At 38.1% G+C, this 63,539-nt stretch overlaps 1 protein-coding gene across 1 annotated transcript; it reads left to right on the top strand.

Annotated features, from left to right (window-relative positions):
- The first annotated feature begins 11,692 nt into the window (after positions 1 to 11,692).
- On the top strand, positions 11,693 to 21,734 carry LOC149779163 (uncharacterized). The gene is made up of 3 exons (XM_089939720.1): positions 11,693 to 11,871; positions 15,205 to 15,322; positions 21,470 to 21,734. Exons 1-3 carry the CDS (start codon positions 11,766 to 11,768, stop codon positions 21,588 to 21,590), a joined length of 345 nt encoding a protein of 114 aa, XP_089795846.1. The 5' UTR covers positions 11,693 to 11,765; the 3' UTR covers positions 21,591 to 21,734.
- The last annotated feature ends 41,805 nt before the right edge of the window (positions 21,735 to 63,539 follow it).

Below are 63,539 nucleotides of genomic sequence, written 5' to 3'. Positions count from 1 at the left end.
AAGTATCCTTACAGAACTTGCTAAAATGGCGGATGGATGATTAGCATAGATTCTAGGAGTTTTCAAAATATTTGGAATGACATAAAAAATGGTGAACTTTTATTCTGTACCCCCCCCCCCGAAAATTAGTTGCGAACCTTTCCTAATTATATACATTTACATATGAAATGTTTTGTTGCGTTTTTATTTCTGACATTTTCTCACTATAGTAATTTCAAATGTCTGTGTATTTTATATACGTGGGTGTTGTTAATATTACACTTATTCTTTTGACAGCTAACATTTAAAGTTTCCACTACTAATACTAACCGTATTATATACAGAATGTAACCTTTAACAAGGTATATTCCAATTGTTTCTAAATGTGTTGCTTTGTAACTGATGTAAGAGAATGTATAGCATTTTCGGATCTTCCCATGCATATTTAACAAAGGATTAAAATCATTGAATTTAATGTGATAATCCACAGTCTACACTTGTTATCACCATATCAATCCTCATTAAATTCTTTATATGAAACTGTACCAGTTTTAAAAGTTGTTTTAAATCACGTAATCGAAATTTAATTATCGCAGCTCTGATACGAACTAACCCCCATTTTCTTCCGATGACGTTGCATCTGCACAGCTCTCTGGTGATAATAATTGTAAACGCTTTTATTGAAGTCTAGATTCGAAAGATTGCATCTTTATTTTGCCTATTGTATTTATTCAGAAGGATGCCAATTACGACAAGTATGTCTGGTAAAAAATTCTAAAGTATTATAACCAGTAAATAAAGTATCATTTACACATAATTTATACAAAGCATGTACAAGTCCATACAAAGTATATACAAGTCCATACAAAGTATATACAAGTCCACACAAAGTATATACAAGTCCATGCAAAGTATATACAAGTCCATACAAAGTATATACAAATCCACACAAAGTATATACAAGTCCATACAAAGTATATACAAGTCCATACAAAGCATATACAAGTCCATACAGAGTCCACGCAAATTCAATATATTTTTTCGATAGAAATCTTGATAATGGAGACGACAGAAAGAATAAACAGGTGCTATTCACGTTGTGATTGGTTGACATTATTGTTGTGAGTGGTGGTGATTCGTTTACATTATTGTTGTGAGTGGTGTTGATTAGTTTACATTATTGTTGTGAGTGGTGGTGATTCGTTTAAATTATTGTTGTGAGTGGTGGTGATTCATTTACATTATTGATGTGAGTGGTGGTGATTCGTTTACATTATTGTTGTGAGTGGTTGTGATTCGTTTGCATTATTGTTGTGAGTAGTGGTGATTAGTTTACATTATTGTTGTGAGTGGTTGTGATTCGATGAAGCGATTGATCAAGGATAGAACGTGTCATGATTAGCTTGTCATACTAATTAACTTGTCTCATCATAGGTCAATTCATAGTACGTGCATACATTATTTTAATGGTCAAACAACTAGTGAACTCGATAAAATATGTGAATAATAAAAACAGTTGCTCATTTTAAATCTCGTTTACTTTTTTTAATAAGACGATGTAACCGGTTCGAGTCTCGGATTCGGCCAATGTGGGTATGTGAGAAAGCTTGCCAGTAGCTTCTCGAGGGTCGGTGGTTCTTTCCGGGGATTTCCTGGGTTCTTCCTCCACCATTAATACTGGCCGCCATGTATAGCCTATCTTGTGCTGAAAAATGGCGTTAAACCCTACAACAACAACAAGAAGACGATGTAACCGATAATTTGCAATTAACAATGCAGCAAGCTCAAGTATTCTCACTTTTAATACTGGTATACACATGTGCTCTGTCCTACACTCTCAGACAAGCACAACAGACCTGAATGAAATAACACGTATTTAGGAATTTAGGTTACATGTCACAAACGCAAAGAAAAGTCTAACCTCCCTTATCGGGAAAAGTGGTATATTAAAGGCAAATGACTTCTAAACTGATGCACCATTTATGTTCACGTTTTACGAGTGTAATTTCAAGTGACCCCTATCTACTGGATATGTGTTGCACTTTATCCAGGTTTCACTCTGAAATGTTTGAAATGTAATTGTTTGCCTTTGAAAGCAAATTCATTTGTCCAAGTATGATCACATTTTATGTTACCCAAGACATGTTTAAAAACGGTATTTAATATCATAGGTAAATGGTTTCGTTTGATTGCTCCACATTAACTCTTTGAAGAAGAGAAAAGTCCATTAAACATGAAATATGGAGTCTATATTTGATAACGTTCCACATAAAATCACAATGGTAATGACCGTATAAACCTTTTCTTAATGCAGAATCGAGTGAATTCCCCCAAAATAAGGTATAAGTACTGTTGACATTCTGTCCCTTTTTCAAGCTATAATAGAGAATATTTGATCTTTTGTACTGAATTATACTGGATAATCACCGTAATTGGCATACACCTTCTACAGGATTAGTGGTTTCAAATGAAATAAAACGATAATTAAAAATCAAAAGGGATATAGAGATATTTATCAGAGACAAGTAAAACATGTACAACTTCTACAAAGTGTCACCATCAAATTTCCAAAGCATTCAACGCATTTGAAAATGTTTGGTTTTCAGGCAAATTAAATTTGGCAAGTGGTCAAAATGTTTCATACGCATCTCTTTGAGCGAATGTATGTATGTATGTATGTATGTATGTATGTATGTATATATGTATGTATGTGTATGTGTGTATATGTATGTAAATATATGTGTGTGTGTGTGTGTGTGCGTGCAGGTATGTATGGATAAAATCACGATATTGTCTTATGGGTAAATAGGTATTACTCTTGACATATATACGTACATACATACATATATACACACACATACATACATAGACATACATACATATATACATACATACATACATACATACATACACACACATACACACACATACACACACATACATACATACATACATACATACATACATACACACACACACACACATACATACATACATACATACATACATACATACATACACACATACACACATACATGGAAATTCTACAGAATAGTAAGACTTCAACAGAAGGGAAAGAGAGAAGATATCTCTGAACTAAAAGTGGAAGTAGAAATAATATGGGACAATGATTTGATTCGTGACGCAAGCATCTGAAAACTTTAGGACTGAAACACCAGATATTCATTTTAACGAATGGTTTCCAGATGACATTAGAAACAACACGAAGAATATTGTGGATTCAAATATTGATGACGGTGCAGATGTGTGAAACCATATTACTGAAAGAAAGTGAAGAGGCTGTAAGAGAGCTGAAGAAAAATAAATCATGTGGACATGATAAAATATATGCAGAGCATTTAATTCTTGCCTGTCAATCGATTAGTTCTATTTTGTGCAAAGTGTACAATCGTATAATCTCCTTGGAAACGTATCCTATTTCAAAACTGTAAACATTATACCTATCTTCAAAGGTGGAAAAAAAAACAGGCTGGATATGAATAACTATATATGTTTAGTGTACTGTAAATCCATTATTGTCAAGCAATGTTCCTATTCTTTTTGTAGTAATGAAAAATTAACTGAATGAAATCTCTTCTGAAGAGGAAATATAGAAAATCATACATACATACCTCCAACACACACACACACATACGTACATACATACATACATACATACATACATACATACATACATACATACATACATGCATACATACATACATACATACATACATACATACGTACGTACGTACGTACGTACGTACACACAATACATACATACATACACGCACGCATGCACGTACGCACGCATGTCAGTCAGTCAATCAGTCATACATACATACATGCATACATACATACATACATACATACTCCCAAAACACACACACACACAGACATACATACATACATACATACATACATACTCCCAACACACACACACACATACATACATACATACATACATACATACATACATACATGCATGCATACATACATACGTACGTACGTACGTACACACAATACATACATACATACACGCACGCATGCACGTACGCACGCATGTCAGTCAGTCAATCAGTCATACATACATACATGCATACATACATACATACATACTCCCAACACACACACACATACATACATACATACATACATACATACATACATATATGCATACATACCCCCAACACACACACACACACACACACACATACATACGTACATACATACATACATACATACATACATACATACATACATACATACATACATACATACATGCATACATACATACATACATACATACATACATACATACATAAACGTATGTAAAGAGGAATATCCATCTTTGTATCCACAAGACAATGATTGTGCACATATATGGCGGTGTGATAACTGCGCTTATGAAAATAATTTTGTATATATGATAGAAAACGTTTAGTCTGCCAAATGTGAAATTTCCGTAATTAAATATGACTGAGTTATGATTGTTCTGACCTTTTGAATGAAATTTGAAAATGCCGGCAACTTTATTGCGGAGTAAATGACGCATCTTTATCGCAAGCAGATGTATGGTACTGTAATTTCAGTTTTAATAGCATATTGTCACGAGCATGCGTGGTTATCAAATTATATCAGCTCAACTTGAAAGCAGACTAGAGTCGCATTCAGCAAAATCTGAAAGCATAGACATAAAAATAGTTTATGATAATTACCGTAATATAATGTAGCATAGACACAAAATAGTTTATGATAATTACTGTAATATAATGTAGCATAGACACAAAATAGTTTATGTTAATTACTGTAATATAATGTAGCATAGACACAAAATAGTTTATGATAATTACTGTAATATAATGTAGCATAGACACAAAATAGTTTATGATAATTACTGTAATATAATGTAGCATAGACACAAAATAGTTTATGATAATTACTGTAATATAATGTTGCATAGACACAAAATAGTTTATGATAATTACTGTAATATAATGTAGCATAGACACAAAATAGTTTATGATAATTACTGTAATATAATGTAGCATAGACACAAAATAGTTTATGATAATTACTGTAATATAATGTAATAATCTATACGCCTGATAAGCAGATTTAGCTAACATAGTGTTTGTTCGCTACTAGACGTTAAGGACCGAATGTATTATATATATCTAGAGAAGTACTTTGTAATGACCAGTATTCGTTACTTAGTATATACAATACGGTGGTTACACTAAATGGAAATGACATGCTTCTTGATTGTCACTGTGTCACATGTTATACAATATCTTTCACTTCTATCAATTATATTGCCTCCCTATTGCCCAGTTTCAAATTTTCAAATTATGAGAAGACACTCTGAGTGTTATCTAAATAATCTTTGTTATACAAAAATTATCGCATCCAAAGTTAGTTCTGATATTTTTATTAAGAGTTAGATAGAGTTTGTTTATCAGTTTTGTAATTTATAAACAGATAGAAAAAATATATATCATCCTGATTTGTTTAAATATGATAATCTTGAGTAAAATTTAAAGAATCAAGAAACATTGAACATCATCAAATCTAAATCTTGTTAAGCATCTTTCAGGGTTTGATACAATTAATATTAATATTTGATTAATGTGCAACTTATAATCGTCTTTATATAGCAATCGAAAGCATTTGTATGAACCAACTAGGAGACATAACATATAGTCACCAGAAGTTTACCAAGTGGTAGCGCCGAGTGGTCAAAAGCGCTCTCCGTTACGGATCACTGCCATCTCACCTCTGTCTGTGTGGGTTCGAGTCTCGGATTCGGCCAATGTATGTGAGAAAGCTTGCCAGTAGCTTCTCGAGGGTCAGTGGTTCTTTCCGGTGATTTCCCGGGTTCTTCCTCCACCATTAATACTAGTCGCCATGTATAGCCTATCGTGTGCTGAAAAATGGCGTTAAACCCTACAACAACAACCAAGCGGTAGCCGATATGGGGACAAAAGGAGACTCTATGTTAAATTGGTCCATAGGTTAGCATATTGGGGATGATATAGAGACAAGGGGAAACCCTATGTCACATCTGTTTAACATGCAATGGAATGATTGGGACAAACGTGTCGAGGGACAAGGGGGAAATGTAATCCCAAAACTGCGAAGGAAGAAAAGGGTCGACCATTAATAGGGACAAGCTAAAATGCAATGTTAAAATTTTATCGACAATCCAACACACACCACATATACTAACTAGCGACGCCCGTTTTGTTGCTATCGAAACACCCTTTACAATCCCAATACACCCTAACCATCCACCAAAGGTAGGTGAACGACGTGATGCACTCACGTTTGCACATACAAAAACAAACATCATACAAAAGGGGGGTATGATGTTAAGGAAGGGTGATGAAACAGGCACATGCGTTCACACAAACATACATATTGTCACACACACGGAAATGAAAGGAAGTGTTTATAGGCACAGTAATATACCCTTACATACACAATATCACAAGAGAAGGGTAAAAAAGGAATTTTAAGTTTTAGTTGTCACTAACATTGGCAGTTACAAACGTATACATGCACAAGACAGAAAACCTGATTGTTTAGCAAGAAAGATTAGTATATATCTTTTTTAGTAATCGGGGTGGCCTGAAAAGAATCCGGGGGGGGGGGGGTAACCACTTACTCAGCAGTGGTTGCACTTCCTGGGTTGGCCACAGACACTTCTGCCCCCATTTGTTTCAACTGTAGTTCCAACTTGCCTTGGTGGAGACTACCAGCCCAAAACTAGGGAGTTGTCAGTTTGAATGTGTGCTATTGCGACTTTCGTCCATGAATAACACTTTTGGGGAAAAAACGATGGTCATAAAATGAATGACTTTTCAGTAGATCATGTTAAACATGTCATTTGATTGTTGCACGTGTTGAATGTTTGTTATTGGCTTTGGACGGTGTTAATTCTGCCGGTCTACTAAACTCGATCCAGATAGGAGACTTCACCTGTCGTGATGGACAGAGTTGTTGTTGTTGTTGTTGTTGGGTTTAACGCCATTTTTCAGCACACGACAGGCTATACATGGCGGCCAGTATTAATGGTGGAGGAAGAACCCGGGAAAACACCGGAACGAACCACCGACCCACGAGAAGCTACTGGCAAGCTTTCTCACATACCCACATTGGCTGAATCCTAGACTCGAACCGCCGCAGACAGAGGTGAGATAGCAGTGATCCGTAACGAAGAGCGCTTTAGACCACTCGGCCACTCGGGGCCCCGTGATGGACAGAGAGTCTAAAACGATTGTTATCTTTAGTTTATTAGTGTCATGTCAGTGTTTGCCACAATGAATGGGACAAATCAGTAATGAGACCTGCCATATTCTCTGGCTGCACCTCAGACTTGAACTCTTTAAATGTCATCGTGTAGGTACGTGTCCTAGTTCAAAATTTTCTGGAAGTCAGTTTCTGCGTATCTCGAATGTCATACTCTTCGGCAGCTACTGAACAACACCTTTCCTTATTTGTGATTCTGAACCTTCTTTGTCTTTTGGCTGAAGATGAGGGTGTTGGTTAGGGGTCACTCATTGCATCTTCGACATCACTAACACATTGATAAGCGTATGAGGCTACACAAAAAGGCATCGACTTGACATAGCTTATTCTTTTGGTTTTTTGAAACAATGTGTGATTGTTTCATCTTGATTTCAACATTTGATTTGACTCCGCTTTACACACACTCGCCCCCTATTTGTGAAGAGAGCTTCACAAGTTTAGAGCACATATTCATTCAGCTTTCAGACTGTGAGGAAGACTTAAGAATCTAAGCAGATTGCCCTTCGTTTCAGCGATTACCAGATAGTCATTAATAGTATACTTCAGATAAGACGAAGTGCTAATCCTCTCGAGATAAAATCAAAGATACGTGATATCTATCAATAGAAATAACACTTTTGATATCTGTCAAGAGAAATAATACTTTGCTCCAGAATATCCGTAACGTCAAAACAATATGAAACACATGAGAAAGGAGAAACCAAAGTACAGATACCTGTTATCATTGTCAACGAAAATGACACTGGTCTTCTGAGTGTCCCAAGAAAAAACACAACAAGCAGGACTAGAAGGGGAGTATTTCAGAAACAGAACAAACAGGACTGGAAGGCGAGTGTTTCAGAAACAAAACAAGCAGGACTGGAAGGGGAGTGTTTCAGAAACAGAACAAGTAGGACTGGAAGGCGAGTGTTTCAGAAACAGAATAAGCAGGACTAGAAGGGGAGTGTTTCAGAAACAGAACAAACAGGACTGGAGGGGGAGTGTTTTAGAAACAGAACACACATGACTAGAAGGGGAGTGTTTCAGAAACAGAACAAGCATGATTAGAAGGGGAGTGTTTCAGAAACAGAATAAGCAGGACTAGAAGGGGAGTGTTTCAGAAACAGAACAAACAGGACTGGAAGGGGAGTGTTTTAGAAACAGAACACACATGACTAGAAGGGGAGTGTTTCAGAAACAGAACAAACATGACTAGAAAGGGAGTGTTTCAGAAACAGAATAAGCAGGACTGGAAGGCGAGTGTTTCAGAAACAGAACAAGCATGATTAGAAGGGGAGTGTTTCAGAAACAGAATAAGCAGGACTGGAAGGCGAGTGTTTCAGAAACACAACAAGCAAGATTAGAAGGGGAGTGTTTCAGAAACAGAACAAGCAGGACTAGAAGGGGAGTGTTTCAGAAACAGAACAAACATGACTAGAAGAGAAGTGTTTCAGAAACAGAACAAGCAGGACTGGAAGGCGAGTGTTTCAGAAACAGAACAAGCATGATTAGAAGGGGAGTGTTTCAGAAACAGAATAAGCAGGACTGGAAGGCGAGTGTTTCAGAAACACAACAAGCAAGATTAGAAGGGGAGTGTTTCAGAAACAGAACAAGCAGGACTAGAAGGGGAGTGTTTCAAAACAGAACAAACAGGACTTGAAGGGGAGTGTTTCAGAAACAGGACAAGGAGGACTAGAAGACGAGTGTTTCAGAAACACAACAAGCAGGACTGGAAAGCGAGTGTTTCAGAAACAGAACAAGCAGGACTAGAAGGGGAGTGTTTCAGAAATAGAACAAACAGGACTTGAAGGGGAGTGTTTCAGAAACAGGAGAAGCAAAACTAGAAGGGGAGTGTTTCAGAAACAGAACAAGCAGGACTAGAAAGGGAGTGTTTCAGAAAGAGAAACAGGACTGGAAGGGGAGTGTTTCAGAAACACAACAAACAGGACTAGAAGGGAAGTGTTTCAGAAACACAACAAGCAGAACTAGAAGGGGAGTGTTTCAGAAACAGAACAAGCAGAACTAGAAGACGAGTGTTTCAGAAACAGAACATGCATGATTAAAAGGGGAGTGTTTCAGAAACACAACAAGCAAAACTAGAAGGGGAGTATTTCAGAAACAGAACAAGCAGGACTGGAAGGCGAGTGTTTCAGAAACAGAACAAGCAGAACTAGAAGGCGAGTGTTTCAGAAATAGAACAAGCAGAACTAGAAGGCGAGTGTTTCAGAAACAGAACAAGCAGGACTAGAAGGGGAGTGTTTCAGAAACAGAACAAGCAGAACTAGAAGGGGAGTGTTTCAGAAACAGGACAAGCATGACTAGAAGGGGAGTGTTTCAGAAACACAACAAGCAGGACTAGAAGGGGAGTGTTTTAGAAACAGATGAAAATCATACACCCGTCAAAAAAAAAAAAAAACAAACAACGCAAGAAGGCAAGACAACTAGAATATAGTGAAATGGAAGAACCCATGCCTCATTTTCTGTTTCCAAAATCCTCACCCCGTTTAGTATTTAGTTACCTTTGTCCCCATTCTCGCGTTGTGGACCTTAATCTTGAAATTTCGTTAGAACCTTTCCACAGTGGCTGTTAAGGGGATTTCATATGGCAGGTCGGATAAGTAGTTCTTCCGCCTTTTTCTTAATGTTCCTCAAAATGGGTGATTGTTCCTTAACAGTTATTAGTTCTCCTGCTATCTCCGTAGGGGACTGTTCCTTTCGGTCTTAAGCTATATCCCTTTTCCTGTTCATATATTACGCCTCCGCTAGATTTTGAAAAGCTGTATTCCTTATTTCCAGTGCTACCATTACCCTCGCTATGGATAATCTTCTTTCCAGTGGGATTTCGGGCATGTCGATTCCTTGTGTTCCTTATTTGGTAAGAAAACTCCACAAATAATCCCTCCTTTTTTCTGTCCTCCTTGGTTATTTAGTATTTCTCCAGTTCAGACATTTGCCTTTTCCTACTATATGTCGCTATAGTCTTTGTTGGCTGCGTGCACTTTGCACGAGTTGCACGAAATTTTCACAAATGAATGACTCCTCGCAATTTGTTTTCCTTTAACCTTTTTAGATAGTACGATTTTGTACTCTCACATTCGGAATCTAAAACACTTTTTTCTTCCTAGAGGTAGAATCTACTCTGGAGTCGCTGTCTTCTTCATTGCTTATTTCTTGCCATAGCAGACAAATAATGGAATAATTTCCTTGTCGTGAATGAGTGCCAGAATCACTTTGAGTTTACGAGGTATCACTATCAGGCGCACACCAATATGTTTTCTTCATTTTTTTCTGTCATACGTATGGTACTCCAACTGTTGTACTATATTCAACATGAATGCTGGTGCGCCTATATATTGAATGAGAGAAATAACAGTCTTCATTTTATAACGCGCGTTTGGATTGGTGTAACATTTCAACCGTTTCTATTCGGTCTTAGGCTATATATGGACAAGTTCATTCTCCTGTGTTGTCACATGTTTCCAAGGCAACTCAAGAGAGCTGTGGGCTATTGCAGAGACTTGACCCGTTTTTGTGCATCATTTTAACATTACATTTTTCTTTCTCCCTAAAAACACTTTTGTCCCCATAACACTATTCCATGTTAAACAAATTTGACAAAGGATTTCCCCTTGTCCAAACTCCGTCTCCCGCACGTTAACCTATGGACCAATTTAATATAGGATTTCCCCTTGTCCCCATACCGGCTCCCTCATGTTTACATACAGGCCCCTAAATACTTATGATATATCATCTATCTAATATGCTCAAATAACTACTGTCGGTAGACCAAAGTTGACCTGACAAATATTGGAAAAGAAGGAGGTGAAGAAAATGAACTGGGACACGTGGGAAGAGGGTCGAAACGACGCCATTGATATTACGAAAGTGGAAGAAGAAACATATATTGACCTCGTTTGCCAGAGGGCAATAAGGGTATTAAAATGCAATGATCAACTTAATAGTTTTACTTGACCTTGCATCAAATCTATTGCAATCTCAGCAAAGGCATTACTTGTCTTCCAATGTGCAACAAATGAATTAACCATACTCTCTATATTGCGTTTTAACATTTTGGCATCAACACATTCTTTGAAAAAGTTCAATTTCAGTCGGAATACAATAAAGTTGTATACGATTAGAGAGTCTAAACTGGAATGCTTCTCCTTTAGCAATGATTACAGATGATAAACCATGAGCGACAAGGACAATGATGATGACAACTGACATATCATAGTATCACGAAAACGGTTATGCGATGATTATATATTGACAATTATAACGTCAAATAAACAATTTACGCAGCGATAAAATATCAACATGCTGTGATGGTATTTTAAAAGGTCAGGAAACAGTCATAATAGAACAATCATATATAATGAGAGAGGAATTACAACTGGTAGATTGAATCAACCCTATAAAAGCTACGTCCGTTTCACTAGCATCCAGAAGCAACTTCTACCGTTTGGTATTATTTTGTCGTAACATTTTTGACAGCCATGTTCAAACGTTTTGCGCTTTTGCTGACGGTTACGTCTGCTTTGATGCTGGTGACACAAGTCTACGGATCCTGTTTTTATAATCCTGCACAGATAATGCAAATAGGTATGTGTATTGTGTATTTGATTTTATCATTCGTCTTTAACTTTTCTTTCAGCGCTCATATTTATTAACGTGGCAACTTATTCATTTGCTCATTATTGTCTATAAAATTATTGTTTTCAATCAAGTGATTTCGTTCATAATGCATGCAAAGTACAATGTCTAATGTAAACGAATTTGTCATCTTGAAAGGTTGCTTTTGAAGAACAAAGTCTAAATCAAGATGATAAACTAATTCCAGATATTATGCTTTAACTATGTACAGATTTAAAACAAGTAATCCAAAAGGTAAAATTACAGCTCTTATTATCATCTACCAAGTCACAAATTACATTTCTGAAAGTGGTAAGGTTGTTTTCTTCATATTTTAAAGAATCGTTTACTTCATGGTGCACAGACGAACGCTTGAAATAAAATCCAAGAAATCGATAATAAATTAAGCCGGAAAAATTGCTGTGTCATAAGTTGTGCTCCGAATATCTCAGAGATTATGGCGTAAGTATAATGACAATGATTAATAAATTGTCCGTTTCATTTTCCGTACGCTTGTACCGCCAATATCAGCCAAACATTGATCTCAGACTTACTTAAAAGACCCATACCTATACAAAGGGAATCATCCTGACACAGTCTCATATAGCCCTGTCTTGTTCTTTAGGACTTCATACTTTTAGTTTATTTAACTTCACACGCTGCTATACATGTTGAAATTCTAAAAAACAACATTAACTTCGTTTGGAAAGATGAACCGTTCATCATATAGTCCTCTGTAAAAGAACAGATCATGTCAGTTAAGATCCTGTGCAACTCACAAACGCAAATTTAATGTAATTGGTCATTCATAAGGTTTATATAGTCCGCTGGCGTCATAACGTCCACATTATAGCCCTACACTTGTTGTACGGCAAGAGGTAGAACGGAACCAATTTTCCACACATTCATTACAGGGTTCATCCTGCCAGATTTGTCTGGTATCGTCGGCTAGCTTATTATATGGCCGAAATTACCATTTGGAACATCAACTGTTTCCCTCATGCCGACTATTAATTTTTAACGCGGTCATGCAATACGTTCTTTCTACGTTTAACACATTTGCTGCATTTACAAACATTTTCGTGCCGCCGTTATGCTGAGAGACACTAAACATATGATAATCTTCAAATCACGCAGATCGTGTGCTATGCTTGAAATTTTCATTGCAAGACTGATATTATCAAAACACGTTGACATAGTTTACGTATTAAAATAATTCACATGTCTCTCTTGTTTGACGTTAATTTGTTTAATATGATATACATTTAATTATACAGCAGTAAAGTTCTCTGGCATGAAATCTCTACGCTTGCTAAATCTTGATGACCTAATTATTGTAACAATGCATAACAAAGTCACCACAATAATCTTAAATCCAGAGACGCTGTGCCAAGATGTGTGTTACAAATCATAAACACCGTACAAACTATAGATTTTAAAAATGAAAACGGTAGCGTTATTTTTTATCTTGATTTTTAACGTAGTTTTAACAATTTTAGTCATATTACTATGATGTCTAGTACTTGGACATCATGCCACAGACATGTACCGTAATGTTCCACCCTGTCGCATTATCCTGATACCAGGCCTACCAGTCCTAACATTAACTGCTGAGAACCTAGCGAGACAGCTGGTATTACTATTTTTAAAGGTCTTTGGTCTGACTTGGTCGGGGTTCGAACATGCGACTTCCCACATCCAAAGACACTCTAACCAATTAGGCCACCGGAGCGGTGAAAATGGAAGAGGACCATTGACCAGTTTTTGATCCTATTAGTCCGAAAGGTGGGGAAACTTCAAGGCTCGACTTTCACAGTTGGTCTGTAATATTCTTGCCCTTTGTATCCAAACGAGTTGTTTGAAACATCGAGGAAATTATGATAGTATCCATCTGTATGTCATTTTGTCCATTAACTCATCCACTAAGCCAATGGATGAAGTTTCAAGAAACTGTGGTCATGTTGCCCGTGTGGGAACGGTCTATGAGACGGGTATCATTCTTGGCACCCCACCCCCACGATATGTCTGCAAGTTGCTCAACTGTCATATATACAAAATTTGCAACTAATTTTCAACATGGTTTATATACAAACAACAAATAGCATAGCAGGAAAACGCACTGTAAACCCTGGTTCACTGTCACGTGAGTGGGGTTACTAGGCAATATGGAGTAAAATGCTTAGGAATGTTGGGACGGTAATGGATTTTAAATGCCCTAGTTGCAATGAGTTTAAGTTTTTAGTGTAGGTGAACCTATGTACTTCTTACTTTAGTAGTAAAGTAGCCGCAGAGAAGATATTCTGGCCTCCAACGGGAATTAGACATGGAGATGGTACTCTAACCTCCGACGAGAATTTAACATAGAATGACACCTAAGCCACTAATGGGAATTTAAACTGGTGGGGCATTTTATCAGGGAACTTAACATGGGATTGGCGCTCTTGAATCAATGGGAATTCATGTGTTTGACCCCTCTGAAATTTAACAGGAATTTAATTGGTATGCATGGCGATATATGGGAACTAACATTATGCCATAGGTTTGACCTAATGGGCTAAAATGGCAACATAGTTAAATATAATGTTAAAATTAAACATAGAGAAAATACTGTTAAAGTGTTCATAGATTCTCATAAGAGGTCATTCATGGAGTGACAGAAAAGAAAAGAGTAGTAGTAGTTACATACGGACACAATCATACCCTTCTACAGACGTTAACTTAATGGAGAGAAGAACGAACACATATTTAAGGAGAGTTATTGGATCCAAGTACAATCGAAACACCTGGCATTGTCATTAACACTGTATAAAAACAATTTGAATTCATAGATTTTGTGAAAGTGTTATCAGTTGTGTTTTTTCTTCTTTAGTATCCAGTCAGGCAGAATTTTGCCACTGTAACTAAACTTAGAACACTGAATGACATTTAACTTACCAAATGTGTGGAGTGCAATTTTACTTCCGATGAGAGAGTACAAGTTGCTACATTTCCAAAAAGGTCATACTCTGGCCCGAAGACCCCCTAAATGTTAAATTCCCATTTAGACCAGAGTACCAGTCCCTTCTAAAACCCTTTCTGTAAGGATAAGATTACTCAGTATCATATAAAATGACATTTTATCGGTGATCTCCGAATCTGCGTCCAAAATATGTGCAGCTGTTTGCAAAGATTACTAAAATATGGTAGCGCAACGTTAAAAACCATCTTTGTTTAGTGACATGAGCTAATGCAGAGAATCTAAACCATACTCAAATCATAAAATGTAATTAGGAACCTTATTTGCATTTTATTTCATATTTACAGGCTCAAAAGGGATGGTGACGTGCGAGTACCAAGGAGTCAAGTTCTTGGAAGGGGCCGAGTTCAATACTACCGACTGCTTCTCGTGCAGCTGTTTTAGCTGGGGACTTTCATGCTGCGGGTGAGTTATATGATGTGACAACCACGTGACAGGAGTTCAGTGGATATGTATTTTATGGTGTTTGGGCTTGAAATGGTCATGAATGAATATGACACACTTCGATTAAATGTTTTCCTTTAGAACTGAATAATTCTTTAAATGTGTCTGAAACATAAAATGGCTATCAAAATACTCGAAGGAAAACCCATTACGTTTCACAATCTGGGAACTACAAATATTAAGGTTAAGACCCTTTCATGCTTATTAAATGCATACAGTTTTCAGATGTCAAACGATTTGTAGCATTACTTTTTTCTACTCTGTCACTGCTCGTTTAGTCACTATTTTGTCATGTCCATTTTTTTATGTTGTATTTCATGAATGCTATCTCAAAGATAATTTTTAACAATTAATTCGCACGAGAAACAACTCGAGTACAAATACTAAAAATGTCTAATGTCTTTAAATTAAAGAATAACAGATACATGAAAACAGAACGGTAAGTATTTGCATTGTCTTTCTATATATCAGCCAGAAAATATTATTACTTCTTGTGAATTTAAAGGAAAACTATTTAATTTTTAGCTGAAAAGGTGTGACGATTGGTTTGTTTTAAATCATAACCATATATAATTTCAACTTGCAAAAAATTAGTAAAACATAACGGACATGGTTTTATTCATAAATCGTCGTAGAGTTATGTAGTCATTTAACATCCCCTTATGATAGAATATAAGTAGCAACACGTGTTGCAATTGTAACTGTAACGGTTGCATCTGAAATCCAAATGATACAGAGAGACCTTCAGTGTGAGAGCTCACCTTGATAGAGAACCCTTTCAACCAAATCCGGTGTATACTCTATATCAGTATATTTTTTTGGTAAAGAACAATTCCCTGATAACTCGAGAAAATGTTTGCTTTAAGAGATTGCCCCACTGCTTAGGAAAATGTACGTTGCCGAATAGTATTAGAAAAAAAAGTATTCGGATTCGAGATAAGGCTATGTGCATACAAAGTGATTAGTTTCAAAACACGTCGGCATCTGGGAAGCCTAACACAATTTCGATGTATGAAACTGTATCAAGTTTAAATATAATACGATCACACCATTGATTTGAAGTAACCGAATTGTGCCACCCGTCCTTATCAAGACACATACTTTCAAAATTTCGTACCCATTAAATATTTACGGAGTTTCTTGCGCAAATTTATTGTATTTCCTACTGCTAAAACGGACAATATTAACCAATATTTAATAAAGTTAAAGAGTCTATATATTATAAGAAGAGAACTCTTCCCAATTCACCGTATGGAATGACACCGGGCATTGACTTTAAGATGCGTTTTATCTTTACAAAACGCAAGATAGGTCTTTTAACAACATTACTTAGTATTAATTCCTTCACTTCCGTACCATATAATAGAACTGGAGCAATAAGAATATCAAAGAAATTGCCTCAAGCGTCTGTGGAATATTAGAAAACTACCTTAAACCGCAAAACGTTTCTTATAACATACTCGAATGCTTTTTGTTTTAAAAATCAATAAATGCACTTAATAATTTTCTCTCTAAATTAATCAGATGTGTAATTTATACGTGAAGTGTTGATATATTATCAATATTAAACATATCTGACTGAATCTAGCTTGAATCGTCTTCCTCTCACTAATTTAACCAATTATTTGATACACTGGCAAGAAGCTTCCCTATTATACTAAATAAAATAATTCCCCTATAGCTTTTAATATCACAATATGTCGTCTTGACTGTAAGTGAATGGTTGAAAAACTACCAGTATATAATACATAAAATAATATAATTTAAAATCTTCAATCGGGTAAAATAAATACATCTCCGACTGGTTTACGGACTAAAAATAAATATAAATTCTTCCGCTGGCATTTTAGATTGTTTGATAGCTGCACGCACCTTTAGCATACTGCAGCAATCTTTTACGATTTTATTGCAGGCCTTTAACAACTTATCACCGTGTTTGTTTATGTATTGTTTTCTACCTTTCTTAACTGCTTTCTTGAACCTTGATATAGGATAGCTCATCGTCTATTTACATCTGTTGAAGCACACCTTTAATAATTACTTTCTATCTGAGATTTCGTTTTAGTTTCAATAACATGCTGATCATGTGATTACTTTGAATTCTAGAAGCATAATTTCGTTACGATGGTTTTGTTAGAGATGTGATATGCCGTGTTTGTGGCAACGACATCTGTCAAGTCTATGACCGATTAATTTATGACATGTTCGAATATATCTGATGTGTTCAGTTTGATAATGAGCTTAGAATTAAGGCTCACTTTTTAAATTTGACACATATTCATGGCATTTATCATTATGCCATTTTTCATTGCGTGAGTGTTTGTATTTCCTGACATTTTAGAATTGTACTCATAAAAGCTATCGACAGTTAAATATACAATACCTGAAAACATTCTGTCTTAATACATCGATTGAGCTAATTCTAATGAATAAAGGGTGAACAACAATAACATGATCCAGTCAACCTGTATCTTTATTGCTCGTACAAATAAATTCACCAAGATATCCATCGCTAACTAATCCTCCATTAATAATTCGTACATATGTCATTAAAAAAAATCCAAACGTATATAACATTTTCATTTGGTTTTTGAAGCTCGTGGAATGTTTCAGTCAGTAGTCTAATAATCAGCTGACGCCAAAATGAGTTTTTCTATCGCCATGAATACAATCTGGGACAGTGTGAGTTTGACTAATAAAATTGTCGTAAATGATACCTTAATTGCAAATGATTTTCGATGTGTTTCGTTTCAAAGAAGTATAAAAAAGTCAGTGGAGGTAGGTGATGTTTATGCCGCTCGTTCAAGACTTTTTCTTCAGAGACAAGAGTCCATTCTTCTTCTCGATACATTTCAAAACATTCTTCTCGACTCACCATCAAGCATTTGTCGTATTGCACTTAACTTAGATATTATCATAACTATGTTCTCTGTTATGGTGTATAATTCTTTCAGACAAGCGGAACAGGGAGATGAAGAGATATTCTTGTTACGGCCATCTCGATGATATAACTGTATCTTTCGCTTGTTCACACGTGTACTTATTTTCGTTTTTAATAGACAAAACCTTTTTCTGCATATATCCATAGCTTTCTTTAACAATCGTCTGGGCTCACTCCTCTCAGACTGTTGATTTCCAGGGCGTTGCCCAATTATGCATAAAAACGGCATACTGTATCCATGATAGCTAATGCAAGTGTTCCATTCAGAGTTGACCTTATTTTATAGGCTGTGTCTGTCTATTGTCACTGCCATGCTCTCTGGAAAATTCAAATCCTCGACAGAATGCTGTGGATAATGTTGGTTCCTAAGTGTCCCGACACAAAATGAACAAACATAGAACTCAAATAATTTTGCTGGGCAAAGTTAGTTTCAAATGACCTGGAACATATCAGGTGACTTCTCATCTTAGACACTTTTAAGTGTTTGAACTCGAAATGACCCCGATCGATAGCCCCAAGGATTCGTATTGCTGACATTACCAATTAGCTTCTGCACGGTAGTTGACCGTGCGAAACATGAATTTCGATCTCGGATCGTATTTCAGTGGAAATGGTAAAGGTTTTGACTTCCACTCGTCATAGACGGTGCTTGAATATCTTTCTGCTCAGAGTTTGCCAGATGTCGATCCCCATCATAGGTAAGACTTCCACACATCAAACTTAGAGCACGACTTATTAATTGTCCGTTTCGTAAGAATTAGCAATTAAGTGGAAGATGCTACTACTCCGATTCAGTACCTGACGTTTATCCACAATTTTAAAAGAATTCTTGACTTTCAATCACATGTTCAAGTGAAAACGGTCCGTCATTTCTAAACCACTTTATTGCTTTGATTTTCTCTTGGCGGTCATTAAATCTACATTGTTAGGATTGTCAGCTGCATTCAATTCTGTGTCGTTGAACGTGCCCAAAATGAGAGGGTTCTTCACCACAGTAGCATCCTGACGTGTGTTCTTGGCTTCTTATCAGAACTTCAAGAGATTATTTGAGAAAGCTCATTATGGGTAAGTGTCTAGGCTGCTGATCACCATTTATGTACAAATTTACTTCGTGGAAGAGCTCGTGCATAAAACTGTTGACAGTAGCTATTCTGGCATTGACTCCTGGATTGCTAGTTCCCAGTTTGAGAACTTAGGCATTCAGATACATATAGATGTTATTCAGACTGAATCTTTGTTTGTTCCTTTGATTTCAAGTTAGAGAAGTACTACTGAGATGTTTAATGACGTGATAGGATAAAATTCTGGCCATAAAAAGTTTGCGCTGCCATCGCCTGTGGAAATTTAAACATATCGAGCTCTGGATTGGAACACTCGCAAAAATTCCATTACATTATTTGTCTTTTATTTAGTAATCCAATATTTCTGACTGCTTTTCTTCATTTCTTATCCTTTTTTCTGATAGTGTATTTGAAATCTGGATGGGTTCGAATATCTGTCTTGTCTTTGCTTTGGCGTGTAGGAAAAATCAATATCTACGTTATATGTCGGAGGTGAATTTATTGGGCTTTTCGATAACTTAGAATATATTTTCTAGTTTGAATCAACACTTTTTTTACTTGTTTCCATGAAGGTATGTGTGGGACTTTGTTGATTACACGTAATTTTGGATAAATTCATTTCATTTCGTCAAAGCCGCATCTTGCTGAGTATGAAATCATCGAATAAATAACGGTTTCCAGATGGGCGATAACATATAAAAGACGATTTAAGCCTATCTCCTTAATCGTGTTCTCTTTGGACAGTAGATGACTAGATTTTGGTTACTAGAAATTGCGTGTTAGATGGCAGATAGTAGTTTGTAGGATAGTACAATATTATGTGTTGGAGAGCCAGTGTACCTTTAACATGAAAGGTCCCCATAGTATGAAATTTGTAAAACAAATCAGTGGGTGAAATGGGAAATCTCATGTTAATTTTAACACTACATTTGGCATCTTGTTCCTATAGAGTTCCACAATATTAAACCAATGGAGACATTGATAAGATAGGATTTCTCAATGTGTTCCGGTATCGCCACATATTACTATTTTTGTACACATTTATTGGAGATCATTTGACTCTATACTACTCAGGCAGAGTGGAGTGGTGGCTATGCTAATATCTGCATAAATCCTTCTGACATTCCTTCCTTCCGACTCAATTTTACTTGATTACAGTGTCAAATGTAAGCTTGGTATGGAGAGAAATAAAGATTGTGCATGGGCGTATATTTATGTATAACAGTGTGTGTTGCCGTTTGAAGTCAGAATTCCAGGCTACATCACAAATATTTATGAACAATTAGTTGTTAAAGTATAACTCCCCGCAATGATGTACAACGAAATATCACATAGTCAGTCAGGCTTTCTCTAAAATGGTATAGCTTGATATCGCTTTTTAAGGGGACAACTTGGCGGAAAGTTAGAAGTCATGGTTTTCTTGAACACTACGGAGAGAAGATGTACACGTGTTTGGATATTCGTCCATCCATCTATCCATCACTTAAAAAATTTGTTCAGTGTTGATGATCTAAGTTTATCGGACTTATATTTATAATGACATTGTAATGTAAATTCAACGCGATCTCACTTCGTTTATGCTCATTTCCGTCCGTCTCCGTACCAACTAGATTTAAATTAGTCGTTAGCCACAGTTTAAAAAAAATATTTATTTTGTCTAGCATTCTGGGGGTATTGCTAGCAGAAATTTGATGAAAGTTTGGAATTTTTGAAAGACTCAACGACAAAGCACACGTTACGAATTTTGCACCCAAAAGAAACCAGCCGTAACTTGAAATAGTGTCTATATGCAAGTGTTTTTATGCGGAAACCTAACAGACCAAACGCTTTAGCCTTTTGTATTGAACAGACCAGCAGAGTGAGAGAAGTTTATTGAACATTTATACTACCCAATTTAGACCAATATATGCGAAGTATGTGTCCTGTCTGAAAAGGAGTTAATATACCGGAGGATTTGAGTTAAGGATGTCTCTCTCCATATATTAAAAAAAACAGAAATTGCATGAATATATTTATCTGTAATATTTGGTTTAGTATAGAGAAACCACACACTTACCTAAAGCAATCAACATATATCTAGTTACTTCCCATGTCACGTTTTTACAGATTTGGAATCAGGGCCGGCTCCATTGGTGTTCCAAGCGGATTCAAGGTTGTACAATATGGCTGCGACTTCCAGATAGAGCGAGAAGACGAAGAAGAGCACTTACCAAGGCACACAAAATAGCCCTAAAACTGAACGCAGGCTGAAACAGAAACATCCAGGTGGCTTTAAAGAAACCGGTTTACATTTTCATGAAACGATCTATAAAAGTTTAATGCTTACTCTTGTCATTCATTCTTTCATGAATAAACTGATTCAGTGATGAGATTTTTGAATTCGAGTGAGCCATTATTTCTATGAAAAAGTAAAGGACGTTTAGTTCATGTGTCATAACCTCAATGCTTTATACACTGCCCTTGTCATAGCGTCAATGGTCTCAGCTGCGTCCACGTGTACCGTACATACGAGTTCTATACGAAGTTAATCTACTTCTAGACTTATGGTGCTGTAACGTGCTAAAATTCTATATAGCTGGAATTTTTAACGGGGATAAATTTTAATTACAATTACTTGGCGGTCTTTGGGTGAGATAGCAAAAATAGAAAAATCTAGCCAAAACATGAAACCTTAAATATTGTGGCATATCTAGTTCCAGAATAGTTAAAATATAACAATACAAATTTAAAATCACTTTATTTTGGAGGAAAGAATGTTTCAAATTGTAAGTGCTCAAGCAGCAACACTAACTTAAGAAAACATAACAAATTACGCTCATCAGGGGATACATTAATTTGATGAAGCGCAATTGTTTCTGAAAGAGATATCGAGTAAAGCTGTGGTTTGCATTGTCGAGATCCTACTATTATCTTGAAAACTGGCCATCTCGTTACTCCAGGGAACTTGATGAATGTTGTCTTCTGCAAAGTCTAAAATATATACGACAACGTGCACACACTCAACTTTTTGTGCTTCGTGTCATCATATCTACAGTTTACGACTGGATCTCTTTCTGAATCGACTTTTAAAAATAGAGCTTTAGTAGTTGATGAACTGAGGAAAATAGACACCCATTCCTTTGGTTTCTGTATCTGGTACGAGAACGTTGACAAATACATTTTTTAAAAATCATTTCTAGACATGCAGGACGAAGGAGACTCACCACCAGAGGGACAACGTTATATTGCGTATACAAGGATGCTTTTTAATGGTTATGTCGCAAGTTAAAAAGAACACATTTTAATTTTAAACATTACAAACCATAAATAGTACGATCGTAAATAAATAAATACATTAAAATAAAATGCTGGTTATTTATCCATTACCATATCAGATTTATTTGAAATCTTGCCAATTCTTCGACTTCGAAGGGCACGTCGATCCATTTAGCTTCGATTCGTTTCGAGATCATCACCTTTTGGGATCATACTAATTAATGATTAAATACTGAGTGCATATATCAAGGAAATCAATACTTTATTAATGAGTGTGCAACTGCGATCAAAACTGGCTTAGGTTCGCAGATACAGAATATACTGTAAAATTGCACAATAACATTGCTCTGTACTAGAAAGCAATACGCTGCGTAGCAGAGGCTGGTTCCATGCTACAACTGATTTAAAATATAAATGCAGCAGATGTCATTTGGATCTGAATACGTGTGTGCAGATACATTTGAATCATCTTAATTGAATGTTATTACTGTACCATGCAGGTTATTGTAGACTATTAGTATATTAGTAACAAATCTCTCTTGGTCAAGGATAAAGCGTCAGAATGATCAAAAACAGATTTATGATTCTATTTTGACCCGCGGTGAATGTATTCGTCAAAATAAATTGATAACCGCATCACAGTCTACACAGAGCCACATCATATAAAACAGATATACTCCACAATCGAAGAGTTTGAAACCAGTCATATACAAAACAGTTGTGACAAGTTTGAATTTTACGGTTGACGAATGAAAAATCGAGTGATATCTGCAGCACGTGTTCCCAATACGCCCAGTAGGAGGTTATATGACAAAATGTAATTTAAATAAAAGAGTTCATCGTGTGTCTGACTTATAAACGCTGCGTGATAAAAATAGTTTGTGTATACGATTTTGTGAGAACAAAGTACGATCGAGAAGCATATGAGAAAATCTGGTTAGAAGAATGCCTGATGTTGTAACGGTCGCAGTCCTGAGGAATTACAAGTCGAAGCATAGTCTAAAAACAGTTGAGTATTTAATAACATTTACGAGAAAGATCAAACATTAAACGAACATACAATGTAGTGAAACATACACGTATATTGAAGTATTCTTGAAAACGTTAATCTAGACAATTAACTCTTCATGTGATCATCTAGATTTCAACGTTAGTATTGCGTTGATGTTCGAGTGAGGAAGATGACGGCTCTTATGCACTAGTAAAGCGTATCCAAGCATTGAACTTTACGCCATCCCGCCATTAGGATTTACAGACGATACACATTCTGTGAATCCCTACTATATCAGGACTTACAAACCATACATGATCTATGAATTCCTACCATATCAGGATTTACAGACCATACATAATCTATCAATCCCTACCATATCAGAACTTACATACCACACATAATCTATCAATCCCTACCATATCAAGATTTACAGACCATACATAATCTATGAATCTCTACCATATCAGGATTTACAGACCATACATGATCTATGAATTCCTACCATATCAGGATTTACAGACCATACATAATCTATCAATCCCTACCATATCAGAACTTACATACCACACATAATCTATCAATCCCTACCATATCAAGATTTACAGACCATACATAATCTGTGAATCTCTACCATATCAGGATTTACAGACCATACATAATCTACGAATCCCTACCATATCAGGATTTACAGACCATACATAATCTTTAAATCCCAACCGTATCACTATTTACAGACCATACATAATCTATCAATCACTACCACATCAGGATTTACAGACCATACATAATCCATGAATTCCTACCATATCAGGATTTACAGACCATACATAATCCATGAATCCCTACCATATCAGGATTTACAGACCATACATAATCTATCAATCCCTACCATATCAGGATTTACAGACCATACATAATCTATCAATCCTTACCAGATCAGGATTTACAGACCATACATAATATATCAATCCCTACCATATCAGGATTGACAGACCATAAAAAATATATGAATCCCTACCATATCAGAATTTACAGACCATACATAATCCATGAATTCCTACCATATCAGAATTTACAGACCATACATAATCTATCAATCCCTACCATATCAGGATTTACAGACCATACATAATCTATCAATCCTTACCAGATCAGGATTTACAGACCATGCATAATATATCAATCCCTACCATATCAGGATTGACAGACCATAAAAAATATATGAATCCCTACCATATCAGAATTTACAGACCATACATAATCTATGAATCCCTACCATATCAAGATTTACAGACCATACATAATCTATAAATCCCTACCGTATCACTATTTACAGACCATACATAATATATCAATCCCTACCATATCAGGATTGACAGACCATAAAAAATATATGAATCCCTACCATATCAGAATTTACAGACCATACATAATCCATGAATTCCTACCATATCAGAATTTACAGACCATACATAATCTATCAATCCCTACCATATCAGGATTTACAGACCATACATAATCTATCAATCCTTACCAGATCAGGATTTACAGACCATGCATAATATATCAATCCCTACCATATCAGGATTGACAGACCATAAAAAATATATGAATCCCTACCATATCAGAATTTACAGACCATACATAATCTATCAATCCCTACTATATCAGGATTTACAGACCATACATAATCTATGGATCCCTACTATATCAGGACTTACAGACCATACATAATCTATCAATCCCTACCATATCAGGATTTACAGACCATACATAATCTATCAATCCTTACCAGATCAGTATTTACAGACCATACATAATATATCAATCCCTACCATATCAGGATTTACAGACCATACATAATCTATGAATCCCTACCCTATCAGGATTTACAGACCATACATAATCTATGAATCCCTACCATATTAGGATTTACAGACCATACATAATCTTTAAATCCCTACCGTATCACTATTTACAGACCATACATAATCTATGAATTCCTGCCATATCAGGATTTACATACCATACATAATCTATCAATCCCTACCATATTAGGATTTACAGACCATACATAATCTATGAAATCCTACCATATCAAAACTTACAGACCATACATAATCTATGAATTCCTACCATATCAGGATTTACAGACCATACATAATCTATCAATCCCTACCATATCAGGATTTACGGACCATACATAATCTATGAATCCTTACCATATCACGATTTACTGACCATAGCAACCCACCACAAAAATGTTTTGTCTAATCACAAGAATACTAGAAGACACATTACGGACAATGCAGCGTAAAGTACTATTTATTCTCACTCTAGAATGTCCATTTAAACTGAAATAAATTTTCTTTGAGATAACTATGTCCATTTCAGATACTATTGGCTTTGATATAACTACGTTCATTTCAAAGACTATTTTCTTTGATATAACTATGCCCATCTCAAAGACTATTGGCTTTCATATAACTATGTCCATGTCAAAGACTTTTTTCTTTGATATAACTATGTCCATTTCAAAGACTATTTTCTTTGATATAACTATGTCCATTTCAGAGACTATTGGCTTTCATATAACTATGTCCATGTCAAAGACTTTTTTCTTTGATATAACTATGTCCATTTGAAAGACTATTGGCTTTGATATTACTATGTCCATTTCAAAGACTATTGGCTTTGATATAACTATGTCCATTTCAAAGACTGTTGGCTTTGATATAACTATGTCCATTTCAAAGACTATTTACTTTGATATAACTATGTCCATTTCAAAGACTATTTTCTTTGATATAACTATGTCCATTTCAAAGACTATTTTCTTTCATATAACTATGTCCATTTCAAAGGCTATTGGCTTTCATATAACTATGTCCATTTCAAAGGCTATTGGCTTTCATATAACTATGTCCATTTCAAAGACTATTGGCTTTCATATAACTATGTCCATTTCAAAGACTATTGGCTTTCATATAACTTTGTGCATTTCAAAGACTATTTTCTTTGATATAACTATGTCCATTTTGAAGACTATTTTCTTTCATATAACTATGTCCATTTTAAAGACTATTTTCTTAGATATAACTATGTCCATTTCAAAAACTATTGGCTTTGATATAACTATGTTAACTTCAAAGACTATTGGCTTTGTTGTAAATATGTCCATTTAAAAGACTACTGGCTTTTGTTGCTTGTCTTTGAAACTCTTAAACTGTCGATAGTCTACACTGCTGTACTAATGATTAGCATATTTCATATATTCATAGGCGCATCTCCTTTTGTAGACCAATGGAGGAAAAACATATTTATTATTTTTTTCAAAAATAATTTGATAAATCCTTGTTAATCAGGCTTCCGTCGAGATCATCCATTCGAGGCAGCACTCGCTGGTTTGATTGATGACTGGTTAAAGATTACTGATGACGGGAAATCAACTGGAGTTTTATTCATAGACTTACGTAAAGCTTTTGATATTGCTCATCCGGGTACTAATGTTCCTAACAAACAATCTAAAAATGTGTACCACGTTTCAAAGTGGTACGATGAAACTTTTGAGGGTTATGCGCCAGAAACGAAAATGTTTATGTGGATGGATACATATATCCTCCTCCCTCACGCCCATGACATAGAAAGTTATAAAAATATATTATTCTATCGCAATCCTGTAACTTGATCTTATTTAGGAAGAAGGTTCCACTAGAATATCTTCATTTTTAATAATTATACAGGTAAATATTACCATTTAAAGAATATTCAGTCTGGAACAAATTCTAAGAGAGGATTATTACATCAACTACTCGTTGCCTTCCCTTGATATATATGTACATATCTATAAGCAAACCAATACACGCTTGCACCTTAAACTTATCGAAGACGCAATAATTTACAACAAAGTGGTGAACGACATGAAAACGGGGCAAAGGAAAACATTTGTACAAAATTGCTGCTGCAAAGAATGTGGAAGCATTTGGTGTGTGTTTGATTATAACACCTCGACAGGTCATGTGAGGTATCAGTCCTCCAATTGCCACACCTGGGGGAAACTTGGCGGTGGTTTCGTCATCTCGTGGATCTCTTCCACCTGGATTATCATCCCTAGGCCCATGGTCCGGTGAAACTCCACGTGGCAGTGAAACAGCCAAAATCCTGGAAAACAAAGATATACACAAAAGCTAAAACCGACAGAAATTTCGTTTCATGAGTATTTCACTGGGAACTGTTTTCGTAAATCGCGTTTATAAGACGTTATCTAAATTTCATTTTATTAATATTGCACTTTCATCAGGTCATTACATTTTGTAATTTCCTATTTTTAGTGAAATTAAGCACCCAAATATTAGTTTACATTTCTGAAAACATGGCATCTTGTAATCAATGTCGTTTCTGTTCAATATGTAGAAACCTCGGTTCAAACCTTTATATTTCTGTCACGTTTTGAAAGAAATGTTTTTCAAATCGCACCTGGCACATGTGTTATTCCTGCCCTTAAGGCAGATGCGTATTGAACTGAGCAATTAAAGATTTTAGTTTTTGAAAGTTATGAAGGAACGATTTTTGTTATGCGACATGATATTGTTATGATCAACAGGGGTTATAACTCAATCAACATTTGGCAGATATTGTGCCAATCTGACCTTAGTTAGGTCCCTTTGACTATTGAGCCCAAATAAACATTTGTATCAATCAATAAAGACCTTCAAATATCTGTGACATTTTTTAAAAAGATTTCGGACGTAGATATGAACTTTAGACGAACGTACATAATAAAGAATACAGAATATATCGGAGGTATAAATAAAAATATAATTTGCGGTAGAAATGTACGCTTACATAACAATTAATATCAACCCAACACATTAGATACGGTTTGCGCGTGTGTGAGTGTATGAATTATATGTGCGTTTCATGCCAAATGTTCAATATCTTAATCCACGGTCAAAAAGATAACTGCTCATACATACATACATACATACATCCATACATACATGTAATAAATAAGTCACTGAGTATTTGTGTATTCGTTTCATGGTCAGCCTGCCCGTCTCTAAAGAAAACAATAAAAACTAATCAAAACCTCTCCCTTTTTGGCATCCTTTGGGCAAAACGTAAATATTATTTATACAAAAGCAGATTTTTAAAAAAATGCGATCTTTTGCATTGCGGGAATGTTTTCAGACTCACTACAAATTAGACATAAAAGTATATATATTATTCCTTTTGTTAATATAAATGATCAGAGTAAATCTAATCTAAAATGCTCCATGTTGTATGGTGTATACTCGGATGTTTCGCCACAGATTTAATTATTGTGTAACCAGCGTCTTGTACGAGGACATTATCTTTCTTAATGACAATGTCGTAGTTTCTTTGAAGCCCACCTTGTGCGCACAACGTTTCCACTTCTCGCGTTATGGAAGCTTTCAGCTGCAAGATGGAAAGAAGACGACGGGATGACAACAAAACATTTGCTCTTAGGGTGACCTTTTCATCTAATTTATTACCATCTGTTAGGAATATTATTTTAACAAATGTTTAACACATTTTAAATGACACAACTGCATCCGAACAAACTGCAATCTAGTTTCATTATGAAAATATTGAAAGCAGCAAAAACGTTTGTGCCAATTAGTTTATTAATACATAAAAGTAGTGAATAGGGACGATTCAGCCTCAATGGGAATTAGCATTACAGACCTCCCTGGGACTGTTTAGCCTCAATGGAAATTTAACATTAGCCACCCTGGGACTGTTTAGCCTCAAGGGAAATTTAACATGGACGAAAAATCGTGGGACTGTTTAGCCTCAAGGGGAATTGAACATGGGAATATGGAAATTTAACATGGACGAAAAATCGTGGGACTGTTTAGCCTCAAGGGGAATTGAACAATGGAAATTGAACATGATGGGACTGTATACCGTCAAAGGTATTTAAGCGGGGTGGGACTGTATAGCCTCAAGGGAAATTGAACATGGGATTTTTTTCTTTTAAAATAAAAATAAAAATAAAAAAATGGGGTAGGCAATGAAAAGTCAATCTCTTTTCGAGACCTATGAGTGGCCCTGAAAAGGGTCTTTGGGTTTATGTTAATGTATCCATTAACATAAGGGGCACCGCATTGGTCTTCTTCTTGTCCTTAGGCTGCGTCTCACTGTAGGACCGTAAATCAGGACTCTTTTGAGGCATCCTTGTCTTTCTACGTAGATCCTACGTATCCACAGATTGGTGTCTGACTTGTGGACAACTGTCCACTTGGATCGGACATACATTAGAATGTCCGTCCTAAACATCATTGAAGACACAAGGGTGGATGATTCGACTGTGGTCCACATCTTGAGGCGCCGAGAACAGGTGAATCAATGCAGTGAACTGCGTTTATTTATAGGGGTAGGAAGGATTGAAATGGATTGAGTTCATTGACCAATCCAAACACGCGTTACAAAATTCAGTCAGCCCGCATCCAATCCGAAGAGAGCAGTCTGTGACGTCACGTGGTCTATATAGATTCGCTAGCGCATGTGTGCAGTCAATCTATGCGACAGTGATTCAACATGACGGAAACTCAGAAAACGATTAACTAGGGTGCACCAGCAGTGGAGACCGCCCAAGGGAACCCGGACTTACTTTCAGAAGAGGTAAATTGGGATTTTGTGGATTTTCTTACCCCGCAAGAATTTGTTCCGGAACCTTCGTCGCCTTCTTCATTACCACACGTGGAGAATTTTAGACAGAGACAGAAAGAAGAATTGGAGAAATTTATACAACGACAAAAGGAAGCGGAACAAGCTTTTCTCCTACAGCAACAGCAGCAAGAAGAAGAGGTAAGAAAAAAACAACAAGAAGAAGTAGCAGCAAAGAAACAAGAGGGTGAAAATCAAACGGTCACGGTACTGTTGGACATTTTAGCGGAGTTAAGAAGTCTGAAACAAATGTATCTGACTTCTTTATTACGACCGAAGAGAATACGACCTTCCCGAGCTAAACACGTCAACCCTGTGACTAAGCCTACCGTACCACCCTTAGTGATTTCAACCCAATCATCATCATCAACAGTACGCAGTCCAGAAGTAGGCCTTGGCCGTGGCAAAGGCTTAAGGCAGTAAAAGTTGATTGCTTAAACTCACCCTTACACCAAAAAAGGCCCTTTTCAGGGCCACCAACGTCTCTCGAGAAGAGATACACTTTCAGTTGCCAATAACTCAACAAAAAAAACCCATTTTACCCCTATAGTACGTGTATATGAGTGCGTGAGTGTAGCTTCTTATTTTAAAATCAAAACTCAAAGACACTTACCTTATATAATTAATGTATTCTTTTCTCAATAGTTACAATCCAATTCACAATTCACAACAGAACACTTTAAAAAGTTCATAGACTTCTTCTATCTCATTGTTTACTCTCTGTTTTTTCAATTTCTTCACCGTCACAGTCTTTTCCTCTTCTTCCTCCTCACTTTCTTCCCTTCTTCTTTTCTTCTCCTGTTTCTTTTTCTTCACCTGTCTGCTTTCTTCCTCTGAAGAATCCTTCTCTTCTTCTGACTCCTCTTGTTTCTTTTTTGGGCAATCTGGAGACCAATGTCCTTTTTCTTGACAATAATAACAGGTATCTTGACTTTTGTCTTTTCTAGCCCCTGTTTTTCTTTTTTGATGGTCTGGACACTCTGAAGACCAATGCTCTTTCTTCTGACAGATATAGCAAGTATCTTGACTTTTATCTCGAAAGGAAGGAGAGTAGTCCGTGGGCTGGTCTGAAGAGAATTTTCTAATGACCCCTCGCAAAGCTCTGATGAAACGTTCGATTTGGCTAGTCTCTTCCATCGTTGTGCTCGGTTAGAGAGTGAAATGAATAGTGAAAGGACAAGACACACACCCTTTTATATACGCTGGTCTGCCATGACTATAAATTAGCCCATGGTGTTTAAACTTGAGTCATTTGATGTTTTTCACTCAAGATGAAACGATCCTATTCATTCGAGAAGAAAGAAGAAGAAAGTAAGAGGCAGAAACGTGATCTATCGCCTCGTACCAGGGCTGAAGTCTTGGCACAAATTCATGCCAGTGATTTTGAAGAGGACATGAGTGAACCAGAATCTGAACCCTCTAAACAAAGTTCACCACCCTTAGTCAACCCTGTAAAGTACTATTCCATTCGAGAGACGGAAAAGCGCTCCTCTAGAAAATTTAGAACCACGGCTTACAAATACTCAGTGAAGTTTAAAGATTTCAAGTCTGACGTACCGTTAGAGAAAGCAGAAGGGTTCATCACTTGGGTGTGGGATTCTTTGCTCACCGCACTCAAGCGACAATGTCAACCCAAAGAAGACGATCGCTTGAGACTTTTCATACAACACGACGGTTTGAAATCCCCTATTTGGATCGAGTTTAGCAGACCCGCAGAATTGACTGCTTCCAAAGCCATGGACAAGATTCAACACGTGCAACAATCTAATGACCAGTTTGACATCACCGATGGAAAAGCCACACTGGACATGACCCACGTCTCTCCTCCTCAAGGGACCGGACAACGCAATAAGGTGTTATTGGTGAACGACCTTCGCAGCACCAAAAAGAGTCTCGTCCAAATTCACAATTCTCAAGACCAGATGTGTTTAGCCCCAGCCATTGTGGTGGGACGAACCTATGTCAACAAGAACGACACGACAGAATGGAAAAGAGCCTGGAAAACTATTCGACAATCGGACCGAGCCAAACAACGAAACGAAGCAGAACTCCTGTTGCAACAAGCCGGACTGTCCAAAGACACACCCTGTGGCATTCCTGAAATGCAAAAATTGCAAGAGGTCCTAGCTCCATTCTACACCTTGAAAGTGCACCCTCAAGAAGTGCGCGGACCTCTGTTGTTTCGAGGGAAAGACTTTAAGGACGGAAAATACATTCATGTCTATTATCACGATGACCATGTCGATACCATTACCAGTATCACTGCATTCCTGGGATACGGTTATTACTGTGAGAAATGTGACCATGGTTATAATAATCGAGAGCAACACAAACATTGCGGATTGAAATGCTCAGGATGTTTGGCCTCTCCACCCTGTCTGAGCGAAGGACAAGAAAGAGTACATTGTCCTGCTTGTCTGCGCACGTTTGTCAGCCCTGCCTGTTACCAACAACATCTGAAGACGCAAGGTTCACAGCAGAAATGTGCTTGTCAACTCCTGAGATTGTGCCCTACGTGTGGACAAGGCCTATGTACCAACAGTGCCAAGACACACGTATGATCAGGAAAGAAAAAATGTCACATTTGTCACCACATCGTGGACTTGGAACACCAATGCTACGTGCAAAAATACCAACCCCCACCAGAGAAAGAGGACGGTGACAAGAAGAAAGGCAATTTCATCTTTTTTGATTTCGAATGCATGCAAGAGACCGGTATTCACATTCCTAATTTCTGCGTGGCTCATCGAGCGTGCGAGAAGTGCATTCAAGAACCTATCTTCAGTCATTGCCCTCACTGCAGTAAGGTTCCTGGAGGGCGTGAAAAAAATCTTTCGGGGACCGAACACGCTAGCCGATTTCGCTCGATGGGTCTTAGACCCCATCGACAAGTCGTGGAGCCAAGAGGACATCGAACGTTACGGAGATTGTTATCGTCATGCCACGGTGGTGGCTCACAATTTCTCCGGATACGATGGCCAGTTTCTTCTCAGATACTATACGGAACATGGCACCGAGCGTCCTAAAGTCACTTTGAACGAAGCCAAAATCATTTTCATGCAAATGGGACAAGTACAGTTCAAAGATTCGATGAGTTACTTGGCCATGCCTTTGAGCCGAATGCCTAAAACGTTTGGAATGACAGAAATGGCTAAAGGGTACTTTCCACACTTTTTCAATACGGAAGCCAATCAACACGCCATTCTACCCCATTTACCTGAGGCTCATTATTACGATCCCGACAACATGCGTACCGAACAACGAGAAGCTTTCTACGCTTGGTACCAGGCTCACGCCTCCGACCCTTTCGACTTTCAGGAAGAAATGCTAAAGTATTGTCGTTCCGACGTGGACATTTTACGGCGTTGCTGTGGAAAATTTCGAGAACTGTTCATGGAACACGGAGGGGTCGATCCTTTGAAGGAAGCTTGCACCATTGCCAAAGCGTGTTCCTTAGTGTACCGCCAACGGTTAATGCCTGAAAACACCGTAGCTGTCATCAGTCCTCAAACGACCAACTATGTCAAACGTCAATACTCGGTCAAAGCCCTACGCTGGTTACATTACTTGTGCGACAAGGAAGACAAGTGGATTTAGCATGCCCGCAACGGAGGGGGCGAAAAGACCATCGGAACGCATTCGGTCGATGGCTGAGACTTAGAAAACCCCAAGATCGTGTACGAGTTTAACGGTTGCTTATTTCACGGATGTCCTTTCTGTTATCTTGACCGTGACACTAAAAATCAGTTTTTACCACGAACCATGGAAGACTTGTACCAGGCCACTTGTCAGCGACGCCTAAAGTTAGAACAGGAAGGATACCAAGTGGTGGAAATGTAGGAACACGAATACGATCACCGTTTGAAAACCGATCCCGAGTTTAAACGCCTCCTGGAAAGTTACCAGTTCATGGACCCGCTGAACCCGAGGGATAGTTTGTACGGAGGAAGGACCAATGCCACCTGTTTGCTGTACCAAGCCAACGAAGAGAATGGAGAAGAAATGAAATACTTGGACGTGTGTTCGCTGTATCCCTACGTGTGCAAATATTATCGCTTTCCTGTAGGGCACCCACAATTGTTCACGGAACACATCAACCTGAAAAACATTCGACAATACGAAGGTCTGATCAAGTGTAAAGTTTTGCCGCCCACGGACTTGTACCATCCCGTGTTACCTCACCATTGCCAAGGCAAACTGATGTTTCCTTTGTGTCGTACTTGTGCCGAAACGTGCAACCAAGATCAGCCTTGTCAGCACAGCCAGGAAGAACGGGCCTTGACGGGAACCTGGGTCAGCGTAGAATTGTTCAAAGCTTTGGACATGGGATACCAACTGTTAGAAGTGTACAAAATTTGCCACTTTCCCAAGACACAACAATACCACAAGGGTGACCCCACGCAGAAAGGCATTTTTGCCGACTACGTGGATGCCTTTTTGAAACTGAAGCAGGAAGCCAGTGGCTATCCGTCCTGGTGTCACACTCCCGAAGACCAAATAAAATTCAAAGAGAAATACTATGAACAAGAAGGCATCTCTTTATACCACATCGAGAAAAACGAAGGCAGGCGATCGTTTGCCAAAGTGATGTTAAATTGCTTGTGGGGTAAAATGGCACAACGACCGTGTTTACCCAAGACGGAATATTTGACCGAACCTTCCCGCTACTTCCAGATGATTCACGACAAAACCAAATTCATGAAACACGTGGACGTCGTTCGCGAGGATTTGATCTTGGTCAATTACGAAGAAGATCTGGACTTTGTACAAGACGACCCTTTTGGAAATGTCATCATTGCGGCTTACGTGACAGCTCATGCTCGCTTAAAATTGTACGAAGCTTTAGAACTGTTAGGGGAACGCGTCCTGTACTTTGACAGGGACAGTTGCATTTACATCCATCACCCGAGTCAACAGCACCCTGACATCGAAGGAGACCGTTTAGGAGCCTGGACAGACGAGCATCCCGACGACAAGATTCTAGGTTTCCTCAGTGGCGGTCCCAAAATTTACGGCTACGAATACCGGGACCCACAAGGAGAAGTGCACACGACGTGCAAAGTGAAAGGATTGACTCTGAATTATCGTACCAGTCGTGTGGTCAACTTTGGGGTATTGAAAGAAGCCTTGCAATCCGGAGAGGATGAACACTTTAAAGTGACCACCTATCAACCGAACAAGATTGTACGTTTACCCACTCACCACATCGTCAGTCGACCCTTGGAAAAAGTCTATCAAATCGTGTACCAGAAGCGAGTGCGACTTCCCAATTATTTCACTTTACCGTATGGACACGTCGGTATTGGTCTGTATATAAAAAGGAACTCTAGGCAAGATCGGTAGTTCATTGTGACTACCAAGACCAAGCGAACAAGATGAATACTTTGAAAGAGACATCGTTCCAGTTTGGGGATTGTAAAAAAGTTGTATCTTCCTCTAGTGTGACTAATATTGGATGGATAAGACCCAGGAATTGCGACGGAAAATGTCCGGAAGGAAACTGCGATTGTCCATGTGGTTACCATTGTAATTGCGTAACGGAGTTTGCAGACGAGTGCGATTGTGAGCCTTGCGATGGGTACGATGCTGTACGTTGTGACCTTAGCGATGCCGTAAAGCATCATGGGAACTTTGTTCTCAGTACCCCTATCATGGAAAGTGATGCTGTGCGTGTCAAACCTGAGGGATGCGAAAGCGATGCCGCTCGTCCTCTTGGACATTTTACTGGGTTTCGTTTTAAAGGGGGATGTTCACCTTCACGTCTACCCCCCTACGGATGTCATCTAGCTGTGAGCAAACTCCTGTCCATGTCACCCAACCCTCATCGAAACGAACCTGTGAAAGACGAATATTCGTTTCCTGTGCGTTTGTCGGAATACTGCGACTTTGAAAATCGTCTTCAATCGTTCAAAGGAAAATGGGCTAAGTATCTGGGAGGACCGACCCCCGAAGAATTAGCCAAAGCCGGATTGTTCTACTTGGGCGAAGGGGATAAAGTGAAGTGATTCAGTTGCGGTGTGTCACTTCACCACTGGGAACCGCAAGATTCGGCCTACGTAGAACATGCTCGTTGGTCACCGAATTGTCATTACTTACCCTTAGTGGGACCGAGACATTAAAGGAACTTACCATGTCGTTGACGAAGAAGAAACCAGTTTGGCTAGGAGTCAAATGTTGGATATCACCGAGACCAGTATTTAAACTGCATTTAAAAAACGATATTGAATCATTACCTAAAGAACTACAAGAGAAGATTTACAAGGAAGTGTGGCAGGGACTTGCCAGAGTGAAATCTCAATGGGTCACCGTAGAACCTTTGTGCCGAGAAATTCATAACAGGAAAGTGAAGAAAGTCAACCAGTGTGTTAGATTTCTTTGGGTCAAGGGTGCATTCATCCTATTGTATTACTCTAGGCCGTTTACATCAAAAGAGTTCAGTGACATTCTTGGACGTTTCCCTGAATGGCAGTGGTCAGAAATTACTCACTATGTAGATTACTTTTGCTCTAGGAGAAGATTGTGAATTGTACGGACTGACCTATTCATGGATACTTTACAAGAGAACATTCGTGCTTTGCCTGTGGAGTTGAGAGAACGCATTTACCGAGAACTGGTCAAAATACAAGTGAAACGTAAAGAACAATTGCATCCGTTACGTCACCAGATGTTTAACCACTGGTACCTGAATGGATTAGAGAACTGATTCATCAGAAATTGTTTTAGTGGTCAGACCTTGTTCAATACTTCCAGGCCCCCGATGATCCACGTGTTGATCATTTTGGTTACTTCGAGATTCACCTAGTGCAACGCATTGAGGAATACAAGTTAAAGGATTACCACATATTTTACGTGGATTCTACTTAGCGGAAGAGGAAACATCTAAACAAACTTTGAAGTTTAGGTTACAGTATGCAAGATTTAGATTCCCCACTGAAGAACGAAGATCTCTGGCTAGAAAGTACGTGTATTGTTTCCGAAACAAAGAGACTATAAAAACAGGCTGCCATGCCACGACTTATGTCGTATGTAATTGAACAGATTCCGTGGAAGGAACTCAATGACCATATTCAAACCGTGGATCATTACCATCGATTATTACAAGAACTGTATCCATTCAATTTGGGTCGACAAGTGGTGTATGTCTTAGTGACTTGTTTTCTGGGATTTCGTTTACCAGGCGATTCCTTTGGACTCTTTACGAACAGTATTTACCACCCCATTCAACATGAAAGTGGTGCCTTTAAATGTTCACGAGAGAGTCCTTTTGCTCAAAGCCTTACGTTTTCATCTGGATACTTCTCGACCTCTACGGGAAAAAAAGATTCGTCAACTTTTAGCTACCCAAGACGTGTATGACGATGTGTGTGTAGCTTGTGACTTACACCCCCATTGGACAGATGTCCGCGACTGGAAAAAGAGGGGTTTTGAGGCTTGGACCCAAAAAGTGGCCCAGTATGCACGAGAGTTGTGATCCTTCCTGTCAACGTCCAAAGAAAAAAGTTACTTTTCAACCTGTGTTAGTGACGGTGCCAGAAGAACCCGTCACCCAGGACAGGACTGTCGTGGACAAGCCTGAAAGACCCTTTCGGGAGGACACTTGTGTGACCTTACCCCTTATAGAACTGGTCAGAACGTTACCCAAAACATGTTGTACAGACACTTGTTTTTATTCCACGCTAATGATTTTCATGTGCCTTTTATCGTTGTACTTAAGCCTTTGGCTTTTATGTATTTTTGTCTTTCGTATTCGTGTTTAAAACATTCAATAAACGTGTTCTGAAAAAGTATATAAACTCTTGTCTTGTTTGTTTTCGTGTCACAAGTGACATTCCTGACACTATGGCTACTTCTGCTGTCTCTGCTCCCTCTTCCTCCACTGTCAAAGTCATCGACGAAGACTTAGATCGTGCCAGTTGGGAGGCTTTGTATCTTCGCCATCCCTTTAACATGCTCATTGCTGGATCTAGCGGTTCAGGCAAAACCGAATTCGTCAAACGTTTGATCGAACATAAACATCATTTGATCGATCGACCACCTCAGCGGATCGTGTGGTGTTACAAAGAGTGGCAATCGGCGTACAGCCTCTTGCGAGAAAGTCAAGGCGATTCCATCGTGTTTGTGGAAGGCATTCCTAAAGAAGACGACGGCATCGTCTCTGACTCCCGTCAAACCCATTTGGTCATTTTCGACGACATGTTAGGAGAAGACGAAGAAGAAATTAAACTGTGGTTCACGCGCAAAGGGCATCACCGTAATGCCAGTGTCGTTTACATCACCCAAAATTTGTTTCAACAAAGTAAAGCCCATCGCACCATCAGTCTCAATGCGCATTACGTGGTCTTGTTTAAAAGCCCTCGAGATAAATCGCAAGTGCAAGTCTTAGCCAAACAGTTAGGAACGCCTTGGCTGACTCAGGCGTACGATGATGCCACTCAAACTCCACACGCCTATTTACTTGTCGATTTGAAACCTACGACCCCCGATGATTTGCGATTTCGTACCCAATTGTTTCACCACTGGTGCCAAGACGGAGGGCCTGTCCTGTAAACGTCTCCGTTCTCGACTTAACTTCACTCCACAAAAAAAATCTATAAAAACCTCAGACCGTTTTTGTCTGTCTCACACATTTTGAACATGACGTCCCTTCAGTCGCATCTTCCCGTCAAATTGATTCGTGCCTTGTATGGCATCAGTCGAGAAAAAATCCACAAACACGAGCTCGTGTCTTAGAAGCTAGTCTCAAAGAAGTCTTACGATGGTTCACGGTGACGGCACGTCAATTACTCCAAGGAATCATTCAGATTCCTCATCAAACCAAACGCTTTTTTGATCGAAACAAAGTCGCTTTGACCCAACTGGCCGATCCCCGCATCGACACTCAAACCACAAACAAATCATTTTGAAACCTGGAGGGAGCGGTACTCTAGGAAAGGTCATCATTCGTTCTCTCTTAAGATTGGATCCTAATGCCCCCAAACTTCTCCCCAAGAAAAAAGTCAAACGAAGCTCCAAGAAGAGGAAGAAAAAGACCAGGTCCCCAAGGAGAACTTCTCCAGTGGCGGGACCCTCTTTTACCAGACAACACCCCGGAAAAAGAAAAGAAGCCCCCAGAAAAAGAAACAGAGAAAAAGTCCCCAGAAAAAGAAAAGTCCACAGAAGAAAACTAGTCGCAAGAGAGGCACTTCGGCCAGGACGCAACCTTACACTCGCAAACCACGACCTGCCACGGCGGTGACTGCGTCTCCGGCATCCTCACGTTCATCCACTTCTCCGTTGATGACACCAAGAACTGAAGAGTACTTGGAGACGTTGATCACACCAAGAACTTCTCCGTTGAAGACCCCAAGAACTTCTCCAGTGGCAGGACCCTCCAATTTAGTGGCAGTGGCTGCTGCTCACAAAGTACCTTCTCCCAAAATTAAAGTCCAAGAAAGATCGGGCATGTTACAAAGTTTACTGGATTTGTCCAAGCAAGAACTGGCTCGATTTAGTCCGTTGCGTACCCCTGCACGACGTGTCATGCCTGTCCTGAAGTTGATACGACGTAAAGACAATCAGTGGCGACACGTTCCAGTATAAAAAAGGCCTGTGACCAAGTCGGGGGTATCAGTGTTTTTGGTGCTGCAGACTCAAAGATGTCACCCTCCAGAAAACATCCCTCTTCTAAACAACCCCAAGGAAATAAAAGAAAAGGACTGCCTCCTCGTTTAGTCAAACATGGGGACATGTTATCTGTCCTGTCCAAAGCTTCTCCACCTCTACGAATAAAGCTCATTCAATCAGCCTCCAAAGAGGTCATCGATACCGTCTGCGAATGTTGTTTGAACGTGTTGAAAGGCACGATCCCTTTGTCCAAACACCAGAAACAATGCTTAGGCAAACATCGTCACGTTCTTCGCCAAATGGTTCAAAAGAAAATTCCCATTCGTCAAAAGAAGAAGATGTTGGTCCAACGTGGAGGCATTTTACCCCTCTTGTTAGGCCCCTTACTGAAAGGAGTCTTGGGAACCATGTTGGGAGGACTGGTGGGAGCAAGATAAAAAGGCCCTCGGAAGTCCCAAGATCTCAGAATCGACCCCTGACAACCCCATGGAAGGACGAAAACTAGCTTTAGTGCCTTACAAACGATGGACGGAATACCATCGTTGGCAAGAACAACGCACCCCGCATTTATCTCCCAATTCCAATTTGAGCGAGATGTCCCAGTTACAACACGAATTGCAGTCCTTGATGGATCGCCAAGATTTGTCCGAAACAGAAAAATCGCAAAAGTACGGTCAACTCTTGCAACGACTGCAACTCTTTCACCAGAAAGCTTTATACGAAACAGCTCTACCCACTCTGAAAGATTTGAAGACCTTGATGAAAAGTCCAGCACCATCATCACTACCACCACCACCACTACTACCATCCCCAGGGGTCACCAGAGATGCTACCCCACGAAGACCTGAGGAAGAAGAGATGCGAGAAGTGTTTCAAACACCGTCAGCAGCTCCCATTTCAAGTAAGATTGCAGCATCCTTGTTGACCCGGTCCCCCACACCCCAACGAGAAGAAATGAAAGCTTGGGTTAAAAAGATGATGTCCACTCCTCCTTCGACAGAAGTGAAAAAGAAAGAAGGAAAACCAGAAGTGAAAAAAGAAAAGAAGACCAAAGCCATTCCATTGCCACCTCCACCACCACTACCTTCGACTTCTACTCCCGTAGCCCATCGGACACGTAAATCCGTTTCTAAACCACCCTTTCGACCCACCCAAAGTAGCATCACCGAAGAGTGGGTGACTTATTCACACACAAACAAACACAAAAAATGGAAAAAGTCTTAGCCAGTATTTACTACGATCCCTCCCATCCTGCAGGTTACGCAGGAGTGCAAAAATTGTATCGTGCTGCCAAAACTCGACTGAAAAGTCTCCGTTTACCTCAAGTGCAACGATGGTTACAAGAACAAGCTACCTACACTTTACACAAACCCATTCGACGCAAGTTTTCTAGAAGTCGCACCCGAGTGGAAGGCATCGATCATCAATGGCAAGCCGATTTAGCCGATGTCTCTCATTTGGCCAGCTACAATCGTGGCTACAAATATTTGTTTTGTGTCATCGACGTCTTTTCCAAATTTGCTGGGTCGTGCCCTTGACTTCCAAAGCCAGCAACGAGTTAGTGCGAGCCCTGCAACGAGTGTTGAAACAAAGCGGTCGTCACCCTCTTCGATGGCAAACGGACAAAGGTACCGAATTTCTGAACCAAGCTTTCCAAAAAGAATTAAAGAAACGTTACATTCATTTTTTACCACCGAGAATCCCGAAACCAAAGCCAGCATCGTGGAACGTTTTCAACGCACTTTGAAAGAACGCATGTGGAAATATTTTACGCATCACCACACTCTGAAGTACATCGACATCTTACCGCATCTGGTGCAAGCGTACAACCAATTTTACCATCGAAGCATTGGACGTGCCCCGCAAGACGTGACTCCCGACAACGAAGTGCTGGTGTTTGAGCGCCTGTTTGGTACGTCCCCGACGAGGGCTGTCCCCAAGAAAAGTGGAGTGTTGGCCGTAGGAGATTGGGTGCGCATTGGCAAAACCAAACGCACTTTCGACAAAGGTTACTTACCTAACTGGACGACCGAATTTGTTCGTGTCACTGGACGAGTGCATGGCCGTCATCCTGCCGTCTATAAATTGGAAGACATGAACGGAGAAGTGCTCAAAGGAACGTTTTACTTACCCGAGTTACAACGTGTCACCAAAAAAGAAGACGACGTGTACGACATCGAAAGCATTCTCGAACGCAGAACCCGTAAAGTGGGCAAACGACGTGTCAAAGAAGTCAAAGTACGTTGGAAAGGATATCCACTCAGTTTTGATTCTTGGATCGACGCTTCGCTAGTCATCGACTATCATGTCCTTTCACACAGACGCAGCTACGTCGACCACTCCTTCACCTAGTTCTTCTCTGCAAGATTTACAAAAACAACCTTTGTGGGTGTGGTGCGGAGAACGTGTGCCTAAAACGCAAATCGTCTTTTTCTGCCAAATCTTCGTGGTGTATTGTGTCATCGGGGCAGCCATCGCCAATTTGAGTTTGCAACAAGGAGACAAACAATTGTGGACCATTTCATTGAGCAGTTGCATCGGTTACCTGCTTCCCAATCCCTCCCTGAAATTCACCTCGAACGGGAACAACGGGAACCTTGTGTCCAGTACCAGTGCCAGTCACCACGCTAATAACAACAACCCTATTTTGGGCGGAGACACGCCTCTGACGTCCAGTAACCCCTCGGACAGCCACAGAACTCTGGAATTATGAGTCACCAAAACCAATTTTACTTAACCTTACCTAGTGACAGTTCCATATAGGTGTTTCCCAACAACACTTTGTGCTGTTACACGGCCAAATTACCTCAGGCCATCCCATTAGATCACGAAGCCCATTGGGAAGTGGCTTTAGTAGAAATCATTCACCCGACTCAAGTCCTCAATGTCCTTCCCAATCAAAATTTTTTTGATGTGGAAGTTCATGACGAACAATTGCAACAGTACTTGGATACCCATGGCAAATATGACAAGAAAACCCCTAGCACAAAAAATCAAAAGTGGACCACCTATCACTTGTTCATTCCCCCAGGCTATTATTTTAGTGGTCAACATTTGGTGAGCACCATTGCCTCCAGGTTTAATGTCGTGTTTCTGAAAGCTTTGGAAAGTGTCAAAAAAAGTGTCACTATGGAATACCACAAAGCAGCTCGTCGCTTCTTGATGAAATTTGACGGGAGTAAAATCGTGTCCATTTTATTTTGTCCTGAATTGTTTGACGTGTTGGGCGGAGACATGGAACTGAGGAAGAAAGTGAAACAACAAAAAGGCGAATCAGCAGTTATTTACGACAACGATTCTTTTAGCAAGTTTTTTCGTGTCCCTGGTAGAACTGAATCAAGGACTGAATTTGATGTTTGTGTACTCTGATGTGGTGGAGTATAACGTGGTGGGACACACCTCTGTACCGTTACTGCGTGTCATTCCTTTCAAAGTGGATTCTGCCACGGTCGCTGACGAGGAAGGTGGAAACACTTACCACGTCCACCGCGAATTTGTACATCCTCACTATTTGCCGGTCAGCAAGTCGTATTTGGACACGGTCAACATTGCTATAAAAGGAGATTTGGGAGAAAATATTCCATTCACCAAAGGGAAAGTCACGGTGAAACTCCATTTTCGAAAACGGTTCTATCACGATTCGTAAGTCATGTATCCAGTGTACCGAGGGGTTGCTCGACAGCGAGGACACGGTTTAGGAGATATGTTAAAATTAGCCTTTCGTTCGGTGGCCCCCGTGTTGAAACCGATGGTGACACGCGGATTGCACGCCTTGAAAGATGTGGCACTGACGCAAGGCAAAGAATTTCTCCAAAATGTCATCATCGACAAACAAAACCCCAAAGAAGCTTTCTTGAGGGCAGGCAAAAATGTCTTGTTGCAAACGGGTAAAGACCTTTTGGGCCGACGAGAAACACCTATAAATGCCCTGCACGCTACCGGGTCAGACATTCAGCAAGGACAAGGTAGAAAGAGACGACGAAGAAAACACTCTTTCAGCAGACTTTACACGTCTAAAGCTAGAAAGGCAAAGAAAAGAAAAACCGTTCGAGACCTAGACGTTTTCGATTATTGAGAAAGAACAAAAAACGATGTACCGAGAGTCTTGCGCTTGTTCCAAGTCGGAACTGGATCTGTTTGCCATGCCACCCACCATGATGACCAAGCAAGAATCCCAGTGGGTGGAATTTCACCCCGTCTACTCTTTGACAGCCTCAGCTCCCATCGAGTTTGAAATCAAAGGACAGCCCGAAGATTACATCGATCTGAATAGCAGTTACTTATACCTGAAAGTCAAAGTTGTCGATGACGATAATACGCCTCTAGATGGTGATGAGGTAATAGCTCCCGTCAACAATTTCATGCATTCCTTGTTCAGTGGAGTGGACTTGTACTTAAATAACAAACTAGTCAGTAGCAGCATGGATACTTACCCTTATCTAGCGTACCTGGAAAATCTCTTGACGTACGTAATAGACGCCAAGAACACTCATCTCAATGCCTGTGTGGTATGGGAAGCTGACGATGCAGGCCAGTTTGAAGAATTCGAAATTAATACAACCAAAGAACACAATGCGGGATTTGTAGAACGAAGAGACAGAATCAAAAGTGGACAGAGTTTAGAACTGATGGATCGTTTGCATTTGGACATGTGGTTGCAAGAAAAGTATTTGCTGAATGGGATGAATGTTCGCCTGAGACTGAATCGTAGCAGTGCCACTTTCCATTTGATAGGTACTACCGCTTGCAAAACTGTCATCGAGGAAGCCAGGCTCTACGTACGACGCGTGGAAGTGTTACCTAAAGTGGGAAACGACATCAGTCAGACGTTGAGCAGAACGACCGCCAAGTATCCGATACGACGCGTGGAAGTGAAAACCTTCTCCATTCCCAAGGGGCAACGATCCATGATCGAAGATCATCTGTTCCAAGGACAGCTACCCAAACGTTTAATCGTTGGTATCGTGAGCAATGAAGCCTTCAACGGAGCTTTGGCTAAAAATCCTTTCTTCTTTCAACCCTTTGGCGTGTCCAAGATCGAAGTCAGTCGCGATGGCAAGACCTTGTGTACCCGACCTTTCGAACCTGACTTTGACAAGAAGAATTACTTGAGATCGTACTTGTCCCTGTACGAAGTCACCGGTCAGTTAGGAACCAACACCATTCACGGCATTACGTACGACGATTATGCAGGAGGCTACGCTTTGTGGGCTTATGATTTCACTCCAGACCAAGGCAGCGACGAGGGACATTTCCACCCTATAAAATCCGGTCAGATTCGTGTGGAAATTCAGTTAGCAAACCGAATCCCTGATGAAACGGTGAACGTCATCCTGTATGCAGAATTCGATAATACGATAGAAATCAACAGTTTGAGAGAAGTCATTCTAGATTGCTAAAAACCATGGAAGACTGTTATCCCTCTTTACCTAGTGGAGAAACTTTAGACATAGAATGTGAGGAGACTGTGAAAGAAGAAGTTATCATGATGAAGTCAAGATGGCCAGAACAAGAAGCCCATTTAGTCTCCTGTTTTGCCAAACACTTGGTCGAAAAAATGACGGAATTGATCAAGAAAAATTGCTATGGATGTCAAAACGATCATCCCAGTCAAATTCAACACGATAAATGCCTGATGCTGAGTCAAGAAGAAAAATTGGACAAGTATCTGGACGAAGCTTGGAGTCTCATCTCGGACGAAGTCGTGTTGCACCAGTGGTATAAAGACTTGCGTGAACATTCTTGTCCACCATTAACCACTCAAGAGATCCATCGTATCGAAGCTCTTCTGAATCAGAGTGAGGAGACGAAAGGAAGAAACGGTTATTTGTCAGACATTTTCAAGCAAAAAGTCAGGATCGAATTGATGACTTATTATTACCTGTGAAGAAGAAAAAAACATGGATACCTGGGAACTTTATTACCTTTTGAACCACAGTTCGTATACATCTTCTTGGAGTCCTGTCGTCTGTGCTAAAGATGAACTCCCTAATCGCAAACCTCAAGACCATCTAGCTTATGTGATCAACACGGACGACAGTCATCTCCCAGGAACCCATTGGGTAGCCATCTACTTTCCTCAAGAAGGATGTGTGGAATCTTTTGATTCGTATGGATTGCCCCCTTTGGAAGACGATATCATTGACTTTATGAGAAGAAATGCTCAGACCACCCGATTCAATAATGTGAAATTACAAGGCACAGATTCCTTGGTGTGTGGACAGTACTGTGTGTATTTTCTGCATCATCGCAGCCTGGGTTATTCCTTAGAACATTTAGTGACTCATTTTGATCCTGGTTCTTCTTCAAGAAACGATGTGAAAGTAGATCGATGGTTTTGTGACCATTATGCTTATCTTTTGTCTCAAGCTAGGAAACGTAGTGTCCATCAATGGCCTAATGACTTCCAACAGTGGAAATCACAATTTCATTCACAACGTTGTCAACCCTGTTTAAAGTAGAGTGTTAATTGAAAAAATGTTTGTGATTTGAAAAAAATGTTTGATGTTATATTGTTGGATTATTGTTAAAAAAATGTTAGAGTTGTTTGTTAGTGTTAAGTGATTTTGAATAAAAAATGTTGTGTTTTGAAAAAATGCCTTTGTCTTTTGTTTGGCTATAGGAATCTTGATTCATGCTCTTTGACTTCTTACTATCCCTCTCATGACACTCATTGAACTTTGCGGCTCGAAAACCGTGGAGGGATGTTTTCCTTCGCGTCCGCGCTTTGACTTTAAGAACTGGGGTAGTTTCCAGTCTAACCATCCATTGTCGACTCATCCTCCTACGAAGATGTGCTCCAAACTAGCTAAGCTAAACGAAGCCTACATGAATTTGCATAGGGCCAGAAGAGATAGAGAATGTGAGAATGTTAGAAGTCACTGAAGACCTGATAGAAGAGCTCTTCAGAGAAGAAGTGAACAGGGAGAAAGAAGAATGGACAGAGAAGTACAGACTTCAGAGACAGCAGCAACAGCAACAACAGCAGCAGCAGCAGCAACCTGAACCTGACAGAGGCTTTGTAGATTGTCGTATCGACACCAAAGAGTTCTTCTTCTCTTTCCGAAGAAGCAGACCTATCGTCAGAAAGTATATCCTCAGAGGACGTCGCATTCTTAGAAACTAAAAGATTGCCATAGCAAACAAAAAAGCAGCCCTTTTCAGGGCTACCCAATACTCTAGAAATGAAATAACAATCCATTTGCCAATGTGTGTATGTAGAGCAGTGTGAATATAAACACTAACTCTTTTTTATAGTGTGAGGGTATGTGTTTGTTTATATGATTGTGTGTTTGTAAGTGCTCACGTACGTTTGTGTGGATAGTAGATTAAGATCATGGTTTTTTTTGCTGTTTGACGTGTGGGGAGAGTAGATTTGGGGTTTGACTGATTTGCGTATGTGGATAGTATATTGAAGTGATTAATGAAAATTTTTAAATTAGTAATGGGTAGTATAAAAAAGTGAGTGTGTGTTTCTTTTAGGTCCGCGCGTTGTTTGGTTATGATCTAGGTAAAATCAATTTTGTTTTGGGGATGTTTTCCTTCACGTCCGCGCTTTTAGTATAAATTGAAAATCGCTTGGCAGTCTAGCTACCCTGTTCATTCGTTAACAAGACAATGAATAGCAGAATTGTAAAGCTTCTAGAACTCCAGATGCACCTGGAATATGCCAGGCGCCTGTTAAATGAACTGGCCGCGGAGGCCATTGTAGAAGAGGGAAGGATGAAAGAGGAGGAGGAAAGAAAAAAAAAGAAGAGGAGGAAAAGGAGAGAAGAAATTTCAGAATCCCAGAGACGGAAAATTGGGATTCTGAAGCCACTTATCCAGCCTCTGCACTCCCAAGAAAAAAGGTAAAAGGAGACTGGGGAAGAAGATGTGTGTGTGGTGCCAGGCCTGGAAGGTGCCATCATTAACCAGGTGTCACTGGAGTTTAAAAACAAACAGCCCTTTTCAGGGCTACCCAAACCTTTAGAAAAGAAATAACAATCGATTTGCCAATGTGTGTATGTAGAGTAGTGTGAATATAAACACTGACTCTTTTTTTCATAGTGTTTGTGTTTGTGTTTGTAAGAGGTGACGTAGGTTTGTGTGGATAGTAGATTTGGGTTTAATTTTAGTGCTTTGCGTGTGTAAATAGTAGATTACGGGTTTGTTTATTGAAGCTTCACGTATGTGGATAGTAGATCATATGAAATGAGAAAAGTAGGGGATGTTTTCCTTCACGTCCGCGCGTTTTAAGTGATAATCTAGGTAATATCAATTTTGCTTTAGGGGATGTTTTCCATCACATCCGCGCTTTAACTATAAAGCTAACAGTGTTAGCCATTAGAACCCATTCCACGGAATAAAGGCAAAGAAAATGGTGGTAGCAACAGCGTTACTGAATCATTTGATAGGCATTTATTATTGGATAGTAGGTGTTACGTTTTTCATGGAAAAGATAGAGAAAGAATTCAGATTAGAAAAGTGTCTTGACTGTTTTAATAATTTGAAGGAAGCAAAGGAGATAGAAACAGGAATGATGGAAGAAGAGGAAAAGAGACTGAGAGGATTGATTGACCCGCCTTATGTAAGAGTGGGAAGTTTAAAGGAAGCACTTGAAAATGTCATCGAAGTCAGGTGCTTCTTAGAAAAGATATTGAATTGGACGGAGTGGCGATACGTAAAATGGGGGTTGGACCAGCTGACAAAAACGGAAGAAGTAATGAAGGAAGTGATGACGGAAGAGGTAAAGAACATCAAAGAAAAGTGGACTAAGGAAAGAAACGAAGAAGAAAATAGAAAGAGAAAAGAAAGCTTTGAGAAACTCAACAGTAACTGGATTCGAATACAGGAGAAATTCCGAGCGATAGGTCATCCTGACTGGATGCCTGAATGAGAAATAAAGAAGAAGACAGGAATAATGGCAAAAGTTAGAAGATGGCTACAGAAGTGGAGGAAATAAAAGAAGAAGATAATGATGAAACCAAAGGCCCTTTTCAGGGCCACTCATAGGTCTCGAAAAGAGATTGACTTTCCATTGCCTACCCCATTTTTTTATTTTTATTTTTTTAAAAAAAAATCCCATGTTCAATTTCCCTTGAGGCTATACAGTCCCACCCTGTTTAAATTCCTTTGACGCTATACAGTCCCATCATGTTCAATTTCCATTGTTCAATTCCCCTTGAGGCTAAACAGTCCCACGATTTTTCGTCCATGTTAAATTTCCATATTCCCATGTTCAATTCCCCTTGAGGCTAAACAGTCCCACGATTTTTCGTCCATGTTAAATTTCCATTGAGGCTAAACAGTCCCAGGGGGATCTGTAATGCTAATTCCCATTGAGGCTGAATCGTCCCTATTCACTACTCATAAATGAATAAGAGTTCTCCGTGATTATTTCCAGCTACTGCAAACAAATTTACGCAGATGGTTTTGCCCTTCAAAAATATAATTGTGTCCCGCGAAGAATCTAAAGTGCAGCACTTATCGGGGTACAAGGAAAAAATGGTGGCGGACAAAATAGTGCGGACAAAATGGTATGGACAAAATGTGAAGTGAACATAATGGTATTGGACAAATTGGCATGGATAAAATGATGCGGATGAAATGATACGGACAAAATAATATGGGATACAATGGTACTAGGACTAAATGGTACAGACAAAATGGTAACCTACCAAATATAAACAGTTCTACTAAGTCTTACCAGGCTTTCTAGTGTGTCATTTTTCTGTTAATCGCAAATGTCACAATTGCTGCAATATATTGTCAGCGCGTTTTTTAAAATCGCGCAAACGACTGGAAAACAAAAATTAAGTGTAGTTAAAAGAACTTAAAATTTTGCAATAAAAATAACTTTTTGAAATCCTTTTTGAAGGCAATGAAGTACATGGAAGCGTGACACAAACACTAGATAAAGTTATTCCTAGGCTTCATGGTAAATGCTTAATTTCAATGTCAGAAAGCCAGGATGATGAAGTTCATCTTAAAGTTATTTTTAGTTGTCTGATTTAAAAATGAGACCAACATAAACTCTGTCTCAGATGATATGAATAACCATTGTCCATTAGTTTATGTCTGGGTTGAATGCACAGGTATATTGACATAACATGCTTTTAGGTCATGGAAGACTAATTTTGTTCATTCAAAACTGTTGCGAATTTTTTTCAGGCATTAAAATTGCATTGAATTACTAGTTGGTATCGTTGCATTTTGTAGATTTTGTAGATTTGGCATACGTTATTTGCAGTTTCACTTGAAGTTTTTTAAAAATAAAATACATTTAACATTTCCGAAGTTACACCAATTTAATAAAAATAAGTTGTATTGGTATCATTTTCAGTTAGTTTATGGATACGTGAATATTTTATTATGTGTTTAAAAATTAAATTTTATTATGATTTTAGGTAATTATTTGTTTCATTAGCAAGCGAAATTCTAATATATGTACCATTTTATCCCGTTTTGTCCCATACCATTTTGTCTATACCATTTAATCCTGGTACCATTTTGTCCCATACCATTTTGTCCGTACCATTTTGTTCGCTACCATTTTGTCCGGCCACCCTTATCGCTCTTACCACTGTTACTGCTATTGCAGCAACTTCGTTTACTGTAAATTTAGTGCGCTAAATACATTCAAACTGTACGATACAACTTTTGCCGTCACGTAATTGTGTGCATACAATTGCAATTAAATTGTATTTCAATACAATAAAGTATGGGTCGCCTCGTAGGTGGCAGCATTAATTATGCTGCTTGTTTTGAGTATTTTCAGATGATTATGACAGATTTACCTTTACTCATCCAGATGGCAGGCTTACTGTGGCACGTGCAAATGATTGCATTGGAAACTTACTTATCTCATGTCTTCCACGCGTTGTCACGCCACTTACAAGTATACACAGTTATCATTTTTCATTATAATCACAGTGCACGATGCTTTGTCAATACGGTATGTCCTGTAGGATAATAATCTTTCTGATGTCGAAGTACGTAAGAATAGTTCTCTTTCTGTCATCTGCGGAAACCCGGGTGGCCGAGTTGTCAACAACGCACGCTTTACAGATCATTGATACATCTGACTTCTGTCCGCCGGGTCTCGTCTCTACCTTGTCAGGTGGGTGATAAAAGCCCAGTTAGCTTCCCGTAAGTCGGTGGTTCTTCCCGGCATTTTCTCGGGTTCTTACTCCAGCAAACAATTTAATTGGTTTATCTACTTCATAATTCTTTTCGTCTGTTACATCGATTTGTTACATGACCACTGTGTTATTTACGATAAAAGATCCATATCGCAATTTTCTTGTATGCAACATGTGTAATGACTACTCGTGATGTGACAAATGATTTCAGAACATCATGCAAAGGAATACATATTAATGTTCGCCTGTGATAAATATAAGTTTTAAATTTATGCTAATTTCGAATGAACTTTATGAAAAAAATGTCAAATAATTTTAATCTTCGAGACTAGTTTTATAAATTTTATTTTGAAATGACCACTCACATCAGATCCATTATTTTTCATTTTCAATAAAAATGGTAATTCATCGCTAGTTTACTTTTTCTCTCTGGATATATCCAACCATGATATCCATTTATCGCTAATTTACTTTTTCTCCGTGGATATATCCAATCTTGATCAGAAGGGGCATAACGCATATTGGGTGTTTAGCTAATCTGTTTGAGATCAATAATGTCGTTTGTTGTAATAAAAGCATGGTCATCCGATAATTGGACTGATCATTCGGATGCCATCTTTCGTAGCTGAAAGTTTACATCAACCTATATATTGTTATAGTAACTAATTTATTTTATATAAAAGCACTAATACTGTTCCACGCAGATTGTTTTCATCCATCCTGACTAGTTCAGTTGATTTTATATCACACTGTGCGCTGTCTGCTCAGTGATTTATCATTGCTAGTGTTTAAAGTGTAATTATCGAATATATATCCTGGCTTCTACATAAACCACTGTCTTGTAATAGAATTTAACCCCTTTAATCATTTATAAATAATTAGGACTCGCTGAAACGTTAAACAACGTTGCAAGAAAAAGATAGTATCCTGTAAAAAATAATTCTTTCTTCAATCCGTGATCAATTATTTACTTCTTGCTTTCCGAAATGATAACACTTTTCCCCAACCAATCAAGCCACCTAGTATTATTAGAAATAATAGTTACTAATAACAAACTATCATTGCTTAAGACTAATTTTGCCATGCATTTTTTGCTGAGAGTAATGTTCAATATATTCAAATGGTCAGCAAAAATAGTATAATTAATCCATTTAATTTTCATAATTCAAAAACATTATTGAAAACAATAATACAATTTCTTGTTTATTTAGTTCTTAGGCTACGTACTGTCTGGGCTTTTTACCTCTGCTTCGCATATTCATATTTTGTGATCCTCAATCGCCGATTTATGTCCTCATATTTATCTTTCTCGTATTTTGTACGCACCTTTCGTTGTTCAGACAATCCTATATCTGAGATTCAGTCATAGGATATCTGCATAATTTGTAATGTGTATATCCACAATGCTGGCATCTTTTGTACCAAATTCCACATTTTGTCTTCGCTTGTTTTTGTTCCGTATTTCACAACAATTACACCAACCAGTTTATTTATTTACCATACAAAGACGTCAAAACGTCATCTTTTTATAACCTGTCCTTTTCTGCTTCCTTTTCTTTCGTTCTTTGCTAACGCTCGTCATTGAAGATATGATTTAATTATAATTAGTAAAATTATGACAGTGTTTTTGTCGCGGCTATCTGAATATTCTTTCGAAGGAGCACAATGACAAGGAGTCTGATTAGCTGTAATCAGTCTATAAAACGTTTGGTATGATTCTGTTTTGCTAATGTTTCACTGGCCGGATTGCAAAATCAAAATCACGAAAAGCAATTGAACCAGTCCTTACAAAAGCGAAATAACTAAGAGACGATATTATTAATAGTTATCTTCCTTGGGTTAACAACAACCAAACTGCCCTTCTTTCTTACAGAACCATGAAAAATACACATTAGCATACATGAATGATTTATTTCCTTTTGTTTTTAATTTTACAAATCATGTAGCACATACAATGAATAATATTGTCTAAAATAATACTAAGACTTGAATATCTTTTAATCTCTATCGTCCACTTTTATATTAGAGTTTACATTTATTTTGACGATAAAATGTTTAATGATTAATATCACTGTATGTTACTTATTATGTTCCGTTCGGAACGCAGAACCATTATAGCCCGCGTGTGAACTCTATGTTCTCCAGAATGAATAAAGGCGGAACTAGTCTTATAGGTTCTTTTCAGTTTGTTCCATTTACGTCTTCGTGTTTTCCAAATATATGTGCACTGGAATTTGTTTATCTGCTGTATATACTTGTAGAGATTATCTTCAAAATGCAATTTTTTTTTTGCTTTGTGTGAGTGTCTATTTTCTTTTTTACGATGGGAGCCGTTAAGTTGAATCACAGTTTTGTGCTACAGGCATTATGATTACCATCGTCCGATATAATTACTTTTCGAAATAATCTATTGTCACGGAATTGTATACATCCTTTTATTTATTAAATACATGCACACGGGTTACATATTTTTGTGTACACCGATACCCGACGGTGATTTATGTATCTTGTACAATACTGTGGAAATAGTGAGTTCCGTTTACCCTATGCCGCTTTGTGCGGAGTGCATTCGATGGGAATAACCGAATGCTTCAAGCGCACAGACGATGTATTCCGTCATTGTCTGTGTATAAATATCTCACAGTAGGTCAAACTATTTACATTACAGAACGTCTTGTCAGTGAGCAGTCTACTTTAGGTTTACTCACATCTTTAGCTGTAGAGATATGTGAGTTATGATTTTTTTGTGTATATATGTCATAACTATAGTACTAACACGTTTATTTTTGTATATTTTCAATGTAGCTTTTGGATTACGTAGCATCATGCAACTATTTTCTATTCTTGCTTGTGACTTAGCAAGATATTTATATTATCAATAAGTCAGGTTGCATTTTTAAAGAAACATTTAGTACCGTAAGATTCTTGTCGGGCACGGTTAGGTGGATTTCTGAACTTGTGCATTGTTTTGTCATTATTATGCTGATAATGTAATCTGTGTAGCTTACATTATATGACATCATTATGTTTTATCGTATATGCCCATGTCATACATATTACACTGTGTTAGATGTATTTTCAGCTGACCAGAGTGATCGGAGTCGCAGCTGTATAGTTGATTGGAGCGATCAGAGTTATGTAGAGTGATCGGAGTCGACGTGGTACCGGCAGCAGAGGTAACCATAGAAGTTAACTATATCATCAGTAAATATAAACCCTACCAGCCGTAGAGCTGAGTAAACAGTGTTGCTGACCGAGATTAGTGGTAGCTGATTGCTTGACTGACCATCCTGGAATACTGACTGCTTGATTGACTAGTGACTTGTCACCAGGTGTGCTGGTGACGGAGTGTGTAACTCCATACATGTAATATTTTAGCCGTGGGTTAATCTTTGGGGTTTGTAACACCCAGTGTGTTTTTGAGACTGTAAAATATTTTGTACATTTTTTTCTATTGTTTTCATCATTTTCACTATTTGAGTGAATACATTTTTACTATATGAGTAAAATATGACATTTTTACTTTCTGAGTAAAACATCACATTATTTCGGTGTGAAATCACCGTGAATCATTTACCCCTCATCCTTGTATTGCGTAAGGTCATTTGTTTGTAGTTTCATTATTTAGTTGGTGCTGATTATGTTAATTGATCCAATATTTGGATATTATACACACGTATTAATCCTAATTCTTTTCTCATTCAAGCCATTAGTCGGTAAACATTGTATTTGTATCACCATCAAAAACGTTCTTTTGTAAATCCGAAATCCCACCCGGTTATCTTGTTACAAATCGTGTCAGAAGTAGGATCATTCTGGATTTAACGGATCACTTATATTGTTTCATTATTCTTGTATGATCTTTCGTGTGTTTCGGACGCTTTTGACAAGACAGTCCGGTTAAGTAGACACATAACACTCTTTTCGTATACATTTTATGTTTTTTTTGACTTTCTAGAAAGAAAATACGGTTCGTTGAAATTATAGTAAGTACGCATTTTCTGCATAATACTGCACTTTCTGTTGGTCATATCAGATTTTTGAAATGTCATCAATAAAGGAATTTCTAGAACTGGGGAACAGTTTGGCTACGAGGGGAGGGGGAAGTCCCTTAGAAATTTTCTTTGTGAAGAACAGGCTAGGGAAAAGAATAAAAGGTTAAAGGAGAGGAAAACTGAAAGGGAGAAATTAGAGACAGAAAGGGAAACCGAAGAAAGGAAAAGGGCTTTTGAAAAGAAGACGATCTAATTAGAAAAACAGGCCGAAAGGAAAAGGATAGAATGGGAAAGTGAAGCAAAAAGAGAGAAGATATAAGTAGAGAAGGGGAAGATAGAGTTATAAAAACAAGCAGAGAGCGAGAAGTAAGAACTGCTTAAAGAAGTATAGGATAGAAAGTTAGAAAGGCAAAAACAAGTGAGGTTAGAAGTTTTGGAGATAGAAGATACAAACAGTGAGAGGAAGTATCAAAGAAATTATGAGCTATTGCAAACTAAATGGGAGGGGAGCATGATTCTAAACTTAGAGATCCAATATTGTCCGCAATTGAGGATGACAAAGGTAACATCGATAGTTATCTAAACAGGTTCGAAAGGTATACCATTGTACAAAAATGGAAAAAAGACGACTTGTCGATTCATCTTAGCGTGTTGTTAAGGGCAAAGCATTAGACGTGTATTCGCGTTTATCCGCGGACGATTCGCTAAATTACCTCGCGTTGAAAGACAAACTTCGGATGAAATACGAGCTAACCGAGCAATAGTTTCTCAACACGTTTAAGTATAGGATACCCGAGAAAGGCGAGACATTCACCCAACGGACAAGAAGTGACCGTTTTACGACAAACAGGGTGCGCTAGTGTAGTCGTTAAATGGAGCCTCGTCCGCGATGACCAATTGCGCGGGTTTCAATTGCACAGTATGTTACTGGACCAAATAATCGACCACTTTCCTGTAGCAAGGATATATATAACACTTTTCCTGACCGGAACTGTGAAAACGTTGTGCATTGCAAACCCGATCTATGAACTTGCGATTGGCAATATACAGGGATCTAGACCATCAAAAGTGTTTCGCTGTAATTCCGAAATCGAACACGATTATCTTGTTACGAATGGTGTCAGAAGTGGGATTAACACGTATTTAACGGATCACTTACATTATTTTATTATTCTTGTATGATCTTTTGTGTGTTTCAGACGCTTTTAAAAAACAACGCGGTTAAATAAACACATAACATTACTTTATTTTTGTACACATATAATGTTTTTGTTGCTTTTCGATAAGGAAAATACGGCTGGTTAAAATTATAGTAATTACTCATTTTCTGCATAATACAACACTTTAAGTTGGTCACATCAGATTTGTGAAATTTCATCAATAAAATAACCTGGAGAACTAGGGAAAGAGGAGAAGTCCCATAAAAATTTAGTTCGTGAAGAACAGGCTAGGGAAAGGGATAACATATGAAAGGAGAGGGAAATAAAAAGGGAGAAATTAGAGATAGTAATGGAAGTAGAAGAAAGGCAAAAAAAGGCTTTATACAAAGAGAAGATTGATTTAGAAAAATAGGCCGGAAAGGAAAGGATAGAATGGGAAAGGAAAACAGAGAGGGAGAAGAGAGGGAGAAGAAAGAATTAGAGAAGTGGAAGATAGAGTTAGTTTTTCCGATTTCCAACAATTTACCAACGTTGTTCTGGATTAGTAAGCACACGAATTCAGTTTATTCCGGTCAACTGAGATTCTAACACCAGGCTAGACTTTTTAAGCCACATCAGGTAAATTTTATAATCAAAGACTTCAAAACCTCTAGGACGGGTAATGAATTATTTAATGCATTCATTGATCGAAAATGACATTGTGTATATCCTTAACGTTGATTATTTTTCAAGACGGTTGAAATGTATGTGAGGTTATCATTGATCAAAGTAAACGTTGGATGCCAGTAAAATGATTCCGTTTGTACATAATATGATGGACCCTATACGACACGTGGTACATATAACTGATCCTATACAACACGTGATACATATAACTGACCCTATACAACACGTAGTACATAGTAAAGCTGACCCTATACAACACGTGGTACATATTATAACTGACCCTAAACAACAAGTCGTACATAAGATGACTGACCCTATACAATAATAATAATAATAATAATAATAATGAGGACTTTGTATAGCACCTAATCATTAGAAGCTCTAAGCGCTTTACAACATTAGACACCTATAACATAAAAAATATATAATCATATGATTACAAAAGACAAACACCATTAAATTAAAAACCATAAAAAAACATGATGAAACTATTTAAGGTAGGAAACATTAATAGGTCTTTAAGTCTGTTCTTGCAGCCGAAATAAGTGAGTTTTAAGAGCACTCTTGAATGGGATCACTGTGTCGCTTTTTCTAAGTTCAGTGTGTAATTCATTCCACGTTGCTGGTCTCTGGGAAGCAAAATAATGTTCTCCATATGACTTCATTTTCATAGTGGGAATAATGTGATTACGATTGTCAGAAGAGGAGCGTACGTATCTTGCTGGTGTGTTCACATGGATGATGGCGGATAGGGTATGTTGGACTGGAGTTAGTGAAACGTAGCACAGAGATCAAATTTTGTGTTTGATTCTGGATCGAATGGATAGCCAGTGTAGGGTACATAGCAGCGGTGATGTGTGCTCTGGTCGTGGTACTCTAAGTATGATCCGAGAAGCTGTGTTTTTAACTTTTTGAAGTTTCTCGAGTAGATACTGAAATGAACCCAACATAATAGAGTTACACTAGTCCAGTCTTGAAAGTACTAATGAACACACAAGTGTTTTAGTGGCATCTAATGAAAGATCGTTGCGAATGGAGACAATGTATCTCAGCTCAAGAGATCTAGCTTTGTATATGTTCATGACATGTTGGTGCAATGCGAGGGTACTGTCCAGAGTAACAACTAAGTTTCATACTGACTGTGTGAATTTAATGTTGGTGTTGCTGATTTATTATTTGAAGTAAAGGATCTCTATGAGGAAGTCTATTGTAATTAGAACGTCTCAGTTTTATCATCATTCATCTGCAGCTGGTCGCATGTCATACAACACGTGGCACATAATAAGCCTGACCTATATAACACGTGGTACATAATTAGAAAGACCCTATAAAATACGTAGTACATAACATAACTTACCCGATACCATACGTGGTTCATACTATAACTGACCCTATTCAAAGGGTGGTACATAATACAACTGACCCCATACAACAGATAATACATAATACAACCGACCCTATACCATACGTGGTACCTAATACAACTGACCATATATAAAATGTATTACACAATACAACGGATCCTATACAACACGTATTAAATACTACTACTGACCATATACAACACGTATTAAATAATACTACTGACCCTATACAACACGTAGTACATAATGCAACTGGCCCAATAAAACATATAGTAAGTAATGTTGTTGTTGTTGTAGGGTTTAACCCCATTTTTCAGCACACGATAGGCTATGCATGGCGGCCAGTATTAACAGTGAAAGAAGAACCCGGGAAAACCCAGGGAAGAACCACTGACCCACGAGAAGCTACTAACACGCTTTCTCACATACCCACATTGGCCGAAACTTAGACTCGAACCCACGTAGACAGAGGTGAGATGGCAGTGATCCGTAACGGAGAACGCTTTTGACTACTCGGCCACTCGGGGATCCTATAGTAAGTAATACAGTTGACCCTATACAAAGCAATACATTTTAACCGTGGATAAAGGCAGTGTGAACTGGTGTAGTCCCCAGTCTTCTCCAGGAAAGATATGGTTGTTCTCAGCGTTTGAAATATGTAAGGGTTATTATGGTCATATCTGCTAGAGGTAGCAACAGGTACCCATCAGTCTTTGCTCTTAGTGCGACTGCAGTTCACAGCTAACTTTACGCACATTCGGTTAAGAACGTCTCATATTCTGAAGTATAATCTGAATGTCACCTTTTATCTTGGTTCGATTTTCTAAACAGTGGCATTGTAATATTCAATTTTAAAATGATTGGAAATATGACCAATGAAAGCCTGGGAATTTCAATTCTTTATCATTTTTTGGTTGATGATGTCAAAATTGCGCAAGGGGTATATTTTATGTCCTAAAATAAAACTAAATTTGATGCACTGAATGCATATTATTCTCAACATTGTAAAACCCCGTTTATCATCAGATGCTTTGATGTAGGGAAGCTATATGATGTAATATAAGACTCATCCAAATTTCACCTACAATCATTTAATAAACATACAGATTTATTTATATCTCACTTAAACATTAATTCATCAGAAGCATTAACCTATTTATTTTGGAATGAATGAAGTTTAAATATTCTCAGAGCAGCATTTACGCGTCCATTTATCAGCTGAAAATGATTAATCTTTTCAAGTCTTTAATTCGACTGCAACAAAAACACTGACACTGACTCAGTTCATTTATATCGACTGCACTTTGTTGGCCGTATACTAAGCACTAAAATGGATTGTCTAACCAATATTTTGTCGTATTTAACATTTACAATGGCAATGCGTTTCCAAAAGACGTATTTAATGCGTAAGATAAATACCTTTTTTCTTCATACATGTTGTATCGTATCCAACGATCGAAGCGGCTTTCATTTTAGAAGTAAACTTTAAAGCATAAACAAATCACTGTTAACAGGAACTCAAACTATGAGAGCTTCAAACACATTGGCAATCTTATCTGATTGATTTCGCGATCAAAAAATCCTAATTATAGTTTTCCATTACATACTTAGTTTAGATGTTTGCAAAATATTGATTCAGATGTTAGAATATAAACAATGATATATATATTTTGTGTAGATTAGAAGAAACAAATAAGAACTTATAAATAATATATTACTGTATTTATTTATCGAGAATGAAACAGGGAAAATGAGAGCAGAAAAGTAAAGAGTAACTTTGAAGATATTTGAATGATAAAAACGAAATACATCTAGTACGTCGTTGTACCGAGTCAGTGGTGGAGCGTTGGTAAATGTTAAAGCTATGTGGCTCATATACATGGCAATCAGATAGCTGTTACCATGGCCATCATTCAACATGAGGGACAGCGAATAGTAGTCATCATCCAGGTAATGGTAGTTGCTGACTTTATTGAAATCAATGGCGATAAAAAAATAAAAAAAACATATGCGGTCACATGCTCGTTTGATCTGATTCAACATGGTTTTCCTGTGATGTTCGAATGGTTTCATGTCCGGCACAGTTACATTGCTATTCCATCCCATGATGTTAATGGAGTTAAGCACCTAAAATATTCAGGGCAGAAAACAAATGTATTTTTGAGATAAAATACGTATTTAAAATTCAATAACATGATTGGAACCAGTAGGTCGCTTTACTTTTGATATCAAGCAATCTACGAGTCTAAGAACACAACATGACATTCTAACTAATCCAACAAGCAGCTATGAGTCGTAATAAAAATAATCTTGTTTTTTATCACAATGTTCTTGCCGTTATTGTTTCACTATTCCAATCCTCGATACACGTGGATGTAAACTACTCCCTAAGTATCATAATCAAGACACTGTTTTGTTTTGATGTAAATTTATACTTTTCGCCATTAGAAACATCATTTTGGATACAATAGAAATTATTCGACTTATACATATTAACATATGTCATTCATTCATACATTCTGGTTATATCAGATCGGATGATAACTAAGAAGATGAGAAACGGATTTTTGGGTCTTGTAGAGGGTGTTTTTTGTTTCTGAGATTTACGCTTCGAACGGTTCTTAACCGCCTTTGTAATTTTTCCAGATCAGAATCTAAACCTTCAATGTGGATGTGACTCCAACAGGTCGAGTGATCCTGTAAATGATCTTCCCAAGGCTCAGAAACAATATTGAAGTTATTCAAAGATGTCTTCATGGAATTGTTGAAGGGTTTCAAATGAACAGTCTGAGTCCGATTTCTGTCAATCAGTTCTTACTTGGGAGATGCTTTCTCGGTATCCTGGTGACATGGCCTTCCCATCGTTACTGTGATATTATCTGTAGTGTGTGGATGCATGCGATGCATGCTCATGTGAGAACCTCTTTGTCTAGAACACTATCATACCGTCTTATTCTCATCAATTTTCTCATGCTACTCATGTTAAAATTGTTAAGCTTCTTGGCAGGGCTTCTGTACACCATCTAGTTATAACAAGCAAACAGTGGCTTTGCCGGCCTTAAGTTTTATTTGTAGACCGATGTAAACATCTCTTCAGCACGTAGTATGACAAATGACACACTTGTTTTAAAACGGTTGACACTGGTTTCATCATGGATGTGGACTGCACGTGAAAGTGTGCTTCTGAAATAGATGACTTTGACCACTGCTTCTATACATAGACTATTGGATACTTGGCAGCGGTGATTGCTGAAATCAATGAAGTTGCCGGTGAAATTGAAAATATTTGATAAGAAACAACCACAAAGATTCATTTCCAGTACCTGAATACGAGTCAACAATGAAAACACACAAGAAAACATTTTATTGAAGAAGACTGCCAATGGATCTTTGAAGACATCATTCATTCAGGTATTTATATACTCTAACTGAAAAGATTGCATAATCAAAGAAGCATCACACAATATAAGAACGAAATGGGTACTTTCCTGGGTTTGAACAACTGAAAAGATTGCATAATCAAAGAAGCATCACACATTATAAAAAACAAAATGGGTATTTTCATGGGTTTGAACAACTGAAAAGATTGCATAATCAAAGAACCATCACACAATATAAGAAACGAAATGGGTATTTTCCTGGGTTTGAACAAACTTCTTGTAAGCTGTTTGTAGATTATGTTCAAATAATTAGAACGACTCAAGCTGGAGACCTTTCCCAGGTACATGAAGTTTTATGGAACAAGTTCAAAGTCTTTGGTGGTGAATACCTCTAGCAATCAATAAAAACACAATAACCTAATCAAAAAGTGCAGGAATACGCAGATCAAGCATACGCAGTCAAGATCATGCTTGTTTAATATAACTGGAGCTAAAGAAAGGTGGGGTCGAATGGAAATGTTGTTAAATGACACTAGACATCTTGGTCTTTTTCTGCATCACTAATATTCCGAATTAGGACGAGCATTATTGTTAAGGGGTATTACACAGCTGCTTTATCAGTGAAGTCGGTCAGCGGAGATGAAATTAAAATCGAAGTATGCAAAGTTTATCCTAAAGGATACTTAGCTGTATTTTGTATTTTTATCAGATTTTTCATTATTTAAAGAAATGATGGTAATGAGGATGCGGAATTTACAGTAAGAGATGTGAAACAGCTTACTCGTTATGTCAACAGCAATTATGTTTTAAACAGAATATCTATTATGGACCCTTAATATTACCAACGTGAAAATGTAATCAAAACGGAACTGCAAGTACAGAGTGACATCATCAAGAAGAACGAGCTGCTGGTAAAAGACAAACGTTCATGCCTTGTCACAAATGCAATTTGTGGAATAGCCGCAGACGTTACTGTTGGTGGGAATGAGGCTGAAATCACGGCAACATCAACCATAATAGGTGCATCAATAGGAATTCTTGTTGGGACTATATCAACTATATCAATAATAACCGGTGCTGAGGATGGTGTTGGTAAAATAATTTCGATACGGTTACCTGTAAAGGTATCAATCCATTCAGAATTGCTTGCAGCGGAAGAAGATTGTCTCAACACGATTAGTAAATTGAATTTGGTTGCTATCCTGGGAAGAATAATTAGAATAACCGAGTTTTGAGACTATGTTCGCGGAAATAGAAAACCGCTGACAACTCCAGTCACAGATGAGGTACCGCGTAGTTACTTTACTGGCAATAAAATTCACATTAAACGTCTGACGCAGTAGTTTCATGGGGTTTTGCCGCTTACTCTTTTCTTTAAGTCACTGGGTCTGTCTTTTGTGATTCTGGCCAATGTTTGGTTACTTCATTTTCGAGGATTATTAAATTAAGAAAGCAACGACCTAAATAAACCTAAAACTGGAGAAACGCTTTTAACCTCTCTGGTAATAATAGTTTTATCAATACTTACTTTAATTCCAGAGTATTTAGAGTAGCGACGTTAAGAATAAAGGTCGAACATTATTTACTTACTATTTCACCCTTTATATCATCTAGATAGTGGTATATCAAACATTTCCACTATGATTTTTTGTATTTATTTAGTGTTCTGGCTAGATCTTGCTGTGTGATTGCATCTATGCGCAAGGATAAATATATATATGAAGATAAAAGGTCTCCATGTATGTGAAACCAAGAGGATATATTGCTATCGAATATAATTACAAATTATTATCAAAAGTGAACTTCCAGTTTACAATAGAATCTTTGCAATTGAGAAAGATAAGACATCATGTAGGACCAAACAATATAATCAAAAGCCTTCAAAGAGACAAGTTGATGCAGTAAACCATCAATTTTGTGTTATTTAGTGTAAATCATTGCAT

The sequence above is a fragment of the Sinohyriopsis cumingii genome, chromosome 17, assembly GCF_028554795.1.
Source record: "Sinohyriopsis cumingii isolate HCF-2022 chromosome 17, ASM2855479v2, whole genome shotgun sequence".
Taxonomy (NCBI): domain Eukaryota; kingdom Metazoa; phylum Mollusca; class Bivalvia; order Unionida; family Unionidae; genus Sinohyriopsis; species Sinohyriopsis cumingii.
This window is presented reverse-complemented; position numbering and strand designations above follow the sequence as displayed.

Excerpts from the sequence above, each read along its gene's own strand:
- LOC149779163 (XM_089939720.1), top strand. The coding sequence starts at position 11,766 with ATGTTCAAACGTTTTGCGCTTTTGCTGACGGTTACGTCTGCTTTGATG. Across the intron at positions 11,872-15,204 it reads TGCACAGATAATGCAAATAG|GCTCAAAAGGGATGGTGACG; the intron begins GTATGTGTATTG and ends TCATATTTACAG. Across the intron at positions 15,323-21,469 it reads TGGGGACTTTCATGCTGCGG|ATTTGGAATCAGGGCCGGCT; the intron begins GTGAGTTATATG and ends ACGTTTTTACAG.